At 38.8% G+C, this 72,089-nt stretch overlaps 2 protein-coding genes across 3 annotated transcripts; both read right to left on the bottom strand.

Annotated features, from left to right (window-relative positions):
• Nucleotides 1-42,406: 42,406 nt before the first annotated feature.
• LOC143559787 (epoxide hydrolase 2-like) lies at nt 42,407-59,431 on the bottom strand. The gene is made up of 3 exons (XM_077048253.1): nt 58,964-59,431; nt 43,730-43,974; nt 42,407-42,687 (listed from the first exon to the last, which is right to left on the bottom strand). The coding sequence occupies exons 1-3, from the start codon at nt 59,429-59,431 to the stop codon at nt 42,462-42,464; spliced, it is 939 nt and encodes a 312-aa protein (XP_076904368.1). The 3' UTR covers nt 42,407-42,461.
• A 4,982-nt stretch (nt 59,432-64,413) lies between these two features.
• On the bottom strand, nt 64,414-70,900 carry LOC143559789 (uncharacterized). 2 transcript variants are annotated; one of them, XM_077048254.1, is made up of 6 exons: nt 70,699-70,900; nt 69,406-69,475; nt 69,265-69,327; nt 69,002-69,043; nt 64,918-64,974; nt 64,414-64,817 (listed from the first exon to the last, which is right to left on the bottom strand). In XM_077048254.1, the coding sequence occupies exons 1-6, from the start codon at nt 70,875-70,877 to the stop codon at nt 64,725-64,727; spliced, it is 504 nt and encodes a 167-aa protein (XP_076904369.1). In that variant the 5' UTR covers nt 70,878-70,900; the 3' UTR covers nt 64,414-64,724. The 2 variants fall into 2 exon arrangements, with proteins under 2 accessions (XP_076904369.1, XP_076904370.1); XM_077048255.1 differs by having other exon boundaries at nt 69,265-69,324.
• Nucleotides 70,901-72,089: the final 1,189 nt, after the last annotated feature.

The following is a 72,089-nucleotide window of genomic DNA, read 5'->3' as shown; positions in this document are numbered from 1 at the left end:
GGGCCTCGGGTCCGTGGGCTTAGAGGGATATAAATATCCCATCCCAAACCCAATCTTTCATTTCCACCTTCTTTCTTCACACACTCAAAACACACACATTCTAACCGATCAAGATTCGAAGCCGAGACCCGAGATTTTGTTGATAGATCTGAGTTGGTAAGGTAAGAACATATCCACCAAAGCTAATATTACTGAAAATGGTTAGGATTGGATGGGTTAACCGGACCCGAAACCCAAACTGCCCAAATCGGACCCCTAAAACGTCGATTTTAGGCCGATTTGATTGTTGGGATTTGTAGGCGCCGATCATACGATTCCGTGGGTACCAAAATCGAGTTATTTGGCTAAGAAACGAAGGATTTATGGGCAAACAGATCTGCAGCGCGATAACTTCGCCTGCAAGATTAAGTTCGCCTGATGAACTTCGCCTTCAAGCGTAACTTCGCCTTCAAGCGTAAGTTCGCCTAAGGTTTAACTTCGCCTGAAGCCAAGTTCGCCTAAGGTTTAACTTCGCCTGAAGCCAAGTTCGCCTAAGGTTTAACTTCGCCTGAAGCCAAGTTCGCCCGAGGTTTAACTTCGCCTGAAGTGAAGTTCGTTTAGAAAATAAATTAAAAACCTAATGGAAAATGTGTTAAGGCAGTTATCGAAAATAAAATTTTTCCAAGCTGACCTGGCAGCTTAACCCCAGCCAGGGGCTCTGCCCCTTGGACCCCGCTAGGGGCTGCCGCCCCTAGAACCCCGCTGCCAGGGGCGCTGCCCCCGGACCCCCGTTCGTTGTGGGTCATATATAGATAGAAATACAAAACGAGTAGTAGTAGTTAATTGATATGTGTAAATATTATACAGTTAGCCGAGCCCAGTTAAAGAAAGGAATTACGATCAACGGCGAGCGTAACAGGATCCAGGTGAGTTTCTAGCCCCATTTCTTGTTATGTTTTCGGGGCTGTGTGCATACTTGATGTGTTGTTAATACATTTATCCTAAGTGATAATTGTATGCCATATGTGATATATGTGATATGTATGAATGATTGCTTGATGGTACGTGAATGATCTTCGGATATTGCACGTACTGTCAGGTTGTAACGTTATAAATATGGTAAGTATGTTTATGTGTATGAACGTAATAAAGTTAATAAAAGAAGGAAATGACGGTTGTATGGTTGTATGGTTACGAAAAGGGTACCGAGCCCTAATAATACTCGAGGTATGATGTATGGTTGTATGGTAACGAAGAGGGAATCGAACCTTACTAATATTCGAAAACAAGGGACCAGACCCTTATAATATCTGTGATGTTAGGGACCAGACCCTTATAATATCTGTGATGTTAGGGACCAGACCCTTACAATATCTGTGAGGATAGGGACCAGACCCTCATAATATCTGTGATGTTAGGGACCAGACCCTTATAATATCTGTGATGTTAGGGACCAGACCCTTATAATATCTGTGAGGTTATAGGGCGAAAGGCTCTTTAAAACGTATGATTATGAATGTAAAGAAAGTATGTAAGTAAGATTGAAGGTATGAGTACTTATGTGTGTATGAAAGAAAGTTATGAGGTTAAGTACGTATGTATGTAAGAAGGTATTGTATGGTATTGTATGATTAACTAGAACTCACTCAGCGTAGCTGACTTTTAGTATGCACGCAGGTGAGTAGGATGAGACAGCTGGCTTGAGTGGAGGACACATGGCAGAAGACTAAAGCCTGGCATCTGAAGATCTGATATGTTTTATAAGTTATGTTTTGATTTTGAAAGACAAGAGGAATGTTTTAAGACATGATTATGAATTGATATGTAATGTTTTATGAAAGTTTTATATTCCGCGTAAAGTTTTTAATTAACTCTGATATTTAGAACTGTGTTTATGAGTAAATCCAACACAAAAGTAGGGCTACCGGTAACGGGGCCTTACAGCCAACAAATTCAGTTAAGAAATCATAGCACCACCCTCACCATAACCTTTATACCTCAAATCTACCGTCGGGAAGACAAGTATTGCAAGTTCCATCTTGTTTTATTTTATTTATTATTATTATTTTCTTTTCTTTTGTGTACATATTTATATATGTTATTCTATTTGAATATAACATAAGCAATTTTACATATCAAATCCTTTCGAGGATTATATGAATTTATAACTGAGTTTGGCTATTTGTGATTGCCGAGCCATTTTCGTTGTCATTCATGGTTGCATTGCTGAACTTGTTTACTATTATCTCAATCTCGCGTTTTATGACCGATTTTCCATAAACCTAACCGTTTAGTAGAATTTGGGATTTCAAATATGTTTAGGTACATGTTGAATTTATATTACTTTTACATGAATTGTTTTGATTATTTCTTTAGTTATTTTTTCATCCAATGTTTCACCGAATTATTTTCTTAATGTCTCATCAATCTGAGACCAATGTTTTACTTTGATTTCGAAGTTTCAAGTCTATACTTGGTTAATCTTGCTGTTATTCAATAGTTAATGTTTTATGGGAAATTTTCATTCGTTAATCGAAGTTTCAAATTGATGTTTTACGTTGTTTGGCTCCAAGAACTAAAACTATTATGATATTTCGATATTAAAGTTTCATTTATCTATTTTATGCCAATGTGTATTCAATTTACGTGTTGATATTTTGTTAGTTCAAAGCTACATTTAATTGTCATACTATGCTCGACCCCATTATTTACAGTTAATTACTGTGATGGTCATGGCTTCGATGTTTTATTGATAACCTAAGTTTTCCTTATTTCCATATTATTTCAAGAATCAAAAGTTTTATTCATCGATTTCATTTTGAACCTCAATGTTTACATCAATAGCGGTATTACTAACTTCGAAAGTTTCATTTATTTATTTTTGTTATTTTGAACCACAATAGCTCATTTATCAAATATATGATTTTGAATTATAAAGTTTTTGTACATTAAGAGTCATCTTTTATTGATGTCTTGCCAAATCACACAATATGGCAAACCATGTGGACCATGCGACGAACTAAGTAATTATGGGTGCACGCGTAATTATCAAAGTCCTCGCATGGAAATCATAGTAATGACCGTTGTGTGCAATAACTCGAAACATGGAATGATTTTAGAAAAAACGGGACAAATGCAATATGATACGGGCATGGTGGATATGCCGCTGGTACATCCTATATATAAGTATCCATGTCATATTTCTCATTTGTCGCGTCTTTCGGTTCATTCAAAGATCGGCGTTATTTTTTTTATTTTTTTAAATATGTATATATAAAAATGTTTAAACTTTTAACAACTACATGTATTAGTTGTTTTCTTTAAAATTTGTTTTTATTTTAATTTCGGGACGAAATTTATACAAGTTGTGAATCATGTAACATTCTTTAATTTTCAAACCCGAAAACCCGACCTTATTTTAAATTTTCGGTTTTGTTCTATTTAAATTTATATATTTTTATAATATTAATAATTAATCTCAATTTTTGTTTTATGTATTTTATGTGATCATTTCTATGAAAATATATTTTTTACCACCCTTGTAGTATTGCATACTCATTTAAAATATTCATAATCAAGATAATTTATTAATGAACTTTTCCCATGCAAATCACTAGAATAAATCTTGGATTATTATTATTACCATCTTTTTCATATGTTGTTTTTTTAATTAACTAATAAAAATAAAGCAATGAATGTTTTAATTAATAAAATGTATTAAAAGAGTTAAACACTTTGAAAATCTTTTAAACCATTTTAATTTTTGTCTTTAACTATGTTAAACTGAGTAATTTTCATAAATTCCATAAGACATAACAACACTATATTTTCACTATAAAAGGAGGACAAATCCTCCATTATTTTCACACCTCAATCCATTATTTTTTTTAGATTGAAAGTACTAACAAGTAAGTTTTATGATTCCATGCATTTAATAGTTTTGTTTATAATTTAATGTTGAATGTTCATAATTTGTTCTACATGATCATGGTACTTTTATCATTAAAATCTTATATTTTGGTTTAAAGAATCATCATGGATATCCAAGATAAACACTTTTTTTTTCTAAATCTTGGATCAAAACTAGTTATTTTGCAAGAACAAGCATTAATATATATTTATCTAAATCTTATGATTTGTTGATCATCATAAACTTATATACTTTCTTTTAAATATGATGATTTATAAAAATTTGTTTTATTTAAAATATTTTACAATAGATATAACATACGTTATATCTTTAAATTAATAATTGAGTAAATTAATTATTGTTTATTTTATTTAAACATAAAATAATATTTATAATTTCTTTAAAAGAATTTCATGCAAAACATTTAAGTTAATTAATTAGTAAATTAATTAATTATGTTACTTAGAAAAAAATGTTTAATCATAAATTGTTATTAATATTGTTATTTAATCTTATATTAATAAGTTATAATTATTTATCTACAAGTCATTCTTCAACTAATAAAAGTAAAATGATTTATATAAACTTTATTCATTTTTGTTAAACTCATTAAAAATCCCCAAGTCCCCATTTGCCATAAGTTAATGATATAGATATTAAAATAATGCATAATTCCTAAAACTAATATTATTTAATTTTTTTAATCCCGATAGTTAGTCTTTAAATTTTTATTTCCTTTTTAATTATAGTTTGTGAGGTTCGATCGTTTCAATTTCCTTAAACGCGCTTTCGCTTATTATTTCAAGTTGTCTCCAATCTCAAATATGAGTTTCTCACACCCCCTTTTTATTCTTTTACTACTTTTGGGAGTAGCATATATATCTTATCCAAAGTATCCAAATTACAATTTCATTTATTCATTATTTACAAACTACAATTCGCTAAATGGACTTGTGTGTTTACTTGTTACTTGCTCAAAATTACTTGCACATGGATTACTTCAATATAGTATGATCATACCCCCCCCCCTTGCGCTCAAGACATTTGTTGTTATGAGTGGAAAATGACCTCATTATCCGAGTACGTTGGTGCACAATACAATCACAACTGGAAAGGACCTTACTTTCGCTTATCTGAGTACGCTGGTGCACAATTCCAGCTGGAAAGGACCTTACTTGCTCATTTACACGTGTTCATGGAATTGTATGATTTTTATGTACTTATATCAAAAACTTGTGTGAACTCACCAACTATTTATTTAGTTGACTTTATATATATATATATATATATATATATATATATATATATATATATATATATATATATATATATGCTACAAGTACCTTATGTAGAGGATGTTGCTGTGACGAATACATTAGTACTTAGAATATTCAACATAAATGGACAAATTGCCTAAATGTGTATTTCTTTATATTTCTTTTACTTCTAAACTTGTGTACTTGTTGTTTGAATCAATTAATGGTAATATTGTCACTTAATAGTGTCATATGTGTTTTGAGCTATCTGTACGTCACACTCGAGCGTATTTCGCTTTAGCCGGGGTGTTACAAACAACAACCCGAACACTCGTTAAAACCCGTTTTAGTATCTATATTATAAAGGGACTTGCATTCTTGTATTTTTACCCAACTTAATACTAAACATAGGTTGAGTAAATATTAAGGTTAGATACTTTAACCCGGTTTCGAGCAAACTTACATTTTTAAAGGGCTAGTATTATAATTTCGTAAATAGTTACATTTTAAACCTTAAACTTTAATTGTTTGCATTTCTTATCTTTTACTTTAAAGTTTTCCTAAAACAGCCTTTCTAATACAAGGCTTTCCTTTTATTTAGGCTTTGTTCGTTAAACTCCGTCCTTCGATTTCCCGTCTTTTACCGATCAAGTTTTATACTTGAATATGAGTACTTTCATACCTCGTTTTCCATCTTTCGTTTTGGGGGTGATATTGTATACTTATTTCAAACTAAATGCTTTATACTTGAATCTTAAACCACAAACTTTATTGTATACTTTACTTAAATAAATGCTCGATTTGGTGTTCTATGCTTACATGCTTACATGCTAATATGTTTACCGCTTTTGGAGGGTTGATTCATAAATCCTAAGCTATTTGGTATTCTCTTATAGCAAGGTGTCGTTAATGTATTCTTATTAACGATTTCATACAAAAATCCTAGACTATTTGGTCTGTTATAGCAAGGTGTCGCTAATGTATTCTTATTAGCGATTTCATTTATCCAAATTATTGCTATTATTTATTGTTTCGTATACAAGTTGTGGAATTTCTTATTATATACATATTGTTCAAAACTATGAAATTACTCACCAACCTTTGTGTTGATAAACTTTATTTTATGCAATATTACAGGTTTGCATTTTGGTTGACTCGAGATCTTGGAGAAAACGCAGAAAAGACCGTAAGATATTAGCAAAATGAACAATATTTTATTTGCTATATTTTGTTATGATTATCGTATGAATATTGTTATGTGACGTTATGATTTTGTGAAATTAAATGAGTTGTTAAATATTGTCACTTTAATAGTGTCATGCGTTCATGGGCAATCCGTTGCACCCCGGCATCTTCCGCCGCCTTTGGTCGGGGTGTGACAGTATGTTTGTTAATGTGTATGATAGGTGGTAATATGACTGAGGTGGAGTGTTATGAAACAACTCATTATTACCTCATCAAACCCCTAATCAATTTCTTTGACTATGCGTTAACTACCATTGATGATAAGATTTGATGTTTTTCATTCTTGTAACTATATTAGGTAAACAATATCATGAACCTTAGCTTCTCTCTACAATGTATTGTATCTAACACTTACATCCATATTATTGTTCTCAAACTTGGGTTTAATAATCCAGAATAAATGAGCAAATATAAACGAACATATATGAATGTAAGTGAACGAACACGAACATGTTCATATTCGTTCATTTAGTTAAATGAAAAAAAAAATTTTAAGTGTGTTTAACTACTAAATGAATGAACGTAAATGAACTTTTCATCAAATTACTCATGAATAATTCACCAAGTATAGTTCGTTTATATGCTTAGATTGGATCACATTTGCCTTCGTCCCAATAGTTTTAAAATTTAATCTACATGTTATTAGATTTGTAGGCTGTTATAATTTTCGTATATCATTTTAAAAACAATTATAGGTTTTCATGTGGTACACTACTAAACAAACGATGACGATTCCATAGAAAAATTATCAGTGAAATGGGCTTTTGACGAGAATCCGTAAGCAAGGTTTCTAATTTAGTCGTGGGTAATTGGACCCACATGAATAAACGCTCGTAAAGCATGGTGAGAACCCTATTAAAATTGACATATAAATAACATTACTTTTCATAAATTTAATACCACGCAGACAAACAACTAAAAAGCCTTAGTAGCAGGGGCGACCCATCTTAGTGGGATCGGGTCCCAGAAAACTAATCTTTTTTAAAACTGTAGTAGAGACGATATGTTAAATTTTTTGAAGGACCCCATAAAAATACTTAAGTGGAGCCTATTGTATCACAGCTCTCTGGTGTAGTGGCATATCCTTTCTCTTTCAACCCAAAGGTTACAAGTTCAAGCTTCATAGGTGGTTTCAAAATTTTTATTTTGTATGGTGGTTTCAACATCTTTATATTGTATTTCTAATTTTTAATTAAAACATAGTGTTTATAAGGCAGGTTTCAACATTTTTATATTGTTTTTCTAAATTTTAATTAAAACATAGTGTTTTATTTGGTTTAAAAGCAAAGCTTTTTTGCATTTTTCTACATTTTTATTGAGTATTTATAAATTCTAACTAAAACTTAGTGTTTTATTTGGTTTAAAAGCAATTCTTTTTTGTGATTTTTTTATTAAATTCTAATTTAAAGTCAGGGGCGGATCTATAACTTAAATGAGTGGTTCCTCGGAACCACCCGAGTTTCGAAATAATAGTGTATTTGTATATTGAAAATATTAGAGGAACCACCTTTTAAATTAGAAAGGAACCATCCTATAAACATTAGAAATGCTAGTCCAGCCGGTAAGGTGTTGGTTTTGTAACGTGAAGGTCACAAGTTCGATTCCGGATTTCCAAATAAATTTTTGAACTTTTTTTTAAGTAACTGCTGCACAGCCCATTTAGTAAAAACACACAGACACAACGGCGCCTGCTATCTCCGCTGACCCCTCGTCCCCGTCGGCCGTTCTCCGAAATCACCATCTGGTTATTAAAATAACCAGTGGACCGGTAAGGCGGCTGGTTCAATGATTATGTAAGCTTTGGTTATAATTTTTTGCCTTTCTTTGCCAGGAACTTTAAGTTAGTGATCTGCAAGAAAGTAGAAGCGATATCCCAACTTAATAATCTTAGAATAAAGTGGTATGGTCGAATAATGTTATTTCTTGCAAGCAAATAAAGCTAGATGATGGCAACAAATGCAGTAATTGGATTAAGGGCAGGTGAAAGACTATTAAAAGACTATTAACTTCATCCTAATGTCAATGAGAAGCTTCCAAACAGTTGTGAACTCGGGTTTGTATCTGTCCCAACTAAGAGCACGATCACTGCAAAAAAGTCAACCAACTACGGCCTTGATTTCAAACCCAAACAACATAATCAAGACATATGTTACATCAGAGCTGTAAAAGAATACGTTAACGTTGCTTCCGATTGGGTTCAAGGGTTTGAACATGCATTTAGTAAATGAAGATTCTGCTGAAGAGTTTTCAGTTGAAGCCTTGCTTTCATTATCCGAACCATCGAACCGACCCGAACCTCAAACGACCCGGAATTTTTTATACCCGACTCTATGAAATTGAATCATATAAAAGTTGTGCACCACCTGAAAAAAATTCCTGGATCCGCCACTGTTTAAAGTTAAGGTTTTATTTGGTTTAAAAACAATTCTTGAAAGATAATGTTATAGAAATCAACAAACAATTCAAGGAAAACTTAGATAAGTTAGTAAGAAAGTTTGGGTCTTTATATTCTTTAAGCAATACTCACCTCAACTGACCTCAAAAATTCTAACGTTGAGTAGTGAAAAATGTACACCGGAAAAAAAGGATTCCATTGGATGAAAATCCTGGATCTGCCCAGCGGCGACTTCTAAAAATGTCGCCGCTAATGCTCAATCCAATTGATTTCTTTTGTTATTAGATCAGAGCCGTTCTTTCATAAGCAATCCAATGGTTAGGGTTTCATCCTTCCAGAAAAATGAAAACAAAACTCAGCCTACTTTTCATCACAATCCATTCCCTACGACACCACGTCATCCACCACCACCGGCCTACACGTCGTCATCATCTATCGGAGCCAACCACCGCTGCACCTCCTTGCCGGAGGCATTTCTCGTCAGAGAACCACCACCGCTGCACCACTTTGGTGGGCGGATCGACTTCTGCTGCAAGAACCCCCAAAATTCAGGCACCGATACATAAAATTTTGGTTAATATGAATCGATTTGTATGTTTGTAGGTAAATATGTGCTGATTTGTTTGTGTGTAGGTAGAATTATGCTTAATATAAACTTATTTGTGTGTGTGTAGGTAGATTTGTCCTTAATATGAACATATTTGTAGGTGTGTAGGCAGATTCTGTTAAGTTATGCACTATTTTGGCTTAATATGAACTGATTTGCATGTTAGCTCGTTTAATAAAGTGATTTGCGTGTACAGGTGTTAGCTCGTTTTATAAACTGATTTGTATGTGCATAGGTAGATTTGTGGTTAATATGAACTATTTACTTTCGAACTAAAATATATACCGTAATCAAACTGATTTGTGGTCAATCTATACCGTGTTAGCTCGTTTAATATAGGTAGATTTGTGCTTAATATGATGTTTTGAAGAGTGGCACTATCTCTATGTTTAATAAACTGATTTGTTGTTGTGCTTAACCAAACATTATTTTCTTTATGTTTTGAAGAGTGCAACTTTCAGATGCATTAAGTAGGGCCTTTATTAAATCAGTGAGCATAAAAGAACCTGTTGTGCTTACCCTTTTGCCACTTTCAGATACATTAAGAAGGCCCTTTATTAAACTTTCAGATACATTATTTTCTCTATGTTTTAAGGCACGGGTTTTAGATTACTATTTTTAGCTTCATCAAAATTTACATTTAATTGAATGAAATAGTGTTAAATTTATATACGTACAAATTTAAATTTGTGTTTAGTTATTATCACTTATATGTGTTCTTTTCTTTTCTTTTTTTTTTTACTTTCATCCTTTTCCTTTTTTTAATTTACTTTATTAACTTCATAATTTAAGAACAAATGTAGCAAAGTTATAAACTTTAATAGATATTTCTCCTTTTATATTAATAATTAACACGTTATAAACTACATATCAAATTGTATAAACATCCAACATTGTAATTAAACAAGTTGGCTTGCGAGCCAACTTGGACTTGACTCGTTTATAAATTTGTTGAACCCCACGTTTTGTGATTGTGTGTAAATGAACTGTAGCTCACCTAAGTGCAAGCAAGAATTGAAATGAAAACCCTCATACTTTAAAACTTAGAATGAAAACCCTCATATGTGTAAACATGAATTGGACAAAGAAGATCAACTCATATTTGCCTCGCAAGCCAAACAAGTGTTCTACATTCGTGAACCTTCTCGAGGAAACCAAAACAATAACCATCGGCGAGTCGTCGATAATATTGATTATCGAAAAATTTGGGATATACAGTTTATTGATGGTTGCGCCGAGAATGTTCAAAGTGTTGATAATGACATAGCCGAAGATCTTGATGTCTTTCACAACAACTCTTCATCTAATACTGAACTTTTCATCGACTTCGGCCAATACTTTCAATACACGCTTGCTTGTTTTTAACTTACTATTTGTATACTTCATTGATATTGTAGGATCAAATCAAGCTAATGTTTCAAGACCCGGCCTGCATAAATTGTTTTGATGAGTTTATGAGTTTGAGAAAGTCATCACTCATCACGCTTGGCTGACGAAGATAGTAGTGACGATAGCGCTGGGATGATGATATAAACTAGGGGTTTTATGGTAAGACGTTAACTAGACAAGATATTTAGACGTGGATGATGACTAGCAGTTTTATGTTTTATGTTAACTAGAAAAGATAAACGTACTTATGGATTCTGGACATGTTATGTAGTTTTTTATGTATGTTTCAGACATATGGTGTGTTGTTATAAATTAGCGCTTTTGTATCAAAATCCAAAAAATATACAGGTCATTAAATAAAAAAGCTGGAAATTAGGGGAAAAAAAACAAAACCTGTTAGCGACGACAATGTCATCGCTAATAAGAAAACGGATTTGGCCAAAAGTGCCTTTTAGCGGCGACAACTGTCGCCACTAATACTAGGATGACATGGCGCGGGAGGTGATGTGTCACAACTATTAGCGACGACATCTATCCCACGTGGCACCTACTTTTTATTTTAGCGGCGACAAATACAACTTTTAGCGGCGATATGGAGGTATTAGCGACAGGGATTGCTGGCGATACAAATGTTGCCGCTAAAGTCATTTTTCTTGTACTTGTAGTGGCCACTGCTTAGTAGTAATCTTATCAGAAATTCTATCTTCAATTACCAACGGATATTCTTTTGGCAAATGAGTATTCAGCAAAACCACAAAATATAGGTTGTATAATATATATTTGAAATTTTTTGTAAAACTCTGCCAGGAAATAAAGACGGGTTATATCAGTGATTAATTCAATAGTGAGTTATTATACTTATGTTACCTTTAGAAAGGAAATTGAATTGAAGGTAGCGCCCAGTTACCCTAAAGTTTATTATTTAAACACTTTTCTCACGTGGAGTGTATTGCCTTTAATGGTGTAAAAATTAAATTGCATAGGTGGTGTATGTATGCACCCATAAGACTATGTGTACTGGAGGGGCTATAAAATGAGATGTTTTGTATCATGAGGCGCCCGGTCAGCCAATGATAGGTTTTGTTTTTGAGATATAATGGTGTATGGGCTACAAATAGTAATACTATATATCGGGGCCGGCCTAAGGGGGAGGAAGGGTGGTCGATGGCCACAGGCCCGACACCCCGTTAGGCCCGGATTTTAAAAAAAATTTTTTTATGTATTTTTATGAAAAACAAATACGTATAATCAATGTTTCAACACAATTACATATCCACTAGCTTGGTCTAGTGGCAAAGTAGTATGACATTTAACCAAGAGGTTGTGGGTTATAGTCTTATTTGAGACATTTTTAAGTTTATTTTTCTTATTTGATACATTTTTAAATTTATTTTTATACAAAATTTTTTAAACTACTCAAATTATAACCATGTAAGCTCATTTAAAATAAAATTGTTTAAACTCAACAAAATGTTCCTTTTACTTAAAGCCCAAAACATTTTTCGCCTTTAACCCAAAAAAAAATTCGCCTACTTGGAGCCGGGCCTGCTATATATATATATATATATATGTATATGCGTGTGTGTATATTTATAACACACACATACTAATATAATAATAATATTAATTGCTTCCTCCTCCGGCGACAAACCCTCCCGCCCAAGCCCCTTATCGCCCCAAAATCGCCCAGGGAGGCGGTGTTCCCCCCAAATTCGCCCCTAAATTCGCCCCATTACAAATGGTCTAAGTGACTATTTTAACACTTCTTGTTTGGTAATTGGTTAGATATCTATCTATAAACAACTGTTTTTAGTTGTAAAATTTTTTTTATGAGTTTTCAAATATATTTCAAATTCGATTTGAAGTACATAATGTCAATAGGATCAATTTTGGAAGAGATAGACTTGAAGTATTGATGACGGGGGTAGCCCAAAGTCTGGTAAAATGGCTTTCACATATTAACGTTAAAAATGTTAGATCGTTAAAAGGTTCCTTTTTCCCACCCAATTAAGGAAAACAAGTACATGAACAGTAAAAGCACGTAACAGTATCACGTCAAATCATTGTTCACATCATCTCTCAGCCGTAAAAGAGGGGATATGCTCAGAAAAGTATGTTATTATATATCACTAACCATAGGTCCATAACCTCCCGCGCATAAAAGGGTCAACCCTCTACCAAACTGGAGGTTCACTAGTTTACCCATCGGACAAAAGTCTTACATCCGTTTCTCTATAAAAGGATGTAACTCAGTCATAACAAGAACACACCAGATCTGGGAGTTAACATATACTCTATGATCTTCTCATCTTCCTAGAGAAGCTTGCACTTTGCATGCTTCTTTCTTACTCCAAAAACTACATAGCTTCACTAAGAACTCGCATCCAAAATCAGTTCCAAACATCTCGGTCTTGGATCCTTAGTGAACAATAACAAATACAACTAAACTAGTGAACCTCTCTCTACGTTTTGTAAATGTAGAGGGACACGACGAATTGCGTTAGGTTAACCGAAACCCTTGAAGCCTGTTAGCCTAACCAGTCCATTCACTATCATTGGTCTTATAATAGTTGTAGCAACAAGTTGGCGCCCACCGTGGGGCTACGCCGCTTACTTTATCTTAAAGACCAGTAGTGTAGCTCCATTTTCACTAAAATCATCATGTCAGAAGGTGAATCTCCCGATGAAGTCGACCAAGTGTCAAGAACACCGACGCCAAGTGCTAGCCAGCAAACTCCGGCTGCAACCACACCTTTTTCCACCCCGGGAGGTACTCCGACGGAACCTTTCTTTCTCGAATTATCACCTTTTCGAACTCCAAACCCCTTCACGATCCGGAGTTCCTTCTCCCTACGCAGGAGTCACAAACACCCCGGAGCGTGTTGACTTGACGCTGGAAGGAGTATCACGACATTTCTTACAACTAAGATCTCTTCTTAACCAACACGTGAGCCAAGAAAGAGAAAAATGGATAAGAATAAGGTTGGATTATGACGATCCGGAACCCTCACTGTCACTCGGACACCCACCTTCCCCTTTAACCAGCTCACGACCGGCTGCTTCTCAGTTGGAAGCTGGTCCAAGTGTAACCTGCCAACTTTTTAACCCAACTCCTTATGCCTACGGGAGGCCAAGCCCAATGGCCTTTGTAACGATTCCAACGAAACCAAGTATACCCTAGCCGGTAGACAATAGTTACGTTATATTTAATGTCGGGTACATGAATTACCATAGTAATTACGAGAATACAGGGTTCACTGTATTGATTGTACGTGAATATATAATTAATCGTATTGAATATGCGATTAATCGATCGATAGTTATTGAAACCCGAAAGAATCGAGGGTTCAATTATAGACGATATCTATAATATTTAGTGATTTTACGAAGTATTAAAGCTTCGGGATAAGTGAATTAAAGCACAGAAAAAGAATTTTCGATTTAATAGTACGTCGGTACATTAAACGAAACCTTCAATACCAAACCGAGCAAGAGACGATCAATCAAGCCGAAAAAGATGCGCAATTATTAATAATATGATGTTTTAAGTTAATAAATGTCATGGTTTAAGTTTTTAAAGTTTTTAAATCGGTTTTATATAAATTTCATTTTTAAGCCGAAAATGACCATTTTAGCCTCGTTTTAAGCCGAATTAAACATTTAACCGAAAAACGAACTGAACCAGATTATCCAAAACATTATTCGGATTTCTGAAATCTAAATATGTGGCTAAGAATGAAAAGGTGGGTCCCACCCCACCCCTCCATGAGACCGATCGGACATAAGGGGGAATTATACCCCATTGTCTCATTTTTTTTATACAACCATGGCATGATTCTTCAATTCTCTCCACAATTTCACTCAAAAACCCGAGTTTGTAGCAAGAAAAGTAAGGTAAAAATCGAGTGAGATTATTTGCAAGAAAATGAGGTTTCAAAGATGAAAACCGATTCTTGCATAATCAAGTGATGTATACGGGTTATACAAGGGATCTTGGTCCAAGAAAGGAGTTAAACGAACCAAAAACGAATTTTTACGGTTTAAACTTTAGTTTTGAAACAATAACCGAAACTATAGTGTAAGAGGCTTGATTGTGAGTGTAACTTGCTTGGTATTGTGGTATGTTGGTTGTAGGATCTGTGTTTAGTGGTAGATAAGGCGGAAAGACGAGTTTGTAGCTTGTAGTGGCGGAAAACGAAAGGTATATTCGGTTTATGTTCGGTTATGGATTTTTGGACAGATTGTGAACGGTTTCGAGTTAGGTCATGAAATTTTACAGAGGTGTTAAATACATGAAAATAAGAGTTCTGTGAATTTTTGGTAATTTTTGGACAAAGGATGAATATTTGTTGAATTTAATGCTCAGTTTTGGCTAAAAATGGTGAAAAATAGTTAAATATCATGAAAAATTCTGGAAAATTTCAGATAAGCTTTCTATATCATGTAAAAGTCACACACAAAATTTTAGGTCAGTTGGAGAAGTCTAAGTAGGCTTTTCGGTTAAACGAGTTCTAGGGTTTTCTAGCTCGGTTTTAGTGAAAATGGCATGTAGATAGAGATTTTGGTTCTGGAAAAATTACAGGGGACTATGTGGATGGCAGGGGACATTCAGGAAAAATTTGGGATTTTTCTAAGGTCGTTTGGTATTTACGACATATTTAGTGTTTAAATGGTGTTTAAAAATAGATAAATAAATTTTAAATATAAAAATTAATTCTGGAAATATTTTTATAAAATCCCCCACTGTCAAAAAATGATTTGTGCAAAATTTCAAGATCCGAGGCAAAACGGATAATTATTTGTGCAAAAGCAAACTTTTAAAGTTTAAAACGCGTAAACCGGTAAAGTTTGCCTAAACGAGCTGACCGGTGTATAAAAACCCTAAAAATGAACTATTTTCATATAACTGAGTTAAACAAGTAAAAATAAATCATCCGAAAATAATTCGGATGATTTGGGTAATTTTAAACGATTTAACAGTTTCCGGTGTACTAAAGACGGAAACGGGTCCCGCAGCCAATCGGGGCGTCTAAACCGAGCTCTAATTTCACAACTACAATTAAATTATCAGTCAACAACTATTTTCGGGTCGTGTGTGACCAAACTCATTTTTGAAACGTAAAAACGGATAACCGTGCTAGGCACGCAAAACGGGAATAATGACTAATAGTGATTTTGACTAGTGAACTCTAAACGATATCACAATCTGAGTCCGGAGAAGTGTTTCTGGGTTAACATTGCCCCCGGAACGGGTACAGTACTGGGTTAACAGTGTCCCCAGATGTACCGGTTAACACGGTTAAAGTTATATTAATAATGAGTGTATAGTAACGATCGTAGGGATCATATTATAGATTGGACGTGTTAACTGATAATGATTGTTGTTACCTGCTTGCATGTGCTAAGGTGAGTTTCACGAGCCCCTTTTTCTGAATTGTTTTTAAATATTTTCCCGGGGCGGAAGCATGTTACTACTGAAATGTTTAAGTACATACTGAACGCATGGATTTGCGTGTATTTATATATATTTTATTGTACGGGAATCGTACGGAAATGTACTAAGATGGTAATTGTCTGAGTTGCTAACATTCTAAGGCCCCGGAACACGAGTGATTAACTGAAAGTCGGTAGAGTGTGGATAGTACTATTGGTTTGACAAACCCAACTGGTCCGGCATGGATTTGCTGATGTTTCCGAGCCAGTTGCACATGTCTATTTTGTTGTTATATATATTTTGCTATGTAATGTTAGACATAGCGGTTTGGGGCAGGTTCGTGGGCGGAGTATGCCACGGGGTTGTGTGTGGATAGTCAGAGGTTTCACTTGTGGGCTCAGCATAATTACATCGATAATATTATATTTTGATATTGATTTATCATGGTTTACTCGAATTGTGAAACTCACAAACTATTCGTAGTTGACCCGTTTTCTCACATGCTTTTCAGGTACAATTAAGATGAAGTGATTGTTTATGTGCTAAGTGCTTGATGTGTGTAAGATTTGCGTGCGGGATGTTAGGATACATTATAATAAATAGAATTATGTATCGTATTGTATGATGTGTGTATCACCTAGACGGTAATGAAATACGAGATAATGTAATTTGAAGTATATTAATGTATTCAGTTTTCTTTATAAACAATGTGGTTGATATCAGAGGTGTCTGTTGCATCCCGTTTACGTTTCCGCTGCGGTTACGGGGTGTTACAGCCTTCCCCTTGTTCACTTCACAACCCCTTGGGCATGAAACCACTCTTGAACAAATATGGCAGTCACCAGCTTCAAGTGTTCCTCCACCTACAGCCACCACGTGTGAGCAGGCCATGACGGTCTTGCCCTTGGCTCGGAGTGCAGTAATGAGCACCCCCATGGGAACAAACCAAATAGCAGCAACTTCCGAAAGCCTTCAAGGCTTTAACCTCATACCTCAGATGATGGCTTAAATGATGGCACACTTCCCTTAGACCCAGCTCATCAACCAAGCGCTGAATACTCACCAAGGAGCAATGAGTCATAATCTCGCTACAAGGGTAGAAGAAGACCTTGCAAAGCCCTACAAGCCCGGTAACTTATCCTGTTTCTCTCAACAAATCGCCGATTATGACTCTCAAACGAAAATCAAGATGCCACCCCATATAAAAACATATGATGGGACAAAGGATCCCGAAGACCACCTCCAGGTCTTTACCGGTGCTGCCAGAATTGAAAAATGGTCCCACGCTGAATGTTGTTTAATGTTCATGCAAACACTTGTCGGATCAGCCAGGATATGGTTCAACGACCTTCCTGCCCAAAGCGTTCGAAGCTTTGATGAACTGAGCAAAGGATTCTTGGCCAACCTTTCACAACAAAGGAGGTACGTCAAGGATGCCACGGTAATTTATTAGATAAAACAAAAAGATGATGAAAACCTTTGAGAATTCATCGAAAGATATAAGAAGGAAGGGTTGACGTATGTGGGAGGGGGGCGACGAAAAAATGAGGGTAGCAGGCTTCATGAACGCCATCACCTCCAAATACATCACAAGGGACTTTAACAAGTTCCGGCCTAAAACCCTTGAAGAAGCTCTTGAACGAGCTAAGGCTCATATCCGAGGAGAAGAGGCCGTTGATTTCAAAGAACAAAGAAAAAGAGCTCCTAGTTGGCGAGGCAACAACCCCAACCGAAAGAGAGCGAACTTTAGTCCCTATGATAGACATCCAAGAAGCTCATATCAACAAGGCCCGAAGGTCGGAACCTTCCAAGTAGGGAAAAGACTGTGAACTTCACAGCTCTAACCAAAACCCCTCAGGAAATCCTTGCCACCGAAGAAGTGAAACACAGCTTTCGACCTCCTCGACCCTTTCCCAAAAGCAAGAAAAAAAGAAAGCTCCACCCAGTTATGTGATTTCCACGAAGAAAAAGGTCACTACACCAACGATTTCTTTCAACTCAAGAGAAGAATTGAGGACGCTGTTAATTCCAGAGAATTGGCCCATTTGGTAAAGGGGGTCAAGGACAAAATGGCCGAAAGAAAAAGCAAAGAAGTGAATATGGTGAATATAGACCAAGGTGTCCCCCACAAACGAAAACGCTTGGAGGCTTGGGAGCTTTAATGTGTCTGCTTCCCACCACTTCAAGGTAACTTACTCTCAAACCCTTTGATGGTAGAAGCGAACGTGAGAACACTCAAAACAAGCAAAGACTACATTGACACAGGGGCGGCCACAGAGATCATGTATGAAAGGTTCTTCAACCGACTAAGTAAGGAAGAACACTCAAGGCTTCAACCCTACGGTTCATTGATGCAGTGCGTGCGCGTGGTATAAAATATAAGGGGATGAGATGATTTGCTTTTGCACGAGATCGTGTTTTAAATTTATAAAAGTGATTTCTACAAAGACTAACCACACACAAAATAGGCAAGTGTACCTATCGTATATGTAGAATAGTATTGGTAAGAATCAAGTATCGATCCGTGGACACAAAGGTTTCTAATAATAAATCGTTGTTTTACTTTAATCGGAGGTTTTAATCATTTTGGGGTTAATTTTTGAACTTTTTATAAAATGTAAATACTTATATATAATATATAGGTGACAAAGATAAGAAATTCTAAACGAGTTATTCAATTATGCGAATGTTACCATCTAAGATCAAGAATCCACTCCATTTTAACATTGATAATTAATATTTGGACATGTGATAAACTTGCCATAGCAATATATGATAGATAGCTCCTTAAACCTTAAGTGAGCATCTTTGGCACTAAGGAGATAGCATGCGCATTTTAAAGTCCACTCTTTCCTAATGTCATACCATCTCAATGATGTCAATTTAAGTTGGCAAGTAGTTTCGTAAAGTAGAAAGATTAGGATTGACTTCGATTTCTCAAATACCAATTCTAACAGCTTCGGGTGGTTGTAGTTCATCACACAACCTCCCCTTGGTTGATTTATGTAGGTTATAATTACACATTCCGTTAACATATGGTTTCTTTAACTAATTTGATATCCTAAGCAAAGCCATTTTCGGATTACCAAGGTTTAGAAAAATATATCATAACTTATATCTCATCATTTCTAAGTACAATATAAGGATCCATGTTTTGATAATGTATCAAAGTATTTCTATCTTTTAAGAACATGAATCGATCATGAACGATTGCCAATGAAATTGACAACCACCAACTTTGAATTAGTGATTTAAGATGGTGAAACATTTCTCATCAAAAGATAATTTTAATATAACCATGTACTTTACTAGACTACATCACATGTCTTAATTAATTATAAAGTAAAACAAAGCTTCTTCATAGATTTTAGATGGTAAAAGGAGTTTAGCTCATAATGAGCATAATGATAAACATTAAGATGATTGATAATAACAAATACATGATTAAACTTGGAACAATCTAACCAAATGTAGATGAATCTTTCTTCTTAATGATGGTAATGATGGTTGATGATTATGATTGATGGTGATGACCTCCAAGCCTTCAAACTCTTCACTAGATCTTCAAAGTGAGTGTTAGTGTGTGTTTTTATAAGTGAAAACCGAAGAGAACTCTTTTCAAGGCACACCAAATGAGTGCAACATGATCCACTATTTATAGGCAATCTGGATAGTGAGGCACGGCCCGTGCTTGATGAGCACGCCCCCGTGCATTTTTATGACATGTGCCAGATTTGTTTTGTCTTTTCTGTGAAGTGGCAACGGCCCCGTGGTTGGTAGGCACGGCCCGGTGTTTTTTAGTGACATGTGCTCAATTCTTCTTTGTCTTTTCTGTATTCTCGTCCACGGCCCCGTGCATGATGAGCACGGACCCGTGCTTTTGCTTCCAGATTTTGTCTTTTCTTGTGTTAGAAGCATGGGGGCGTGTTTCTTTGTTTTCTTGTGTTTTCTTCTGTTTTTCTTCATCTTTTTTGCCTGTTTCTTCGTTTGGGGCTTGGTTTCACCTGAAATTATGTTTTATTATGATAAGTAGCCTTTTATGCTATGTTATTAGATAGAAATTGCAGTTTTTAGAGATTATTTGATGCCGAAAAGATGTATATTTCTATGTATATCAAACATCCACACACTTGAACATTGCTTGTCCTCAAGCAATCTTCTTATAAATACCCTCTAAAAACAGCAAATTTAGATTATAGCTATCCCTTAAGTTAGCTCCAAGAAGACGAAACAAAATAACCAATCTTTATGTTAGTGATAAATAAGAGGGAACTTTTGTTTTTATGAGATTTCGTTTATGCAAAACGTCACGTTCTCACAATGTTCACTCACACTCGGTTTTATATCTGATCATACCTGTGATGTATTTATGTGAACACTCTTAGCCAAAATGCAACCTGTGATAAATATGCTTGTAACAAGTTCAAATCTTCACCTTTTGAAGGGTTGCATAGAAAAGGGTTTTGGTTTAGTGTGAGTAGGAATTGGTACTTTGTGGTGTTTTTAAGGGTTAATGAGGATGGTAATTACAACTTCCACTAATCGTCGGGAGTCCTAAGATGTCTTCAATGGTTAGCTTTTTTTATTTTATTTTTATTTTTTATATACCTAATGACTCTTTTAAGGTCAGATCGTCAAGACCAGTTTTATCAAGGATGTGGATCAATTCTTCCTCAATCCTGTTCTGAATATAACTTCCAACTCTAATGGATCGTTCGGCTTTGAGCCTAATAGCCCCCACCCCCACTAGTTCGGTATATTCATGTTGAGACTGAGTTTGACTTTTTCTATACCTTTCTTCGTGGGACCAGTTTCCGCAACCTAAGCATCGTTCATATCTTTTTGCTCTTCTCTTCATTGCGTTTTTGGAAATTCCACAGAATGGTGGCCTTTGTTCGTATTGGCGTCACTTTTTTCTCACCTCATTTCTAAAGAAAAAGATTCTCTCCCTAAGTTCTGGAGGCAACCTAGGTTTTGTGAAGTGTATGCAGCAAAGGAAACTGAAATCGAAAGAATGCATTTCCAGTTTTTTAGGGTCTGCCGGTAAAAGACCAGTGTTGTATTTTACCGGTGAAAATGGTTAAAGTGATCGGGTTTTTGGGTTTTGTAATTTGGTAATGGGTTTGATGGAATTGTGTAAATATTACCTTCTTCCTTATACAACTCTTCGTGCGGTCTTGAAATAAATAATTGCGACAAGTTCTAAATCACACGAAACATATGACTCACTCAAAGCTTCCGAAAAAATATTTATGTGGCATGAGGTTTATCTCACAGTAACGGAGGAATTGGGTATTAGCGCCATATTTTGCATAAATTTATTCTCAATATTACAAAACTTCTTCTTACTTTTTCACTTTTATGTAATGATTGGTTATTTGCAAAAAATTGTGTTGGTTTTTCTCTTTAGCTTTTAGAGTAATCGTTGTTTGCTGCAAAAATATTTGTTGTATTAGAGAATTTTATAATTAATTGGACAATCAATTGGTCAAGTAATTCCCCTCCCCACACTTGAATCTCACATTGTCCTCAATGTGACAAGATTCATGAAAATATAAAAATTATAATTGAGTATTATGGGTAAAAGTGAGAGTTACTTCCCTATGGGTTAATCAAATTTCGACAGAGCGTCCCCTGTTTTTCGTCATTTTTCCTGTTTTTGTACCTGTATAATATAAAACTGCAAATATCCACAAATAACCAAGCATAAACTGCTGAAAATTGGGTATGAAATCATCTATCCCTTTACCCTATCGGGCTAAATTAGTACCTAGCATAATGTCTTTGGCACCCACGGCCATAAAAATATCCAAACCAAAATAAAAACAAACAAACAAGTACGACTGAAAGTAAATTGTTTAAACACACATAATAAGTTCATAAAATACTACCAACCCATGCCCGTGCCCGACCTACCAGTGCCGCCAGTCATCAGTTACCCGTGTATGGCTTACGAATCCTTGTTCGTGCGTACTCAGCTTCTATTCTGCTTTTCGTTCATCCTCCATCATCATTTCCAACTAGCTTTCCGGGTCCCAAATGTGGCCGCGGCTGTTGACGAACCTCCAAATTTCTGGCCTTGCATTAAACAGTTGTGCTATCTCCATTTTGTTGCAAAGATTGAGGTTAAGTGGTATGGGTTTCGAGCTTTCTGTTCCTTCCCTGTCTACATGATAAGCTTCATAAAGTTTATAAATCCATGCACCGCCGAAGATTGGGGTATTCGGGCTTTCAGCAGTTGCATTGGCTCTGAAAAGTTGACAGAAAAGATAAGTAATATTGCAAGCAGTCCTATTTCTTATGCAGTAAAGTGCCCACAAATCCCGTAAATTCACCACTCCTTTATTTTTGGTACGTGCTGTTACTGTTTGGCTTAGCAGTCGGAGAATATATCACATGAGTGGATCTCTTAAGGCGACACTTCTTGAACTGTTTGCGTGGTTCGTTTCATCCCCGAACCCTAGCAGTTCCCATGCTTTTTCCTGCGTGTTCCCAACCTCTGTATTGTTGCTGCTGTCTTTATTTGCAAACGCTATCTCTGCTTTGGTCCATATCTCCTGGTGAGTTTCCTCCTCCGTGTAGATTCCTAAATCAATTCCTAGTTGGGTGATAGAAGTTTTACGCCACATACCTCCACATCGGAACTCGATTGCCTCTTCATCCCCCATATCAAACTTTTTCTTTTTCATAGTGAACGAGGCCAGGAATTCCTTTGTAAGTTTCGTCACTGATTCCCCTGTTTGACTAAAAACCCGTCTCCAAGGTCCCTTCACAATGTTCTCATAACGATTCCATTGGTTGACGTGTCTTAAAGTGTCTTCACAGGCATAGAAGTTGGATTCTGGATACCTATTGTTGAGATAAGTTAATCTTGTATTTGCTTGTCGGTCCTTTGTCTTGCGGTTTCCGAAGACTAGGCATGCATGAACTTCTTCTCCATACTCGGCCATATGCAATTTACACCCAATTCAGTCAAAATTCGTGAAAAATTTTCAATTTGCTGAAACAGAGAACAAATCACGGCGGCGTGCTTTCAGAAGCACGGCCCCGTGCTGGTGCCTCTGGTTCAGTTTCCTTTGATATTTGACTTTTGGTTGACCACGACTCGTGTTGTTTTAGGCACGGCTCGTGTTTTTAATATTGACCTCTAATTTACTTAGATTTGAACCCTCGTTTCCAACCGGGTATATCAATTAGGTTTAATGGTGTGTCGGGTATTTATGCTAATACCCAAAACCCGAAGTGTTCCTTTAAATTAAACCCTAACCATCAAACATTCAACAATCTATTCATCATATGCAAGCAAAATAACCCATACCCTCTTCGGGTTTTGACCCGATTTGGTCGATTTGAGCGATTTTAGGGTTAATCTAAACCTAAAATGATGAACTTGAACAATGCAATTGTTAAATTAACATACCTTATGTTTTGAATTGAAGTTTGATGAAGAAATTAGTGAAATGTTGGATAGTCGGCGGTTTTCCGGTTCAGAAGGCAGTGAATATTAGGATTGGCGGTTGGAGAAAGTTATTTTATTAAGTTAAAACTCGTAACTGCCCTGTGACCAAAAACACGGCCCCGTGCTTTTAGAAGCACGGTACCGTGCTGCTTAGTGCAGACAGTATTGTTTTAAATTTTGTTTATTCGTCGAACTGGTTAGCTGTTTTTTTTTCTGGTTACTTCAACATGGTAATTAAAATCCTAGATTTCATTATAACATAAAACTAAAGACATAACTAAAGATAGATGAAATGAAAACTACAACAACAACTCTCGGATCCTAACACATAGTACTGGCGGGAACAACTTCAACACGAAACAAAGTCAGAACTTCAACGGCCACCATTTCCGAACAAGTCCTGGATGTGTGGTGGTGCTCGTTTGGCTTCCAAAAGCTCGTCAAGCTTTTTTTTAAGCATAACGATTTCTCGGTTGAGAAAGTTAAGTTTGGAAGTCACATCTTTGTGGTGGCCATCCACAACAAGGAAGTTCTCGAACCTAAGCAGGTCGACTTTGTTAATTAACTCGATTACTCGTGCCTCGGTTTGCATGTTGCTCTCAACTTGATCTCTTACGATGCATTGGACTCTCATGACTTCCTCGTCAAGGTAGGAGGATTCATGTTGTTTCCCCTTTTTCACTGGCCTCTATTCAACCCGTTTTCCTTCCATTTAGGTAGTTTGTGTTTGGTGTGAATGGAATAGTGAATTTATGCATACATTATATAGAGACTGGAAAGTTGAACACGGCCCCGTACTATTAAAAGCACGGCCCCGTGCTGCTAGAGGAATAAATGTTTCTGAGTCAGAGAATTGTACGGAGTCAGCGCGTATCATGCTGAAGATTCTGGGGTGACCACGGCCTCGTGCTTTGGAAAGCACGGCCCGTGCTTTTTGTCACAGTGAATTTCCTTTTAATTTTTAACATGATTCAAGATCCGGAATTTTTAGAATGACGTTTATTGTGATAATTTCGAAGTTTGGTCATCTAAAAATTACTTTTCATTAAAATAAAGGTCCTAGAACAATTATGGGATAAGCCCGGGTTTCCTAAGAAAAGAAAATATTCGGGTTAAGCCCGTAGTCCTAACACATTATGCTTAATGCACTTGTTTACACATGAAAACAGAAAGTTAAGTTTCCTAGAGTTCCCCGAAAGGCTCTCCTCCGAATGGTCCTGGTGGTGGAAAATACGTGAAACCGAGAACTTGAAACTGGAGTTGTTCGTTGATATCTCGTAGTTCCATTTTCATGTTTTCCACTGATTTGGTAAGTTGCACGAGACGCATCTCAGCAAGGAGATTCATTTCAGTGAGTTCTTTCACGAGTTCTTGGAGTTTCAAGAGAAACTTGGTTTTAGAAACATGGCGGGCATCGTTTCTCGGATGTCGGGAAACGGGGATTGCTTCACTCATCTCAGCTGGCATGCTGAATTTTCAGAGGTTTTTGGTTTTGGTTTTGGTTTGTGCAAAGAATGTAATGACACAAGGTGCCTTTTATAGCCATCCAGGAAAGCGTGCACGGTACCGTGCTTTTTGGAAGCACGCCCCCGTGTTTTTGCTCTAACAATTCTGTTACAAGCCAGTCTGACTGAGATTTTTGCAGCGAAGATGCCGGCCCGTATTTTTAGGCACGGGAACGTGCTTTTGAAAGCACGCCCCCGTGGTTTTCAATATATATATATATATTTTTTACAAGGCCTAGTTTTGTGAAGGTCTTGGCCAGACCTTGTTTCCTTAATTTCTTATTTAAAAAGTTTGGAGGGTCAATACCTCCAAAACTTCTTTAAGTGGACCGTCGATGTATGGTTTTAATCGATGTCCATTTACTTTGAACTTCTGACCGTTTGAATTTTAAATTTCGATTGTTCCATAGTCAAAAACTGATTCAACTACGTATGGACCTGTCCACCAGGATTTCAGTTTTCCTTGTAAAAGACGTAAACGAGCGTTGTATAACAGTACACGACCGCCAGTTTGAAATTTTTCGTTTCCTTTTAAATGAGCGTCGTGTATGCGTTTAGTATTTTCCTTGTAGGACCAGGAATTTTCGTAGGCCAGTTTTCTCAGTTCCTCGAGCTCACGAATTTGATCTTCCCGGTTTACTCCGGTGGACGTTAGATCAAAATTCACTGCTCTGAGGACCCAGTAGGCTTTGTGTTTTAACTCTACTGGTAGATGACATGCCTTCCCGTAAACGAGCTTGAAGGGTGTCGTTCCTATGGGAGTTTTGTAGGCCGTCCTGAGGGCCCATAATGTGTTATCTAACTTTTCTGCCCAATTTTTGCGATTCATCCCCACACTTCTTTCCAAAATTCTCTTAATTCCTCGATTCGAGACTTCTACCTGCCCACTGGTCTGAGGGTGATATGGTGTTGCCAGTCGGTGATGGACCCCATACCGTGCTAAAACCTTGTCCATCAGGGTGTTACAGAAGTGGGTACCTCTGTCGCTGATTAGGGCTTTCGGAGTACCGAATCTTGAAAATAACTTTTTCAGAAATCGTATAACTACTCGAGCATCGTTAGTGGGAAGAGCTTGTGCTTCTACCCATTTAGACACGTAGTCGACTGCTACAAGGATGTATTTATTTCCGAATGAGTTAGAAAACGGGCCCATGTAATCTATTGCCCCCATACATCAAAGATTTCACAAATTTGAATGCCCTTTTGAGCCATCTCATTTTTTTATGAGATGTTCCTGGCTCTTTGACACGCATCACATGCTTGGATCAAAGTATGTGTATCTTTGTATATAGTGGGCCAGAAAAATCCTGCATCAAACACTTTCCTGACCGTGGTGGCGGTACCATGGTGTCCACCTGTTGGTCCTTCATGGCAGTGTTTGAGAATGTCTAAGGCTTCCTTGCCTGCTAAGCACCTACGAATGACTTGATCCTCACCTATTCTAAATATGTATGGATCTTCCCAGAAGTAAAACTTAAGATCGGAGAAGAATTTCTTCCGCTGTTGGTGGGTAAGTCCTTTTCTAAGGATCCTACAAGCTAAGTAATTTGCGAAGTCCGCATACCAAGGACATTCGTCTTTTCCTTCTATGACTCCTTGAATGCGCATGAGGATTTCATGTGGGAAATTATCATTGATAATTTCTTCGTGAAGTTCTTCAGGAGTTGGACATTCTAAACGTGAAAGATGGTCTGCGGTTACATTTTCTGCTCCCTTTTTGTCCTTAACCTCGATGTCAAATTCTTGGAGTAGTAGGATCCATCGGATGAGTCTGGGTTTGGCATCTTGTTTGTTGAATAGGTAACGTATTGCAGCATGATCGGTGTAAACTATGGTCTTGGAAAGAACTAGGTATGATCTAAATTTTTCAAAGGCAAATACTACTACTAGTAACTCTTTTTCTGTTGTGGTGTAATTTTCTTGTGCATCGTTAAGAGTTTTACTGGCGTAGTAAATTGGGTGAAAGTGCCTTTATTTGCGTTGTCCGAGTACGGCTCCAACTGCAAAGTCACTTGCATCGCACATGATTTCGAATGGAAGGGTCCAATCGGGTGTGGTCATGATTGGTGCGTTGACAAGTTTGTCTTTTAGTGTATTGAATGACTCAACACACTCCACAGAGAAGACGAACGGTGCGTCTTTTTACAGAAGTTTGGTCATAGGTCTTGAGATTTTTGAGAAGTCTTTTATGAAGCGGCGGTAGAAACCTGCGTGACCTAGAAAACTTCTAATGGCTTTGACTGAAGTTGGCGGCGGAAGTTTGGATATGGTTTCTATTTTGGCCCTATCAACTTCTAGCCCGTTTTGAGAAATCCTGTGACCTAGAACAATGCCTTCTTTTACCATAAAGTGACATTTTTCTCAGTTGAGCACTAGATTTACTTCTTCACACCTAGCTAACATTTTGTCTAGGTTTTTTAGACAATGATCGAAGGAGTCTCCAAAGACTGAGAAGTCGTCCATGAAAACTTCCATAGAGTTTTCGTTCATTTCATGAAAGATGGCCACTATGCAACGCTGGAAGGTGGCTGGAGCATTACATAATCCAAATGGCATTCTTCTGTAGGCAAAGGTTCCGTATGGACATGTAAAAGTAGTTTTTTCCTGATCCTCGGGAGCAATGGGAATCTGAAAGTATCCGGAAAATCCGTCAAGAAAACAGTAGAACATTTTTTCAGATAATCGTTCGAGCATTTGGTCGATAAAAGGGAGTGGAAAATGATCTTTTCTTGTGGCGTCATTAAGCTTCCGGTAATCAATGCAAACTCGCCAGCCTGTGATGGTTCTCATTGGTATTAGTTCGTCCTTCTCGTTCATTACGACCGTCATTCCTCCCTTCTTGGGTACTACTTGAACGGAACTAACCCAAGGTGAATCCGAGATCGGGTAGATTAAACCGGCATCAAGCAGTTTGATAACTTCCTTTTTCACCACATCTTGCATGTTGGGATTGAGACGTTTTTGATTTTGGACCACGGGTTTGTATTCCTCCTCCATGAGGATTTTGTGAGTACAGAAAGAAGGACTGATGCCCTTGATATCCATGATCTTCCATGCGATAGCCTTCTTATGGTTTTTAAGAACCTTAAGAAGTTCGTCTTTCTCTTCTTTAGAAATGTGAGATGAAATAATTACTGGGAGTTAAGAATCTTTTTCTAGAAAGGCGTATTCGAGATGTTTTGGTAGTTCTTTTAATTCTAAGGCTGGTGGTTCTTCGATTGATGGTTTTGATTTTTCATTGTTTTCAATGATTTCGTATATCATTTCTGACCCTTCGTGGTAGTTATTGTTGAGATTTTCGTTTTCCAAAATGGGTTTTTTGAGTGTTTTATCTAAGACTTGTGTTTCTAAGGGAGTATTGGTGGAGGAATCTCGCATATAGCAACTTACGATGGAGTCTATGATGTCAACACAATATAAGGTGTCATCGTGCTATTGCGGATATTGCATAGATTTTCCTATGTTAAAAGTGATTGCCTCTTCATTGACCCTGAGAGTGAGTTTGCCTGTGCAAACATCAATGATAGCCTTTGCGGTGGCTAAAAAGGGTCTTCCTAAAATTAGAGGTACACTTTTTTCTTCCTCCATGTCTAGAATCACAAAATCTACTAGGAAAACAAACTTGTCAATTTTAACAAGCATGTTTTCAACAATGCCCCGAGGATAATTAACGGATCGGTCAGCTAACTGAATGCTCATGCGGGTGGGCTTTGGTTCTCCTATCCCTAGTTTTGCAAAAACCGCATAAGGCATTAAATTAATACTAGCTCCTAGGTCAGCTAGGGCATTGCTAACAGATAAATTTCCTATAAGACAAGGGATAGTAAAACTCCCTGGATCAGTCATCTTTGTCGGTAGCTTGCTTTGGAGGACAGCTGAACATTCTTCACTTAGGGTGACATGCGAGAGCTCCTCCAGCTTCCTTTTGTTAGTCAGCACTTCTTTGAGAAACTTGGCATATTTTGGCATCTGGGCAATAGCCTCGACAAAAGGGATGTTGATATGGAGTTGCTTAAAGAGTTCTAGAAATTTCCTATACTGGGCTTCCAATCGCTCCTGCTTCGGTCTTCCAGGGTATGGAATAGGCGGAACATAGGTTCGGACTGGCTCCTTAGGCTGTACTGTGATTGTTGGGGTCAGCCTTTCCTGCGTTTCATCAGGAGACTTTTTCTCCATAACTGGTTCTGAAGTTGGTGAGACAACAGTGGTTGTACCGCTCCTGAGTGTAACAGCGTTAGCTGTTGCATTCGGGTTGGTGATTGTGTTGCTTGGAAGAGTGCCAGGTGGTTTTTCGGATAGTTGTCGGGCAATTTGTCCGATTTGGGTTTCTAGGTTCTGAAGTGATGCTTGTTAACTTTTGAGATCGGCTTCATGTTTTAATAATACTCCGCTGATATCAACAGCTCTTGAGTCGGCCTTCTTCTCTGCTTCATTTGTTTTGGTCATCAGTTGGATTAGCATTTCTTCGATCTTAGAGTAGCTTGGGTTTTGATGGCTACTAGAACTTTGATCTTGAAATTGAGGTTTAGGCTGGAAGGGTTGATTCATTGGTCTTTTTTCGAATCCGGATAAAGGTTGAGTGTTACCTCCGTCTTTCCAGCTGAAATTCGGGTGGTTTCTCCATCCTGGATTGTAGTTATTGCTGAAAGCGTTGTTCTGTCGGGCGATGAAATCGACTTCTTCCATGGCCATGATGACTTGTTTACAGTCACTCGTCTTATGATTTCCTCCACAAGTGTCACAGGTGAGTCTGGTTTTTGATAGTTCGGCTTGAAGTTGTTCGCATTTTTTTGGAAAGAGCTTCAAGCTGTGCTGTGACAACAGTGTTGGAATCAACGTGGTGCATTCCTTTTTGGGTAGGTGTAGATCTTGGTGGGTTGTAAGCAAAACTCTTCTTTGCGGCCTTCTCCAGGACTTCAAATGCTTCGTTAGGTGATTTGGATCCCAGGTCTCCACCAGCGATCTGGTCGATGGCCTGTTTGTTTTGACTGGATTGTGCGTCAAAGAAAGTTTGTACTTGTAACCAAACGCTCAGTCCATGATGTGGGCATCTTCTTAGAAGACTTTTGTAACTTTCCCATTTTGCGTGTAACGACTCATCTTCATCGGTCCGGAATCCGGTAATGCTGGCTCGGTATTTGGCAGTTTTATCCGGCGGAAAATATTTGAGGAGAAACTGTTCAACCGTCTAGTCCCAAGTGGTGATGGAACCAGAAGAAAGAGATTCTATCCATTCTAGGGCTTGGCCCCTCAAAGAGAAAGGAAAGAGCTTGAGTTTGATTTGATCTTCTGAACAGTTTTGGATTTTAAAGGTTCCGCAGATTCGTAGAAATCGAGATATGTGAGAAAGAGGGTCTTCGTCGAGGAGACCATGAAATTGAACTGAATTTTACACCATATGAATGGTGCTAGATTTGATTTCCAAATTTTCGGTGATTTCGGGTGGAGCCACTCCATTATCGTAGCCTTCGAGAGATGGCTTGGCATACTGGCTCATGTTCGGCTCATTGTCCTGGGCCGCCATCATTTCTTCGGTTTGATTTTCTCCTGATGTGGTGGCGTCTACTGATTCGTCTTTGATTGCTTCGGCGGTTTCTGTAGTCCGTTTACGAGTTCGTCGACGAAAGAGTCGTTCTGGTTCAGAAATTGGAGAAACAAGCTCGGGCTCAAAAGTAGAGGACATACATGGGACTAAATCAAAATAAAACACTAAGGTAAAAGTTAGCTAAAGTTAAATTATAGGTTAGTCTAAGTTAAACTATATGTTAGGCTAAGCTATTTTAAACTAACTATGTTCTAAATTAATTAAGCTAAAGTAAAGTAAGGTAAGTAAAGGTAAAAAGTAGGCTAGCCGTAAAATTGTGTATTTTAGTATCTAGTAAAAAAAATAAAGATAAAATAAAATAGAAGTTAAAAATTTGTACAATTATAGACAATGGTTAAATTAAAACTTGGATCGTTCTTAGAAACGTACCGTGTCCCCGGCAACGGCGCCAAAAACTTGATGCGGTGCGTGCGTGTGGTATAAAATATAAAGGGATGGGATGATTTGCTTTTGCACGAGATCGTGTTTTAAATTTTTAAAAGTGATTTCTACAAAGACTAAACACACACAAAATAGGCAAGTGTACCTATCGTATATGTAGAATAGTATTGGTAAGAATCAAGTATCGATCCGTGGACACAAAGGTTTCTAATAATAAATTGTTGTTTTACTTTAATCGGAGGTTTTAATCATTTTGAGGTTAATTTTTGAACTTTTTATAAAATGTAAATACTTATATATAATATATAGGTGACCAAGATAAGAAATTCTAAACGAGTTATTCAATTATGCGAAGGTTACCATCTAAGATCAAGAATCCACTCCATTTTAACATTGATAATTAATATTTGGACATGTGATAAACTTGCCATAGCAATATATGGTAGATAGCTCCTTAAACCTTAAGTGAGCATCTTTGGCACTAGGGAGATAGCATGCGCATTTTAAAGTCCACCCTTTCCTAATGTCATACCATCTCAATGATGTCAATTTAAGTTGGCAAGTAGTTTCGTAAAGTAGAAAGATTAGGATTGACTTCGATTTCTCAAATACCAATTCTAACAACTTCGGGTGGTTGTAGTTCATCACACAACCTCCCCTTGGTTGATTTATGTAGGTTATAATTACACATTCCATTAACATATGGTTTCTTTAACTAATTTGATATCCTAAGCAAAGCCATTTTCGGATTACCAAGGTTTAGAAAAATACATCATAACTTATATCTCATCATTTCTAAGTACAATATAAGGATCCATGTCTCGATAATGTATCAAAGTATTTCTATCTTTCAAGAACATGAATCGATCATGAACGATTGCTAGTGATTTAAGATGGTGAAACATTTCTCATAAAAAGATAATTGTAATATAACCATGTACTTTACTAGACTACATCACATGTCTTAATTAATTATAAAGTAAAACAAAGCTTCTTCATAGATTTTAGATGGTAAAAGGAGTTTAGCTCATAATGAGCATGATGATAAACATTAAGATGATTGATAATAACAAATACATGATTAAACTTGGAACAATCTAACCAAATGTAGATGAATCTTTCTTCTTAATGATGGTAATGATGGTTGATGATGATGATTGATGGTGATGACCTCCAAGCCTTCAAACTCTTCACTAGATCTTCAAAGTGAGTGTTAGTGTGTGTTTTTATAAGTGAAAACCGGAGAGAACTCTTTTCAAGGCACACCAAATGAGTGCAACATGAGCCACTATTTATAGGCAATCTGGATAGTGAGGCACGGCCCCGTGCTTGATGAGCACGCCCCCGTGCATTTTTATGACATGTGCCAGATTTGTTTTGTCTTTTCTGTGAGGTGGCAACGGCCCCGTGGTTGGTAGGCACGGCCCCGTGTTTTTTAGTGACATGTGCTCAATTCTTCTTTGTCAATTCTGTATTCTCGTCCACGGCCCCGTGCATGATGAGCACGTCCCCGTGCTTTTGCTTCCAGATTTTGTCTTTTCTTGTGTTAGAAGCATGGGGGCGTGTTTCTTGAGGCATGGGGGCGTGTTTCTTTGTTTTCTTGTGTTTTCTTTTGTTTTTCTTCGTCTTCTTTGCTTGTTTCTTCGTTTGGGGCTTGGTTTCACCTGAAATTATGTTTTATTATGATAAGTAGCCTTTTATGCTATGTTATTAGATAGAAATTGCAGTTTTTAGAGATTATTTGATGCCGAAAAGATGTATATCTCCATGTACATCAGTCATCTATAAAAGGTATCGCCGATATACCCTTGAAGCCTTTGGGCCAACTAACCCTTGATGTCTGTTTTAGTGAAGGCAAGATGAAGAACACTAAACCACTCACTTTCGTGGTTATCAACATACCTTCCAACTATGATGTAATCATAGGAAGGCCAGGACAATGTGCGTTCAACATGGCTGTCTCGGTTGGTCAAGGTGCTGTAAAGTTTTCCACCGACAGGGGAATTGCAACCCTTCAACCTACCCAAGAGGTTTACACGGTTGAAGGGGAAAGTTCAAAAAACGAAGACGAGGAACAAGGCTTGATCATAAACCCCAAGTATCCTGAACAAAAGGTATGGGTAAACACAAGCCTTTCCAAAGAAACTCTCTCACACCTTGAAAAGCTATTGATACACTATAGTGATGTCTTTGCTTGGTTCCCGGAAGATATGACGGGCATCCCTCGAAGCATTGTAGAGCATGAGCTAAAAATACCCCCCGATGTCAAGCCTGTTGTCTAAAAGAAACGGAGCCTAGATCCTAAACGAAGCTTGGCAGCTTGCCAAGAGGTCGAAAAGCTTGTCCTAGCTGGGATCCTACGTGAGGTCAAATATCAATCTTGGGTGGCTAATCCAGTCATGATTCGAAAGCCTGACAAGTCTTGGAGGATGTGCATCGACTTCAAAGACTTGAACAAAGCATGCCTGAAAGATTGTTACCCGTTACCCGAGATGGACCTCAAGGTTGACTCTTTAACCGGCCATCCCTTTAAGTGTTTTCTCGACGCTTACAAGGGTTATCATCAAATTCTCATGAAAGTGGAAGATGAAGAGAAAATTGTATTCCACATGGACAATGGTATTTTTTATTATCAAAAGATGTATTTGGCCAACGAAATGCCGGAGCAACCTATCAACGTTTGATCGATAAAGCATTTGCCAGCCAAATTAGCAAAAACCTGGAAGCTTATGTCGATGATCTGGTAATCAAAAGCAAGACCAAGCATCAAATGCTCGATGACATACAAGAAACCTTCCAAAACCTGAAGAAGATCAACATGAAACTCAATCCCGGAAAATGTTCATTCGGGTTCGAAGAAGGCAAGTTTTTGGGACACATCGTGGGAAAGAAAAGCATAAAAGCCAACTCCTACAAAGTCAGGGTTGTTCTTGAAACTAAATCACTACAAAGCAAAAAAGAAGTGGAAAGTCTGAATGGAAGGCTTGCAGCCTTGAAACGTTTTACCTCCAAGCTCGCTGAGAAATCCCTCCCCTTTTTCAAAACACTAAAGGGTTGCACCAATAAAAAAGATTTCAGATGGACGGAAGAAGCGGAAGAAGCCTTCAATCAAATGAAGCAACACTTAGCTTCACTTCCAGCTATTGCTGCCCCTGAAATGGGAGAACTGATCTTTGTCTATCTCTCAGTAGCTGAAGAAGCATTAAGCGCGGTCTTAACCATCGAATGAAACAAAGTTCAGGTACCCGTTTACTTCTTTAGTAAAACGTTAAAACTGGCAGAGGTCAAATATCCTCCTTTGAAAAAACATGCTCTGGCTTTAATTCAAACTGCCAGAAGGCTTCAAAGGTACTTTCAAGCATACCCTATACAAGTGGTCACTGACCAACCCATCGAGAGTGGGCTTGAAAAACCAGAAAATTCAGGCCGATTGGCCAAATGGGCTGTGCAGCTGGGTGAAAATAACATCACCTATGTCCCAAAAAAGCTGTCAAAGCCCAAGTCTTGGCGGATTTCATTGTAGAAATCCCAAAGCAAGTCATTCCTGAAATACATACAACTGCCACTGAAGCTTCTGACCCTGAAGCCTGGAAGCTTTTTACTGACGGAGCTTCTAGCATTAAAGGGTCAGGAGCTGGGCTCATTTTAATCAACCCCGAAGGGTTAAAATTTACGTATGCTCTCCGACTTGAATTTCAGACCACCAACAATGAAGCTGAATATGAAGCATTAATCGTTGGTCTGAAAATTGCCAAATAAATGAAGATCTAAAAGCTACAAGTCTTCACAGACTCGTTGCTTGTTTCAAGTCAATGATAGCTATGTAGCAAAAGAGCCCAACATGAAGAAATATCGTGATAAGGCAAAGGAATTGATGAACACGTTTCAAGAATGCACCATCAAACAAGTCCCGAGATCACAAAACAAAAGAGCCGATTCCCTGAGCAAACTGGCATCCCTCACATTTGCACACCTCACCAAGAAAGTATTGGTAGAAGTATTGAAAACTCTTTCAATTCAAGAATTGAAGGTTCAAGATGTAATCACGGAAGAAGATCCCAATTGGATGACTCCCATAGAAAAGTTCCTCAAAAATGGTGAGTTACCTCTGGACCAGACAGAGGCTGAAAGGGTTCGAATCAAGTCCCGACAGTATATGTTGCAAGGAGAAACCCTTTATAAAAAAGCTTACCTTGCACCATTACTAAGATGTGTGGGCACTGAACAAAGTCAATATCTGATCAAAGAGGTTCACGAGGGGATATGTGGAGCTCATTTTGGGCCAAGAATGATGGTTGCAAAATTGATGAACCTCGGATACTTCTGGACCACGATGCACAAAGATGCAACGGAACAACTCAAGAAATGTGAAGCTTGCCAAATTCATGCACCTGTTCCCAAAAGCCCAAAACACGATCTAGTCCCCATCTCCTCGGCTTGGCCATTCCACAAGTGGGGAATAGATATCGTTGGTCCACTCCCACCAGCCAAAGGTGGGGTAAAATTTATGTTAGTAGCTGTCGACTACTTCACCAAGTGGCCCGAAGTAAAACCACTTGCAAAAATAACGGGCAAACAAATCATCGACTTTGTATGGGAAAACATCATTTGTCTCTATGGGCTACCAGAAGTGTTGGTCACAGATAATGGGAAACAATTTGCTGAGAAGCCTTTTAGAACATGGTTCAAAGAATTCAGAATCACTCAAGTGTTCAGCTTAGTTGCATACCCACAATCCAATGGCCAAGTTGAAAGAACAAACAGAACCATTCTGGAAGGAATCAAAGCAAGGCTGGGAAGACATAACAACAATTGGCTTGAAGAACTCCCAAATGTTCCTTGGGCAATAAGAACAACCGAAAAAACAAGTCACAAACGAACACCTTACAGCATAGTGTTCGGATTGGAAGCCGTAATCCCAGCAGAAGTTGGAGTTATGACTCAAAGAACACTCAACATGGATCTCGAATCAAACAACAATGAGACCATGTTGAATTTGCAACTCCTTGAAGAAATTTAAGACCAAGCCACAATACAAGAAGCTAAGTACAAGCAAAAAATGAAAGCTTATTACAATGCAAGAGTGAAACATGAACGTTTCAGGCCAGGAGATCTTGTACTCCGAAACAACGAGGCCAGCAAGAATGAAAACCAAGGAAAACTCGGCCCAAAGTGGGAAGGACCATATACAATCCTTGAAGCTCACAAGGGTGGATCCTACAAACTGGCCAACGCAGAAGGCAAAAAGCTTCCAAGACACTGAAATGGAAAAACCCTTAAAATGTTTCATGCCTAGTCAAGAACTTAAAATGTATTTCAAGAGATGTATAACTCTCCTTTTTGTAAACAACAACCTCTTGAATGAATGATGAAGTCTTTATCATAACTTGTCTTTACTATCCTATAATTAGGTTTAGAACCTAGCAAGAAACTCCATGGCAAGGGCCATGTAAGGGGATGAGCTCTCAGGCCACATTGCTCAATAGGTTCAAGGGTTAAATGAACCTATATAAGGGGTGAGTTCCTATATCAATCCAACTCCATGAGACTTAGAAAATTTTTCAAACAAAACTTGTCTCATAGACAGGTCTGAACAGCCTACATCAATTCGTTCCTTAAGCTTTGAAAAAAGTTTACGAAACAAATATACATTAAGTAATGATAAAAAGGATAGTTAACATGTGATTTTTACCTAATGAAGCCTTGAAGCTAAAGTGACTGCAACACTAAAACTTCTTAAGGAAAGTTAGCTAAAAAACACATCAAACAAACAAGACAAACAACAAAAATACAAAACATCGAATATTACGATTCATAAAAGGGCCTTTAAAAAGGCCATAACTAGCATCATCCATAATAGCCGATCAGGCTAAACAAGGAAATCACAAAGATTCCCATAAAAGTGTTCAAACGGCCAAAAAGGCCAACCACAACCATGAAGCAGAAACCTTAGGGATTCCATGCTAAACCTAAATTGTTTAAAGTACATAACATTGTTCAAAGTGCTAATATAGCTACGAATCAATTGTTCAAACATCATAAACAGCCTTTGAAGTACTAGCCTCACCACTCTTACCTTTCTTAAACTTCTTCACTTTTGGGTCGCCACCAGCAACAGTTGAACCTTCAAGACTGGCCACATGAGACCCGCCACTATCTCCGGACAAAGTTTCTTCACTATCACCAGAGCGGGAACGCTTCTTGGATAAAGACTCAAGCACTTCAAAGCAAACCTTCTCATCAAGCCCAGCTGGTTTTAGACCCTGCAAAACGGAAAGGAGTTTACCGAAACAAGATGAAACTTCACCCACGTAGGGGTAAGTAAGCCTTTCCATTGCTTGAACGGAATGCGAAAAATGCTTGGAAGCTTCACGGTTGAACATAGGCGATTGCTCCAAGGTTTGACCAGACTCATGAAGCTTGAAACCAACAACCAAACCCAAATGCTTTCCATAGCTTAGCAACTTTGTGTAAACACCACCCAAAACTGAGTTAAATTCGGTTGAGTGAAGAAGGTAAGTCACAACTTGATGAAACCCATGCTCGATCAGCCATCGGTTTTCATTAGTAGCTTGGGTGACTAAATCCTTCAAGCCTTCCTTCTCCATAGCAAAGGCTTTCTTTTGAACCTCTAAGGTTCCCCTATCAGCTTCCAGCTTAACTTTATCAGCTTCCATCTTCTTCTTCAACCCTACAATCTCAACCTCATGATTACGGGAAAGCTCATCAATCTTCTTCACCTAATCCTCCTCCTTCTTTAAAAAACCATCAACATCCTTCTTCATCGCTTCCATGGAAGCCTTCATCCTCTCATTCTTCTTGGAGAATTCTTCATACTCTTGCATCCTTTTCCGAAAACGAGTAACACCCTCAGCTAAAAGGGCAGAAAGGTTGCAAGAGCTAAGAATCAACCTTGAAAGCATGGCATCACCTTCCATCTCAGATATGGTATTACGAACCCCAGGGGAGAGAAAAGTTAGCAAAACCTCAGCACAAACCTCCAAAGCTATCACCAACTTTAACATTCCAATCAGGAACATAAACCTCATTTCCATCCAACCCTTGAACAATAGGTGCCGCAACCTTTTTACCAACTGATTTTTTCTTCTTAGAAACAACAAAACCTTGCTCCTTCTCCGCCTCTACACTCGGACCCTGATCCTCAGCAACCTGAACATCATCGCTAACGTCCACAGGATCATGTGAAGATGATGGACCAGAAGACTTCAACAAACGCCGATTGGAACGACGTGTAGAAACCTTAGGAGCAGTGGACTTAGTGAAACCTTTAACGTTCGGAACACCCACATAACCAGAGCCTTCAAACCTATGCTCTGTTCCTCGAACGACAGCTCTTTCACCAACAGTAGCCGCAACATCCCCAAATCCGACATCGGAGGTGTCATCACTCTTCACAAAATCCAAAGCCGACATAACTACAAAAACAAAGGAAATTTGTTAATAAACATATCATGGAGACAAAACAAATGCAAGATAAGCAAGTGCATACCCTTATCATTTCTTATAAGCACGGGATCACGTTTAGGATTATCCCACAACTTGCTAATTCCTAACAAAACGAGAAGATGTTCGGGAAAAGGACGAAGACGTGATGGACACTTCCAAATAGATTTCAAAAACACATCGTTCAACTCCAAATCAGATGGCTCCGGATCATTGAAAACGGCCTCGGGTTGTCTCCAAACAGGTTTAAAAGGAACAATGGAATCGAAAACGAAGAAAAAACGATCATTTCATGAACCGAGGGTCGTAACCATCGAAGAGATTAGACAAGTATCAACCTGAGTATGCTCAAATGTATACCAATCGCCGTTCTTCGCTAGACGGAAGAAACGGCGAAAACACAACAGTGACGGATCAAACCCTAAAGCCCTTAAAACCCTAGCAAGCCCCAATGGGTGAATCTGACCAAAATACACACCATAATACTCTAACACATCCAAAACAAAGATCGAAAAAGGATGGCGGAGGTTAGAAAACTCGAAGTGGCGACAATAAAGAGCAATCGACCCGGCCGGACAACGATCGATCGAAGCATCGGCCGGCGGAGCCACTGGTTTAAACTCTAAACCTATACCTCAATCGAGGCAAAATGATTTGACTTCCTCTTGGATTAATCGGGAATAAATCACCGATAAATCTTAACGAGCACCCATAATTTCGAAAGAAAAGGGGAAGATCGGAACTAACCTGTTGAAGGATCGAAGGGAACTTGATAAATGTGTTTAGAGAATAATGAGGAAGTATAAAAGAAAAACTAGAAGAAATGGGCAGTTGATAATATTAATAAGAAGTTATTGGGAACAGTTATTTGTAGAAACCACCCAATCAATCACATCAACTGTCTTGTCAGAAATTCAAAAATAAGCAAAACCGTTCAAAGCCTCGAAGCCTTTAAGAAATAACAAAATGTGTGCAAAAGTCAGACGCCTTTGAGCCTACTTCCCAAAAACCTCTGAATTGGAGGGCTGATGACGGGGATAGCCCAAAGTATGGTAAAATGGCTTTTACACATTAACGCTAAAAAGGTTAGAAGGTTAAAAAGTTCGTTTTCTCGCCCAATTAAGGAAAACAAGTACATGAATAGTAAAAGCACGTAACAGTAACACGTCAAATCACTGTTCACATCATCCCTCAGCCGTAAAAGAGGGGATATGCTCAGAAAAGTATATTATTATATATCATTAACCATAGGTCCATAACCTCCCGTGCATAAAAGGGTCAACCCTCTACCAAACTGGAGGTTCACTAGTTTACCCATCGGACAAAAGGCTTACATCTCTTTCTCTATAAAAGGATGTAACTCAGTCATAACAAGAACACACAAGATCTGGGAGTTAACATATATTCTCTGATCTTCTCTTCTTCCTGGAGAAGCTTGCACTTTGCATGCTTCTTTCTTACTCCAAAAACTACATAGCTTCACTAAGAACTCGCATCCAAAACCAGTTCCAAACATCTCGGTCTTGGATCTTTAGTGAACAATAACAAATACAATTAAACTAGTGAACCTCTCTCTACGTTTTGTAAACGTAGAGGGACACGACGACCTGCATTAGGTTAACCGGAACCCTTGAAGCCTGTTAGCCTAACCAGTTCATTCACTATCATTGGTCTTATAATTGTTGTAGCAACAAGTATAGTTATAAAACAACTTATTTGATGTGTTTTCTTGCAACATAATAAATACATCATTACATTGCTACGGAGCTACTTGTTTTCATTTAAGCTCATGTGCTTGTTTTTTCAAGTGTTAACAAACTACGGAGCTACTTGTTTTCATTTAGATGCAAGTTGCTTAATGCATATCAAGAATGTTTATTTAGTATGATGTGAAAGTGAACTTTTAGTTATTGCCTACTTGTATATCACATTGATATAAATATATAAATTAAATAAATTCTTGAAGTAAACAATGCTGAACGTGTTTTTGTAGGACATTCTAAGGGAGGAGATCACATACGACTAAACTTTTGACATTACTTCTTTGGTATCACCACTACAACAAATTGACCATTTGTGATGGCTGGAACCTTCCCAATTCCTTCACGAACACATAGTTTGAGATTGTTTTGATCAAGACAAAAATCCCTCGTTGCAAATAGCAGTGCAAGAGTTGTAATGGAGAAAATGACATTGATTATGAAAGACGGTTTCTAGGTCGACGTGTATTGTGATGGTTTTGGTGACACGACGTAATTCTACGAAGAGAAAACAATAGAGTTGAATGAATAATCATCGATGAAGTTATTGACAATCTTGCAATGGAAATCCATCATTATTCTCTCAATTAAGGGATGTTTGGGATTCCTTATTTTAACTCCTTATAGCTTACTTATGGGTTATAAGTTATAAGGTGTTTGGAAAAATTAGGTTTTATGAGTGTATAAGGTATAAGTTATAATTTTTTAACTTATAACTTATGCCATTAATAAGTTATAAGGAGGTATAATATGGAATCCCGAACACCTCCTTAATAATACTTTAAAACAAAAGTGAACCATTTTCTTGTGTAGAGTTCCGGTTTTCTTATCAACAGTGTATTCAAAATCTCCCTTATAACAAACCAATCAAAACTTTTATATAAATGCACATAACTATACAAGTTCATAAAATTGTAAAATCATCTAATATCGAAAGGGGCGCCCCCCCCCCCCCCCCCAAGTGGTGAGCTAGCTCAACCCAAGTGAGCGGCCGGGGAGGCGAGTTCGATAGCCCTAATACAATTATCTATAATATATATAAACGAAAACATAAAAATTTTATTCTACGTGTCGCGATGTGGTCGCTCCCCCCTTTTTGAAGTCACCAGATTTGCTTGATTTTTAAATTGAGGATTCTCATGCATTTGACCTGAATTCACGGGTATGGGTCTCATCAAACCCAGATATTTCTTAATTAAACGGGTTATAACATCTAATAAAATTAAAAACTAATCTCACCAAATATTTGATATAAAAATCCTATAAAGTAGGGAAATATTAAAAATTAATATATGATTTATTTAAAAAAAATTATATTCATAATTAAAAAACCAATTTTATAATAAAAAATAAGCGGGTCTTGGGTCTTCAAACCCATATAGCTTTTAAACCGGGTTATAAAATCTCATTTATTTGTGAAATAATTTATCATCAAACCATAAGTATATTATTAACTTTCATACAATAAAAAATTTCAAAATTTAAAAAATAAATAAATATTAAAAATAAATAATATAAAACAACCCCGTAATACGGGAGATAAAAAGTAGTTTAAATATAAAGACAATACATATCTAAACTGTACGTGTACAAAACAAAACCATTTTTAACCATATGGAAAGTTTTATGAGATATCTCTTAACTGTTGTTGGGCCTCATTTGATTCATGTATAGACAAAACCTCAATAATGAATAGGATTTTTTATATAATTTAATCATTATATTCTGATAGAGTAGAGTATTATTTTCGTCTATTAGGTTTAGTTATTTACATAACTTTAGTAAAAAAACCTTTATAACATATTAGAACTAAATAATACTTCATATACCTTATAAATATGTTTAGTTTATACTCGTTACAACACATTAAAACCTAATACTATCCATTTGAACCCTTCATTACATATTTCAAGCAAATATAAGTAATTTCATCCAAAAGTACCCATTTGAGACCTTAATAAAACATTATAAACTTATTGTTAAGAAAACCATCAACTTCATTCGCATCCATTACATGTACGTAAAGTAGTAGCGGTAATTTGGTTGCCAATAATTAATACTTTTTGATGAAATCATGAATGATAGCGGCATTCTTGAGGTTTTTCCTGATTTAGAAAGTGACCAACACCTTCCATAACCACAACTTGTTGAAGTAATGGTACGTCTTTCTTGAATCCACCATCATGCACATACTCTTTAAACCCTGGTGTTGTATACACCATGTCCTCATCTCCTACAACATATAGCACATGTACTTTTATTTGCGCTTCGGCCCATGCAGCTGTAAGCTCCCAGTTCCTGAGTCCAAAGACAGAAAAACAGTTAACACAATCAATGTATAAGTGAACATCAATTGACACAAAAGATTTGAATTTAAGACATAAATAGTTAATTAGATAAAGATTTAGCTTATATCTCAGGGAGTTTTAAATTGCATCAAAAGTGTTTCTTTTGATACTATGATTAAGGGTGTTCAAGAAATCCGAAATCCGAAAAAACCGAAACTGAAATTAACCGATCTGAATTCTTATTCGGATTCGGATATGGAATTTTAAAATATTCAGATTATTCGGATATCTGTTTAATCCGAATAAAAAAAAACATGTTTTTAATGGTATTTTTCAGTTTGGTATATTTATTAGACTATTACTTGAAGTTTGAACTTTAAATTTGTGTTCAAGAGCAATTCGTATTTTCCGATTTGTATGTTTATTGTGATTCTAAACCATTAAATGTTAGAAACAAAAAATTAGGAACTTTTTTAGGTTTATTTCAGATAATTCCGATTATTCGGATATTATCCGAATCCGATCCGAATTGAATTCGGATAGATTCGGATCGGATAGGAATATTTCTAATTCGGATCGGATTTTGGATAAGGTCCTAAAATTTTTAAATCTGAATAACCCAAACCGAATAAACAGAATAATCCGTTATTCGATCCAATAAACACTCCAAACTATGATTCCTACATCATCTATATGTGTATATAGACATAAATTAAATTTTACCTACGTATAATTTTTCATTTTTTGTTTCTGAATTTGGTGGAGTTGGAAACTGGGGACCCCAAAGTCGTAACTTTATTTAACTTTGAGCTACTATTGGCGAATAGGTCAAAAACAACCATAAAGTTATGGCCAATAAGTATAGAACAACCACATGCATTTATCACAGGTCAGAGCTAATGTGATGTGACTAACCCTATGTCACATTCAAGATCTACTCAACCCGATCATATAACCTTAACCTATACTTTATTCAATTATGACAACGATCACCAAGTTAACCATTTGACAAAATGATATATAGGACCGGCTAGTTGGTTGAGAAAACTTACAAATCCAGAGCTCGATAATAGTTTAGGCCTCCGGTGAAGCCCGTTCGGTCGAACTTGTCAACATTATACTTGATATCATCTTCCGAAAGCCAAGGGGGCAATGGAAGCGGCCCATTCGAAGCCTTTAACCCGAAGGGATCCGATTTAGGCAAACAGGCTGGTCCTGGTGTCCTATCTGTTAGAATTTTCTTTATCACTTGTGATGTTTCATAGCTTTTTAACTCATCTTCCATCACTCCAGGTTCCTGAAAATTGTATTTTAAAAATAATATAATAAACATGTTAAAAGATTAATGGAATAGTCAATGTATGCCGGTGGTGGCTACCATAAGTCACTCTCATGAGATATGTGGTGTCTATGGTTCTTTTCTTTAATGTTTTCACACCAGTAGCACAGTCTGGTTGGCCTTTAATTTTTATGGCATAAAATCAGTTTCATTTAGTTTCACACAACAATAAATATGTCACGGGTGTTATAAATAACTAAACGGCTTAATGTGGTTTCATTAAACTTAATTCTTAAACTCACACCAATGTACACTCGTTAAGTCGTTTCATTACTTGAAAGAGACATTGTTTTAACACCTTCATACCATTTACTAACAATAGTTATATAAGGGTTGTGACCAAGAGTGTAACTTCTCTACAACCGGACTACTATAAATAACTAAACAAAGTTTTCTTTAACTCTAAAGTTACTTTCATTAACTTATCAGGTGTTTCAATGTTACCAAGTCTTTTAATAATCTCAAGAATTTTAAATTAGATATGATTAATAAAACATACATTGAAGAAACGTGGATCGACTCACTGGTAGACAATCTACTTTCCTCGGGTGTGATTATGCTATTTCACCGATGGTTCTCTGGGATCTGGGTTCTTCTACCTACAAAATGAACAGCACCGTAAACTTACCCCTCAGAAAGGGACAGAGGGGTCCTCTTTGGGGTAACCCTCCGGTGTGAGAATAAGAGTTTGTAGGAGAAGATAATAATATGAGAGTAAAGGAATTAGAGTGTATTGCTTAATATAGCTGAATACTGTGTAATTGGATGTCCTTCCTTGTAGAGTTGATGTGGTATTTATAGTGCTAGGGTTTCCAATGATTGGGCTCAGACCCAATTAGGGCCTTGTTGGCTTCCTCCAATTGCTTTGCGCCACGTGTCCTTGGGACACCTGGTGCTTTTTCATTGGTTATAATCACGTGGTAGCACATGGGTTTTGCTGAGTTGTCCACCTTTCATTGGCAGCTGTCAACATCAGCATATTCTTATTCCTTAAAAAGATACCTTCTGGAAGGTTGTCTGACGTGCACAATCAAGGTTGCCCTAATCCTGATTTGGATAAGGACGAGGTTGATTATGTGCATGTGTGATATGCGCTTATCCTGAGGATGCGCGAGGTCTTCTCTTTATTCTCACGCGCAGATGTTTCATGCGCAGATGTGATATGCACAAGCATGTGATATGCGCCATGCGCGGATGTGCCACGCGCAGATGTGATATGCGTGAGCATGTGATATGCGTGAGCATATGTGATGCGTGAGCATATGTGATGCATGAGCATATGTGTTGCCTGAGCATGTGATGCATGAGCATATGTGATATGCGTGAGCATATGTGATATGCGTGAGCATATGTGATATGCGCCATGCGCATATGTTTTGGCTTTGTGCCTTCATAATATCTTGATTTCAAGCCTCTTGTCTATATTTTGTGGGTTGACCCGCCTCGCTCGGTGTTGAGGCGGGTACATACCTCTTCAAGCCCCCCAGTCTAATGTGTGTCTTGTCTCGCGCGAGCGAGGTAAGATAGATATTAGACTTAATATGTTGCTCTTTTAATAGGGTTTGTCTTTTCTTCTTATTACTCATCGGTGCGCGAAATTCTATCCTTTTGGTTGAAAACGAATCGTCCTTGTACGTGGTTGGTTGTTGCTGACATGCGTCAGTGATGGAGACGTGTCAGACCTTTCGTGTGCTCGAGGTGCTACAGTTGCCTTTCATGTCCCCTCACCTAGTGTCAGGAACACGTGTCGCGCTCGCGTTGGTCCGTACCTGCGAGTGGTGGCGTGTGAACTCTGGCAGCACCTATATCGTTTCTTTTCGTGTCCCCTCACACAGTGTCAGGGACACGTGTCGCGCTCGCGTTGGCTTACACCTGCGAGTGGGGGCGCGTGAAGTTCGATTAGTACCAAATTTTCTCTCTCCTGGGCCTATAAAAGCAAGCCCTTAGAGTTTTTATTCTTCATCTTCCTTGTTGTTTATTCAAAGCTTTCCTTTCTTTCATTCTATTCCGATTACTTGTCTTCTGCTTCCAGATCTCTGTTCTTCAGAAGCATCCTTTGTCCGTTTTTACAGTTGTATGTCTGATAGCTCAGACAACACAATCTCCCCTATCCATCGCCGTGTGAATTCGTTAGTAATGTCTACATTGAAGAAGACCGGCAAGGGGAAGAGGGCTGCTGAGGCCTCATCGGAGGAGGTAGGGAGGACCAAGGCAGTGAAGAAGTGGGATGAGATCCCCTGCAAACTGAGGCAGGCCGATTTTGACAGCCTTATCGCCTCTCAGGGTTTTCTCCCTGAGTATGGCTGCATGCTGCCGGCGGCCGGGCAAACGGTGGCGGACCCGCCCACCGGCTATATATCCCTTTATTGCCATTTTTTCACCCACTGCAACCTTCGTCTCCCGATGACAAGGTTTGTGGGTGCGCTGCTTAAGTTTTATGGGATTCATATATCCCAAGTCCATCCGTTTGGACTCGTGCGCATGACTCACTTTGAGTTTATGTGCAAATCTCAGCGCGAGGAGCCCACCCCTCGTCGCTTTCAGTTTTTTTATAAGCCCAAGATCCAAGATTCTTGGTTCTCATTTATTCCTCGCAGTCAGAAGGTCAAGTGCTGCACTGTTTCATTCAAGAGCCTTCATGACTGGTCTGAGAGATTTTTCTATATCAGGGCTGGTGTGATCCCCATCCGCATGACCATGCGCGCGATCTCTTCTGCGCCTGCGGATGTGGGTGTCTTCAAGAACCCAACTGGCGCCTGGGTTAAAAAATTGACTGCCGAACCATCCCCCGCCAAGAACATTTGCGAGGAGGCGCTGGTGGGGGTTGGTATGAGCAGGAGGTGGGCCGACAGCGCGACTGAGCCCGTGATCCAAGTTGACGGCTTGTGTAAGTTAACTCATTGCATTACTTCTGCGCGAATATAATTCGTTTTTCTGATATCATTTGTCTTGTTTTATGCAGTCAGCAAGGAGTATGTCCACGCCGCCTATGATGAGCATATGGAGGGTGGCTCCATCGCGCTGGGCGCTGGGGAGGTTGGCTTCCCCGATCGCTTCGATGACATGTTCATCCCTGTTGATCTGGGATTTCTCTTTGACAGCGATGCGCCTGGTAAGCCTTTGTACTTATGCATTTGCCTTTATAATACCAAATTTGGCTAACACTTCTGTTGCACGTATTGTAGACGCGCTTGAGAACTACGAGCTGGAGCTCGCGGAAGAGGAGGAGGAGGAGGCTGAGTTGCCCCAACTAAAGCGTAAAGCTAAGGGGAAAACTGGCGCAGGGGCCAGTAAGAAACAGAAGAAAGATGTTGCCCCTGTTGCTCAGGATCCTCCTACTCAGGCGAGGGGATTTGAGAAAACCATGGAGTTTACCTCCACGTTTTCCTTGTCTTCCCTGCCTCAAAAAGTGGGCAGACCTCCTGTCCACACGAGGTATGGTTCCGCTACCTCCTCCGTTGGCGCGGCGGAAAAGGGAAGCGGCGTTGCGCCTGCCGTTTCCTCTTCAACAGGTATACTTTGTTGTTTATGGTTTTTTGTGCGTGATTCTGATAGAATTACTAATGAATCTTTGCTCACTCAAATGTTTGTAGAGCCGGCGACGTTGGTGGATCAACCTCAGGCGCAACAAGGTGCCGAGGCCGCGCCGGAGGTCGCTTCGAAGTCCCCTGTTTTACCCTCAAAAAAGGGTAGAATGGACTTCATGGCGATGTTTGACTCGCGAACGGCGTTGCGCCAAGGTATGTATTGCGCTTTTATTTTCTGACTTTTTTCTTTTAGATCAAGTCATGAACCATTTGTTTTTGTTGATTTTTCATAGGAGTCATAGCTGGCGTTCAAGCTGCTGGCGGCACTGCTGTCGCCGGTGCCAGCGCCGTTGGTTCTGCTCCTGCTCCTGCAAGCGCTGAATCTCCCCTCATCGGGATTACTAAGGAGCAGGAGGCCGTTTTACGCGCCGATCTGGCGGCGTCGAGACCTCCCTCACCTCCTCCTGCGCGCAGCCCTCCTCGCGAGACTGATTTTGGTTCTTCCAGGTCGCAGGAGAAAAGGCCTGTTTCAGAGGATGAGGAGGTTCAAGTTGAAGGCTCTGACACCGGCCGCGCCAGCCCTGCAGCGCCACGAGATTTCGCGGCGCAGTCTTCTCGTGGGGCTGGCGCTGACTTTTCTGCTTCATCCCCGCAGGTATAGGTTCTTTTTTTTTTCTCCGCAGCGCGGACTTCCATATTAGTGTTTTGATGACTTAGATAATTACTTTGTGTTTGCAGGAAGCCGATCACATTTACCGCCCGAGATGGAATATTACTGAAGACAGCTCATTTCAGTCCATGGGTGTGTGTGAGGACTTCTGGGCTCATTCTGTGCCTCCAGCTGAAAGGAGGTTTCAGGAGGGCCGCGCTCGCGATGACTTGCTCAACGATCATCTGTTTGCTGGGTCGGCTTTCTTTGCTGCTTCCCAAGAGCTTCGCTATGATTACGTAAAGGTACGTGATGCTCTTGCGGAAGCAAAGCAAGAGGCTAAAGTGTCTGCTTGGCATCTTTCTGATGCTCGAGAGAGAGCTGAGAAGCTCCAAGCAGAGCTCAGTGAGAACAGAGCAAGTGCCAACACCGCTTTCGTGAAGCGCGGGCATGAGCTACAGGCTGCGCAAGAGAAGCTACAGGCGGCCGAGGCGGACTCAGCCAAGTACGCGCGTAGAGTGCGCGACTTGGAGCTGGAGGCGGAGGCGCGTGACCAAGCTCTTGTCCAGTCTATAACTGACAAATCATCATTGGAGAGTGAGGTTGCGCGCCTGAAGAAGGAGCTGGCGGCCGCGCGGGCCGAGAAAGATGAAGCCTTGGCGACGGCAGCGTCTAGCCAGGAAGCCCTCGATGTTGCGCGAGCGGAAAAGGAAGAAGCCTTGGCGGCAGCAGCGTCTGACAAAGAAGAGCTGAAACAGACTAAGGAAACTGTTGAGTTGTTAAACTCTCAAATTCCTGCTCTTGAGACGTCTGTTTCTTCCCTCGCGCAGGATCGCCAATGGCTAATCTCACAGTGTATGACTCGTTGCGCTTACGCGATGAAATACTCCGACGAGTTTCAGGCCCTCGTGATGGATTGCAACGCTGCCGCGCGATTGGTGGGACGAGCTGAAGGGTTTAAGGATGGCTGTGAATATAGCATGCTGAAGAAGAGCCCATCCGATTACCCTTATCAGCTCGACGTTGTCTGCGCGGACATGGCCGAGATGGGGGAGAACTATTTGAATACTCCCATTCCCATCCTTGCGCAGGTATTTTAACCTTAATGAGATTACCTTGACTTATTTTCCAAGTCTTTTTGTACTCATATTTTTCCTTATGATTTGCAGATATCCGCGCTTGCTGACCAGCCCAATCTCGGCGCGCTAAAGAAATTACTTGACGAGTGCGAAGGGGCTGGTGGCGGCGATGATGGCGCGGGGAATGCTGCCCCTGCTAGCAGCTCTGGCGTGGCCAAAGGACCCGCTCCTGACACTATTGTGATAGAAGACTCCATTCAGGATGAACAACTTGACTATGGTCAGTTTGGAGATGACGAGGAGCGGGCTGCGCCAGATGCTGAGGGCGGTGATGAGGACGATGAAGAGGCTGACGTCGACGTGGAGACTTGAGAAGCCCTTCATGTTTTTTTTTTTTTTTTTTTATTTGTAGTTTGTATCTCATCTTGTAAACTTGTAAATTTCAATGCTTTGGAATGAAATTTTGTTTTTCCCTTATTCGCATCTTGCACATTCCCGAATCATCTCTTTATATTGCATGTTTACTTGTTGAATATCAGATATGCTTGCACGTTGAAATAAGAACAAGGTTGTAAGGAAATTATTTTACTTAATCCTTGTCATATTGTAAGTGATTTTGCAATATCCTGACTATGTTGACACGTGCTTTGGCGTTTCATTATTCCTCTTTTGCGCGACGTTATCGCGCATTTATTCTAGGGAATTATGAGTTTTTTAGCCTTTACGTGTCAGTATGTGTTACTCGGATATCCATTACAATTTCATGCGCGACCTCGACCTGAGACCTTAACAACTATGTTTTGGCATTTTCTTTGCCTTAGTTGTGCTTAGGTATTTTTATGGTCAGGCTGCGCAGCATGTAGGATGGATGTTGTGAGTGATTTGAGCTAAGGCTCACATTATTGGGCTAAGGCCCTGAGCTAAGGCTCATATTATTGGGCTAAGGCCCTGACGTTTTAGAGTTAAGACTCATTAACGCGTTTGAGCTTGAAGCTCGCGCATGTATGTTTTACTTCGTTTTATTTTGTTTTGATGTCAATACAATGTTGTCATATTGCTCAAAATTAATAAAGGGAAGTGTGAAACATGTATGCAAAAGGTAATAGAATCCACATTAAGAGAAGATAGCGCGTATCATTATTCATAATGGCTTAAAAAGCCTTGATTACAAACTTGACATTTTTTACATGAAACATTTTCTAAGCTGTGCCGCGTTCCATGCGCGCGGGATCTTCTTTCCATTCAAATCTTTTAAAGCGTATGCGCCTTTTCCTAATTCTTCTGAGACTTGATAAGGTCCCTCCCAATTGGGGGACATTTATCCCGGGGGTATCACGCGGCTAGCTTCATTGTTTCGAAGGACAAAATCATTTCTCTTGAAGTGGCATTCTTTCACGCGCTGATTATAATATTTTTCCAGTTTTTTCTTGTATTTGGCTTCACTGATGATAGCCGCTTCTCTGCGCCCTTCAAGTAAGTTGAGATCCAACCTCCTTTCGCGCTCGTTATCAATCTTGCTCATCATGAGCACTCTATGGGATGGGCATCCAATTTCTGCTGGAATCATAGCCTCCGTTCCATAGGTTAGGCTGAACGGGGATTCGCCATTGCTGGTTTTACTTAATGTCCTGTGTGCCCACAGGACATTAGGTAGCTCTTCGACCCAAGAATGGGATTCTCCCTCCAACCTTTTCTTCAGCCCATTTAGCAAGCTTTGGTTCGCGCGCTCCACTTGGCCATTCCTCTGAGGGTGGTATACTGAAGTGAAGATTTGGTTGATGCGCAATTCCTTGAGCCAGCTGGATATCTTTTTGTCAGTGAATTGTTTGCCATTATCGCTCACAATTTCCATGGGCAAGCCAAAACGGCATATGATGTGGCTCCAGATAAATTGCTTCATCGCCTCGGCTGTAATTTTTGCTAGTGGCTTGGCTTCAACCCATTTTGTGAAATAGTCTACTGCCACTACTAAAAATTTTACTCTTCCTTGCACCTGCGGTAAGGGACCCACAATATCGATTGCCCATTTGTGGAAAGGCCATGCGGAGGTCACCGGAATCAAGTTGTTCTTTGGCCGCATTGTGTTTGGCGCATAGCTCTGACACGCTTTGCATTTTTGGATTTCTTTTAAAGCGTCCAAGTACATGCCTGGCCAATAGTAACCTGCGCTCATTGCCTTGGCAACCACCATGCGCGGGCCAGCATGTATTCCACAGATTCCTTCATGTATCTCTCTGATCACATAGCTTGCTTCCTCAGCATCTAGGCATTTCATGAGTGGTCCAAGATAAGAGCGTCGATATAATGTACCATCAAGCAGTTCATAATTCTGCGACTTGTGTCTTATCTTCCTCGCCTGTGCGCGATCGTCTGGTACCTTTCCCTCCATCAAGAATTCCATTATTGGAGTTATCCATGATGAAGGGGTTGTATGAGTTACAAGGACAGACTTCGCTCCCACCGACGGGTTGCTCATTACTTCTACTCTGACATCTTTGCCAAAGTGATCGAAGCTGGTTGATGCCATCTTGCTCAGCGCGTCGGCAGATTTGTTTTCACTGCGCGGAATATGAATGATTCTGAAGCAGTCAAATTGCTCGATGAGCTTTTTCGCCTGCTCTAGATACAGAGGCATGGTGTTCTCCTTGGCATCATAAAGGCCATTGACCTGTGCTGCTACCAAGTATGAATCAACATGGGCCTCTAGCTTTTTAACTCCGAATTTGTGCGCGATGCGCAGGCCAGCCAGCAGGGCTTCATACTCAGCTTCATAGTTGGTGCTCTTGAAGTCCAACCTGATGGCGTAAGTATATTCCTGATTCTCTGGATCCACCAGCTTGAGGCCTGCGCCGGATCCTTCGTTGTTTGAAGCTCCGTCAGTGAATAATCTCCAAACATTTTCTTCATCATTGCTGGAATGAAATCAGCCAAGACTTGTCCCTTTATTGCTGGACGGGGCTTATAGGCGATCGTGTGTTCTCCTAATTCCAGCGCCCATTTTGTCAGCCTTCCTGAGAGCGCGGGACGCCGCAAGACTTGCTGGATGTTGTAACCAGTCAGAACTTCAATGGGATGACCATTGAAATATCTATGAAGCTTGCGCGACGCGTGTGTTAGTGACAAAACTAACTTTTCCATGATGGAGTAGCGCGTCTCAGGATCTGTCAGCACCCGACTCACATAGTATATTGGCGTTTGGATTCCCTTGCGATCCACCAACAATACTGCGCCGATGGCGCGCTCTCCTGCTGATAGGTACAATGTCAAAGTTTCACCAGGAAGTGGAGCTGTGAGAGTGGGCAGATTTATCAAACATTCTTTTATCTCACTGAAAGCTTGCTCGGCCTCAGGAATCCATTTGAATTGGCTTTTCTTTAAGCAATTTCTCAATGTGTTGACGAATGGGGTAGATTTGCTTGCATGGTTCGCTAGGAACCTGTTGATTGAAACCAATCTACCATTCAGCTTCTGGACTTCTTTCATGGTGGATGGCGAGGGCATGTCAAGGATGGCCTCCACCTTTTCTGGGTTCACCTTGAAACCATCCTTGGTGACCATTACACCTAGAAATTTTCCCTCTTGTACGCTGAAAGTGCATTTGCTCGGATTGAGCTTCATGTTAACTTCCTTTAGGCGCGCAAGGGTTTCTTCGATGTCTTTGAGCATTTGTTTTTCCTCCCTGCTTTTGATCACCAAATCATCCACGTAGACTTCTAGGTTTCTTCCAATTTGCTCGCTGAAAACGGCATCCATAAGTCTTTGGTAGGTGGCTCCCGCATTTTTCAAACCAAAGGGCATTTTTGTGTAACAAAAAACACCCTTGTCGGTTCTGAAGGCGGTCTTGTCCTCGTCTTGTGGTGCCATTTGAATCTGGTGATAGCCCTTGTAGGCATCCAGGAAACATTTGAGCTTGAATGGCGCCACGGAGTCCACCTTTGCATCGATGTTTGGGAGGGGGTAACAATCTTTTGGGCATGCTTTGTTGAGGTCTTTGAAGTCAATGCACATCCTCCACGACCCGTTACTTTTCTTTACCATCACAGGATTGGCTACCCATGTCTGGTATCGTATCGGGCGGATGATGTTTGCGCGCAATAGATCCTCAACTTGCTCATTCATGGCCCTCGCCTTCTCATCCCCCACGACTCTCTTCTTTTGAGCAATTGGCTCTACTGACTTGAACGTGTTGAGAGAATGTTGCGCCAGGTCTCGCGGAACCCCAGTCATATCAGAGTGTTGCCACGCGAAGACCGACATATATGCTGTGAGCAATCTTTTCATTCTCAACCTCGTGTCGTCTGATATCGTAGCGCCAATTGTGATTGTCTGCTCCGGGAATTTTGGGTTGAGAATCCATTCCTCTGGCGCGTTGTCTGCCATTGGAAGTTTCATTCTCCCTTCCCGCGGAGTACTTGCCACTGCACACAAATGATCTCGGTATACAAAAGTTACACCTGTTGGTGTTGGGAACCCCAACGCGCCGTGCGCTGGCGACGGTATGGCGTTGAATTGGGCAATCGTTCCTCTACCCAAGATCATATTGTGGCATGAAGTGGTGGGCAAGACCAAGAAGTTGACAACTTCGGCTCGCTTGTGTTTCTCATCCCCCATAGTTAGCTCAAATTGTATTTGACCTAGGGGATGAATGATTTCATTTGAAACACCAGAGATTGGTGCATTCACAAGCTCAAGCCTTGCTTGGTCTGCCGGATCCAGTTTCCTGAAACAATTTGAGAGATTGGTGCATTTGAAACACCAGAGATTGGTGCATCCACCAGCTTGAGGCCTGCGCCGGATCCTTCGTTGTTTGAAGCTCCGTCAGTGAATAATCTCCAAACATTTTCTTCATCATTGCTGGAATGAAATCAGCCAAGACTTGTCCCTTTATTGCTGGACGGGGCTTATAGGCGATCGTGTGTTCTCCTAATTCCAGCGCCCATTTTGTCAGCCTTCCTGAGAGCGCGGGACGCCGCAAGACTTGCTGGATGTTGTAACCAGTCAGAACTTCAATGGGATGACCATTGAAATATCTATGAAGCTTGCGCGACGCGTGTGTTAGTGACAAAACTAACTTTTCCATGATGGAGTAGCGCGTCTCAGGATCTGTCAGCACCCGACTCACATAGTATATTGGCGTTTGGATTCCCTTGCGATCCACCAACAATACTGCGCCGATGGCGCGCTCTCCTGCTGATAGGTACAATGTCAAAGTTTCACCAGGAAGTGGAGCTGTGAGAGTGGGCAGATTTATCAAACATTCTTTTATCTCACTGAAAGCTTGCTCGGCCTCAGGAATCCATTTGAATTGGCTTTTCTTTAAGCAATTTCTCAATGTGTTGACGAATGGGGTAGATTTGCTTGCATGGTTCGCTAGGAACCTGTTGATTGAAACCAATCTACCATTCAGCTTCTGGACTTCTTTCATGGTGGATGGCGAGGGCATGTCAAGGATGGCCTCCACCTTTTCTGGGTTCACCTTGAAACCATCCTTGGTGACCATTACACCTAGAAATTTTCCCTCTTGTACGCTGAAAGTGCATTTGCTCGGATTGAGCTTCATGTTAACTTCCTTTAGGCGCGCAAGGGTTTCTTCGATGTCTTTGAGCATTTGTTTTTCCTCCCTGCTTTTGATCACCAAATCATCCACGTAGACTTCTAGGTTTCTTCCAATTTGCTCGCTGAAAACGGCATCCATAAGTCTTTGGTAGGTGGCTCCCGCATTTTTCAAACCAAAGGGCATTTTTGTGTAACAAAAAACACCCTTGTCGGTTCTGAAGGCGGTCTTGTCCTCGTCTTGTGGTGCCATTTGAATCTGGTGATAGCCCTTGTAGGCATCCAGGAAACATTTGAGCTTGAATGGCGCCACGGAGTCCACCTTTGCATCGATGTTTGGGAGGGGGTAACAATCTTTTGGGCATGCTTTGTTGAGGTCTTTGAAGTCAATGCACATCCTCCACGACCCGTTACTTTTCTTTACCATCACAGGATTGGCTACCCATGTCTGGTATCGTATCGGGCGGATGATGTTTGCGCGCAATAGATCCTCAACTTGCTCATTCATGGCCCTCGCCTTCTCATCCCCCACGACTCTCTTCTTTTGAGCAATTGGCTCTACTGACTTGAACGTGTTGAGAGAATGTTGCGCCAGGTCTCGCGGAACCCCAGTCATATCAGAGTGTTGCCACGCGAAGACCGACATATATGCTGTGAGCAATCTTTTCATTCTCAACCTCGTGTCGTCTGATATCGTAGCGCCAATTGTGATTGTCTGCTCCGGGAATTTTGGGTTGAGAATCCATTCCTCTGGCGCGTTGTCTGCCATTGGAAGTTTCATTCTCCCTTCCCGCGGAGTACTTGCCACTGCACACAAATGATCTCGGTATACAAAAGTTACACCTGTTGGTGTTGGGAACCCCAACGCGCCGTGCGCTGGCGACGGTATGGCGTTGAATTGGGCAATCGTTCCTCTACCCAAGATCATATTGTGGCATGAAGTGGTGGGCAAGACCAAGAAGTTGACAACTTCGGCTCGCTTGTGTTTCTCATCCCCCATAGTTAGCTCAAATTGTATTTGACCTAGGGGATGAATGATTTCATTTGAAACACCAGAGATTGGTGCATTCACAAGCTCAAGCCTTGCTTGGTCTGCCGGATCCAGTTTCCTGAAACATTGCTCATACATGATGTCTGATTCGCTGCCAGTGTCCACCAGGACTTTTGACACTTCATAATGAGCAATGTGTGTAGTGATGACAAGAGGACTGCTGATAGAAGGGCCTCCCCTGATTCTTGGGAAGATTACTTGTTGCTCGCGCCAATCTCCTTGGACCTGCGCGCTTCTCTTTCTTGAATTTTGCCCTTGCCTTCCTCCCTCGGCTACACAGATTCTTTTGAACCTTTTTCTGGCAGAGGCTCCTTCTGGTTGTTCATCTTCTGGTCTTGCGTTTTTCACCAGGTGAGCCAGCTTGCCTGATTTCACATCTTTTTCAATTGCATCCTTCAAGTGGTGGCATGCATCAGTGTTGTGTCCTGTGGATTTGTGAAACTCATAGTACTTGCCACTGTTTGATGGTCCCTTGTAGTGTAGTGGCTTGGGGCTTTTGAACTGGACATTCTCAGTGCTTAACACTTGTGAAGGTGTTTTAGTGAGGGGAGTCCATATTCTTGGCAGAGGTCTGTTAGGATCTCTGCCGCCTTCCTTCTTGTCACCCTCCCCGCGATTACGAACGTCTTTTTGGGGCTGGGGTGAGCTTGGTTGCGCCTGCTTTTCTGCGGAAGAAAAACTGGTTGGTTGCAACCTGGACCATACAGAGTTCTGTTTGCCCCTTCTTTCGTTGCTGCGCGGTGTCTCAGCCTGATGCCCTCTTTCTCTTGCCCTATCTTGGGCAATTTGTTTTTCATTTCTCGCGAAGACTCGCGATGCTTCCATTAGCTTGGCCCAAGTGGTTGGCATGCCATCTCTGCTTATGAGAGCTCGGCGGAGTTGATCACTGCGCGCGCCTTGCATAAAGGCCACGCGCAAGAGTTGCTCAGTGATACCTCCGATTGCCAGAGACTCCTGATTGAAACGAGTTATGTATTCTTCAATCGTTTCATCATTCCTGCGCACGCAGTGCATGATGTCATCAGGGTCGCGCGTGTGTCTGCGCTGCTGTACGAAGTGGGCTTGGAACTTTTCCAATAGTTCCTCGAACCCATCGATTTGCCCAGTCGGCAAGCTCTCGAACCAGACACGCGCCGCGCCCGTGAGGCAGCGAGCAAACATGTGACACCATGTTGGCATCGTCCAGCTTTCTAGGTTTCCAGTGTTGTAAAAACCTTGTAAGAAATCGTCTGGATCTGTTGTGCCGTCATATTTGCCCAAACCACTTGGCATCTTGGTTTTGTGCTGAATAGGAGCCTTCGCGATGCGCTCAGTGAATTTAGAATGTTTCACCAAGATGGCCGGCCTGTACGGTGTGGTTACGTCCACTTGCCCTCTCACTGGTGGGCTGTACGGTGTGTGCAGATCCATGTCGGCTTTGGCTCCAGGCGTCACGTTCATGTGCGCGCGGAGCTGTGAGCCTCCCGCATGAGTATCTCGTGTCTTCCTTATGCTGTGCACTTCTTCATCACTAAACTCAGCATGTTCAGTGTGAACAGAGTGACCTTCTTCCGGCGCGCGCGCTCTTCTTGTTCCATGAACGGTTTGCTTGTCAAACGCTAGCCTTTGTGTTAAATCGGCTGACTTTTTGTGTTGTACCATTTCATTGTACTTGTCCATTAGACGTCGTTGCTCGTTTATGAGCCATTCCTTAGGGTCATTGGTTTCATCTTCTGGACCCATTGGTCCTTTTTGTTTCGCGCCGGCAAGATTTTGGAACGTGAGATCGTCTGGAGGAGTTTCAGTCTGGCTATGAGGAGTTGTGATGAAGGGACGGTTACTGGTGGTGCGCGTAGAATCACGCGGCACCCTCAGAAACTGCTGTCCCCCATTAACATCCTCACGCTCAATATCCTCCAGAACTTGATCGACGTTACGAACACCAGAAACCATGGTGAGAATTTTTTTTTTAGAGAACTGGAGATTTTGTTGCCGTTGTAACAGTGGATAGCGCCAATGAAGAGACGTGGATCGACTCACTGGTAGACGATCTACTTTCCTCGGGTGTGATTATGCTATTTCACCGATGGTTCTCTGGGATCTGGGTTCTTCCACCTACAAAATGAACAGCACCGTAAACTTACCCCTCAGAAAGGGACAGAGGGGTCCTCTTTGGGGTAACCCTTCGGTGTGAGAATAAGAGTTTGTAGGAGAAGATAATAATATGAGAGTAAATGAATTAGAGTGTATTGCTTAATATAGCTGAATACTGTGTAATTGGATGTCCTTCCTTGTAGAGTTGATGTGGTATTTATAGTGCTAGGGTTTACAATGATTGGGCTCAGACCCAATTAGGGCCTTGTTGGCTTCCTCCAATTGCTTTGCGCCACGTGTCCTTGGGACACCTGGTGCTTTTTCATTGGTTATAATCACGTGGTAGCACATGGGTTTTGCTGAGTTGTCCACCTTTCATTGGCAGCTGTCAATATCAGCATATTCTTATTCCTTAAAAAGATACCTTCTGGAAGGTTGTCTGACGTGCACAATCAAGGTTGCCCTAATCCTGATTTGGATAAGGACGAGGTTGATTATGTGCATGTGTGATATGCGCTTATCCTGAGAATGCGCGAGGTCTTCTCTTTATTCTCACGCGCAGATGTTTCATGCGCAGATGTGATATGCACAAGCATGTGATATGCGCCACGCGGATGCGCCACGCGCAGATGTGATATGCGTGAGCATGTGATATGCGTGAGCATATGTGATGCGTGAGCATATGTGATGCATGAGCATATGTGATGCCTGAGCATGTGATGCATGAGCATATGTGATATGCGTGAGCATATGTGATATGCGCCATGCGCATATGTTTTGGCTTTGTGCCTTCATAATATCTTGATTTCAAGCCTCTTGTCTATATTTTGTGGGTTGACCCGCCTCGCTCGGTGTTGAGGCGGGTACATACCTCTTCATACATGAATCTTAATTACTATTGTTAGTAAACAAGGTAGTGGTGCAGTTGTTGTCTGTTAGTCTTCTGTTTCGATGTAATCATTACTTTCGAAATAAAAATTCACATAAAACTCACATTTAATAATAGTAATACTACCTGAAACCTGCAAATGTAGTAATCATCACCAAAAACCATTTTCAAGGTTTCAACGGGCTTCATCTTCGGATGCCTTGGCCGGTACGGAACCGACATGCACGCATACGCCTTCACTTTTTCAGGCCTAAACATGCACAAGTACCATCCTATAATGGCGCCCATGTCATGTGCAACCAGGTACACTGGCTCGCCGCCCATCGAGTCCATGAGCGCCACCAGGTCCCCCACGACATGGAGACACGTGTAGCTTGTTGCAGACGGTGGAGCGTCCGTGTCTCCATAGCCGCGGAGGTCTGGGGCGACACAGTGGTACCCCAGGGCCGCGAAGACGTGGAACTGATGGCGCCATGCGTACCAGAGCTCGGGAAAGCCGTGGAGGAAGAGGATGATTGGACCGTCACCCTTTTCGGTGACATGCATGTTGATTCCGTTAACTCTAACGGTCCTGTGCTCGATGGTTTCTTCCATGGCTGAAGATGGCACAAGTAAGAACAGGAGGTTGTAATAATGGAGACTAGTGTGGGGTGAATTAAGTTTGCCTTCTTTATATAAAGGCAGAAGTTATTAAGTTATTTATGTCACTTCTTTTTTCATTTAAGAAATTCGAATATGTATAAATATCACTTATTAAGTTATTTATATCACTTCCGAAAATTACATATAAAAATATGTACGTGTCTATATTAAAATAAAAATTATACAAAGAAATTCTAATCTGATTAATCCCGATTAATCGTTAGTCCTCATCCCATCGTGTGACTAACTATTTTTACAACACTGGTTGTAGAAATCGCTAGACGCTAGTCGAGCGGTGTAGTAGGAACTAGTGATTAAACGTGATTAATATGGATTAGTCGAGATTAATCGGATTCGAATTTATATTTTCAAATATACATATGCTATTGATTTTGTGTCTAATTTGTACGTTCTTAACTTGTGGGTGTGATCTGTGTGTGTATTTTTATTTATTTATTAATTATTATTACATATTTAGATTGGGTGTTCTATTGTTTGTGTTTGTGTGATTAGTTGCAAATTGCAATCATAGAGCGTAGGATCCATGACTATTATTTGAGACCATGTCTTGAAATGAGGGGTGTAGGTAAGGGTAAAGATAGGGAGCATATATCACATTTGGCTTCTTGGAATGTTGGAATACTAAATAGTAAGTTGCTAGAATTGGTAGATGTGCTTAAAAGACGAAAGTTCCAGATAGCATGCATTCAGGAGACTAAGTGGAAAGGGCATAGATGGACTGAGTGTAATGGGTATAAATTGTGGTACTCGGGGTCTGATGGAGCTAGAAATGGAGTGGGGTTTCTAGTGGCTAAGAAACTGCACACTAGTGTGATGGAGGTGATCAAACATAATGACAGAATTAGGGTGTTGAGATTAGTACTAGGAGAGGAAGTAGTGCCAGTAGTTTGCGCCTATGCGCCTCATGCAGGCTTAGGGGATGAAGAAAAGAGAGATTTTTAGGATTTCCTAGACGCAATGGCAGGGGCTATACCTAGGGGTTAGATGATTTGTATATGAGGTGATTTTAATGGACATATTGGCAAGGTTAATGATGGTTTTCAAGTCGTACATGGGGGTTTTGGTTTTGGTGATAGGAATGAGACCGGCACAGATCTTCTAGAGTTTTCGGTGGCCCACAACCTAGGTATTATAAATTCATACTTTAAGAAAACAGAATCTCATATGATCACTTTTAGCAGTGGCAGACGCAACACACAAATTGAGTACTTTTTGATGAGGCAAGGAGACCGATGTTGGTGGAAGAACTGCAAAGTCATACATGGGGTGACGGTTGTGGCTTAATATCGACTGCTGGAGGCACATATAGGCATCAGAAATAATCTGACTGTTCAAGAGAGGAAATGTACACCTAGAATTCGATGGGGAAATTTGAAGGACGATAATCTTCCACTGGTTAAGGATAAACTCATGTTGCAGGCATTGACTCGACTAAATGGGGACTCAACTCAGATATAGGAAGTTATGGTGACAAAGTTCATTCAAGTAGCAAAGAAGACTCTCGGGGTTACAACAGGAAAGGCAGGTGGGCATAAGGAGTCTTGGTGGTGGAATGAGGTCGTACAAGACAAGATAAGGGACAAACAATGAAGTTTTACGAAGCTTATGAGGTGCACGAATGAGGAGGAGCGAGTGGAATTGAGGGAGACTTACAAAACGGCCAAGAGAGAGGCGAAGAAGGCAGTGTCAGAAGCAAAGAACACGGCCTATAAACGGATGTACGAGCGTTTAGAAACAAAATTGGGGGAACATGTTATGTTTAAGATTGCCAAAGCCAGGTAGCCTAGAAGGCAAGATCCAGGGCCTCTGAAGTTTATAAAGGATACAGATGGGCATGTAGTGGTTAAGGAGCACGACATCAAGCTAAGATGGCAAGCCTATTTCCAAAACCTTTTTAACAATGTGAGAACTTACCAAGAAGAATATGACAACACAACCTTTCATCGACAACAACCGAATAATTGCTACTGCCGACGGATCAAACGGGAAGAGGTGCAGACTGCACTTAGGAGGATGGGATGGGCTAAGGCGGTTGGCCCAGAAAATATACCCATCGAGGTGTGGAAGTGTTTGGGAGAAGAAGGAGTCATGTGGTTAACTACTTTGTTCAATATTATCCTCAAATCTGGTAAGATGCCAGACCAGTAGAGGAGCATCGTCGTAGTCCCTATCTATAAGAACAAAGGAGACGCCCAATGTGGTGGTAACTACCGAGGAATCAAACGACTAAGGCATACTATGAAGCTATGGGAAATAGTGATTGAAGTTAGACTTAGACGGGAAACTTAGGTTACGGTGAACCAATTTGACATCATGCCGAGGTGTTCCACCACTAAGGCAATACACATTATAAGAAGATTGATGGAAAAGTATAGGAAGAAGAAGTGCGACCTTCATATGGTGTTTATTGACCTAGAAAATGTGTACGGAAATGTGCCACGCCAAGTGCTTTGGGAGTGCCTGGAGGGTAGAGGGGTCCAGAGGAAATGTATAGAGATAATTATGGATATGTATACCAGGAGGGCTACAAGTGTCCATGCACCCATAGGGTATATTGATTTCTTCCCCATGGAGGTAGGCCTCCACCATGGGTCAGCATTGAGTATGTTTCTTTTTGCAGTAGTCTTGGACGAGTTGTCAAATTTGATTCAGGAGACACTCCCGTGGTGCATGATGTTCGCAGACGATATTGTGTTAGTTGCTGAGAGAAAACAAGATCTAAACATGAGGCTAGAGGAATGGCGAACAACCTTAGAGACAAAAGGTTTAAAGATTAGTCACTCTAAGACGGAGTACCTCCACTGTGATTTTGGTGGGGTAAATGACAATGAGGACGCCCAGATCACCATTGAAGGGCAAGTGGTTCCGCAGGTAACGAAGCTCAAGTATCTAGGATCATTTGTTTAGAGCGATGAGGAATTAGACAGTTATGTGGCCCATCGAGTTCAGGTAGGATGGTGTAGGTGGAGAGCAGCTACATGTATATTGTGCGATAAGGGATTCCCAACTAAACTAAAAGGAAAATTTTATAGGGTCACAGTTAGATCTGCAATGTTATATGGAACATATTGTTGGGCCATCAAGAAGGCACAAGTGAGGAAGATAGAGGTAGCAGAGATAAGAATGCTACGCTGGATGTGTGGGCACACAATGTTAGACCGAATAAGAAACAGTGTGTTTTGTGAGAGATTTGGGATAGCTAACATATCCAAAAAGATAAGAGAGTGGAGATTGAGATTGTTTGGACATGTGAAGAGAAGGCATATGACGAATCCTGTTAGATCCGTAGAAAACATTACTATAGATGTGAGAAGGGGTAGAGGCCGACCTAAATTGACTTGGGATGAGAGGATTAGATATGATTTGCTAGACCTAAACCTCTATGAGGACATGGTTAAGGATATAAATTCTTCCAGGCGTAGAATCATAGTTAAAGATTTTTTTGGGAGAAATAAATACATTAGGGGCTTCTCTTTACCTTAGTTTTGGTCACACACCATTATGTTATTTTCTCTTCATATATTATGTATTTTTATCTATTTATGTATTAGTATTATTATTTTTACTACTTGTTATTATTAATTATATTACTGTTGAACTACTTTGATTTCCTCTTATATTACCTCATATATATGTTTTTTAGAGCTGAGGTCTCTCTGGAAGCCACATATTCATCCCATTGGATAGAGGTACGGTGTGCCTACATCCCACCCTCCCCAGACCTTCCTTATAGCTTTGCTATTTGTGGGAATTCCACTGGGTATGATTGATATATATCTATATTCCAAATTTTATGTATAAATTTTTTAATTTTGACCGATTTTGGACAAATGGGGATTAATTGGCAACAAGTCGACATGATAGCGACTAGCGATTATTTGGGGATTAGTCGACACCTGGTCAAGATTTTTACAATACCGTGTATAGTATTTTTTTTCTTCACCTTGAAAGTTTAAATTCTTTACATAAAACTCAAAACGATTACAATAAAGTAGAAGGTAAACTGGCAACAGGCTGCATCACAACTCCTTTTTAAATAGCAAAGTCGTACTACTAAAAACAAAGCTTTGGGACTTGGGAGCCGATCAAAAAAGTATCATGCACGACCCGCTGAACCCTACTTAGAAAATTCATAACTTCCGGGCCAAGGAATCAAATGTACCAAAAGCCAAGGGAAGAAACACATGTTAATTCTCTAAACAAGAAGTTTTCTCAGGTTTAGCAACTTTGTCTGATTCGGAAAACGATTCCGTTTGAGAATTTAGACTTTAGACTACTTTTTTTAACACGAAATCCGTAACGTTATATTTGAAGGTTTAAGAAAATGATGGCTTAATAAAGAGACGGGTTCCAATCGATTAAGAAAAGAAAAGTAAAAATTATTAATACTTGGAAGAAAATGAAACTCGCTAAGGTTCAAGAGAAGAATAATCACTTAATTAGACGTGGTACTAACAGAAAAACAAGTTGTGCAGATCAATAAAGCCTAAAGAAAGAAAATGAAAAAAAAAAAGTGAAATACGGTGATAGAAACCCTGTTAAGCACAAAGAACAAACTAAAATAGTAACAATGAGATTGTAAGTAGATTTGATAAATATTATGCAGGGGATACCACTTGGTTTTGTCACTTGTTAACTAATTCTTCTTCACCATCATCATCGTATTTAGTATAATCCTACTAATAACAAAGTTACAGTAGGGTCTGAGGAGGGTAATATGTTAACTAATTAATTTGTCTAAATCAAAATCAAGGGTCAAGTTTTCAGCAGTCTGATTCATAATCAAACGTAACTTAAAATGAAATCATGCTTAGCCTCCTATTCAAATTGACATTCCAGAGCCAGCTTTTGAATTTAAAACCAAATTTTTTGATACAAGAAATTCAATACGAGAAAAACTTTTGGTACTTTCGGGTTTTGATTTTGCATGCACAAAATAACGAGCAAATGAAAAACATCAAAACTTTTCAAACAAACAACAGAAAAGATATCTGAACCAGATTCAGGTTCAATCTTGGTGTTCCAAACTCAGTTTACAAGTAAATAACCACCAAAATCCTACTCAAGAAACATCAACAATCCTATGGAAATTTAAAATCTTCAAAACAACCAATGATAATCATACAGTTTCACCGACCCGACTAGGAACCAACCACAATGCATGCCAAACGGGTGGTCAAAATCTTTCATTCATACAGGTAGTCAAGATTGATTCACAACAAAATCAATCATAGCTAGCATTTAAAAACTTTAACAGCTGGTTGCGGTTATTTTCTGCCTTCTTATCCTCCTTTGTCTTATCAACTTTTAATAAAATCTACCAATTAAAACACAAATAGAAAAAAGTAATGTGAAGCACTCATTTCAAATTCAAATTTTAATAGCCCGGAACTTTATGATGGACAAACAAAACTCACCTTTTTACCAGATACTACACTGCGCTGGACGCCATCGTCTTTGTCACGACCCAGAAACTGTAAAAAGTGACTGATTCTGTTGAATAACAGCAGAACGTGCATGTTTTGTGTATTCATTTCTTTAGTCAAAATGGCTTCACATTAATGACCATGGGCCAAGTTGGGTCCATATTTTTTTGCACTCTACTTTGAAAGTTGTACTTGCCAATTTATTACATGTGAACAAAAATTATTGTCTAGAGGTTAGCAGTAGCAAGTCCTAATCATTTACCTATTTAGCTGATAAATTAAATGTGTACTAAAAACTAGTGTCTAGTGGTTGCAAGTCTTAATCATTTACCTACAAAATGGATTGACTGGGTTATTTTTAAAAAGCATATGCTTAATTAGCATCGTAATTTTAGACACTTTTTATATGATCAACGTATCATGTCTTTGTTCAAGAATTTGAATATGGTTGTAATAGATTCAAACATCATGCTATTGTGGTCATATGATTACCAAGGAGCTGGCAATCTTTGTTACATGGCACACTAATGGCTTTTGTTGTAGATATGGCCAAAAAAAAAAAAAAACTTAACAGTTAACTTAATCTGAGAAAATGTAAAAAGAGGTTATCTTATTAGTCTTTAAATAACACTTTTACTTTTTAACAAACAAAAAAAATTTAATACTTTTGAAATATTTATATACATTAAACAACTCTTTACATCAATTAAATAAATTATAACTAGTAAAACTCCCCCACGCATTGCGGTAAGAATCCGATTGGTATTGGTTCAGCTCATTATGATATGCCAAAAGGATGTTAACACATGTTTTACAATCAACGTAAAAGCATGACAAACATGTTTGGTAACGGTTCCGATAATATTGATGCTGGTGCCGATTTTGTCCTGATAAAAGAATAGGCTAACACTATATGTATATATATATAGGTAGTAGATTAGCAGAACCCTACTTATGAGAAGAAATGGTCATTACCTCATTACTGAATAACATTAAAGTTGTGGGCTAAATAATCACTTCAATAGAACCCTAATTTTATTCAAAAAATCTCGCTCACTTTTAGTTTATTATTAAAAAATAAATAACAACACTGCATCAATAAATATTTACCTAAAATGTACTCAAATAATATTAATCACATTATAGATATCTTGCATTAGCAAGAAATATTGATAATCAATTTGATCAAGAAATATTGATCATCAATTTGATTTATGAACTTTTTAAACTTGTATTTAACCTTTAAATATCAAGTTCATAAATTTCTTACGTTCGTTTATACCGTTCATCTATGCCCGTGCTCGCTCATTTACATATTGTATATTGAATTAATCATGATTTTTTAAAAACAAAAACTAAAACAAATTACTTTTATTTTATGTAATTAGTCTAAAAACATATAGAAAACCATTTGGTGTTTCAATAAAGTAAAATAAGACAAAAACACACTTTCGACAAATATGGTCAATTTCATGGCTAAGAAAAAATCATGTGCCTCCCCGAATACCCGATAACATTGACCCATTTACCCGATATAACTTTCTATATATATTTATATATAGTATAAATATATTCTGTTTATTCTTTATATATTAAATCAATTATTCTATAATAACTATATGAAATTCGAATGACAGAACATCTCTTACTCAGTTACTCTATATATCATTTAAATAATAAATCAAATTTCTATAACACTATGCTATAGTCTGATAGTGTGACTTTTCATTTCCTACTTAACGAATACTAATCTAATTCTAACTACAAACCCCGACCACACTCATCCTTGATTATACCCTTGACCCAGTGGAATGATACGTTGAAAATTTTAGATTTAGTTAAGATATGATGTTAAGTGATAGAAACTTGATGGGTTTTAAGCTGGGTATACCACTATACCCGACGAGTATTTTGTCAAAAACCCGATAGGGAACCCAAAACCCGATGGGTAATTACCCGATTAAAACCGACGAGTTTGGGACGGGTTTTAATACGGGTATGGGTTTGGGAACACCTAAACCCGTCCCAAACCTGACCCATTGCCATCCCTAACCCTGTCGCTGTATGCCCGAATTTAATTAACAGAAAACAAGAGAAAGAAAACTAAAAGGAGAAAACAAAAGTGAGTTGAATGTAAAAATTTCATTTAATACCGTGTTCCCGAGTTCGAAGAAAATGGAAACAAAAGTAAAGATTTTAAATTTTAAAAATCATTTCCTTCCAAATCTATCCAATTTAGAAAGATTTGGAATTAAGGAAATAAACATAATTTTCCTTTCATTTCCCTCGACTTCCTTCACTAAAAAAATGCAAAACACTATTTTTCCTAACATCCTCCCAAATCATTTCTTTTCCCTCATTAAATGAGACTCAAAACATAGCATGTATATATATGCACGCGCGCACACACAAACTGTAACCAAAAACTGACACTTGGCGCAATGGTTAACTGCAAAAACCCAACCACAGTCCACACAATCAGGGATCGATCCTCCCCGTAATTAGTTTTCATTTTAAACCTTTTCTTTTCCCTTCTAATATTCTTCAAGAAAACAATATAGCTTAACGAAGTTCTATGAATAATATATCATTTTCTTACTAATTATTTATCTTTAAAAATCATTTAATTGTGTAATTGATAAATTTTACAAACAAACTCAGTTCTTTCCTTTACGCAGTTAAGTAATAACTTCTCAAACACCTTACTATTTATATACTCACGTACTTTAATAACGAGAAATCAGGGGTTTGACCGATATCTTTTAAGCATGTTAGGGTCTCATCTTTGTGTTACATGGGGAACCTTTTTGGTTGTTAACATAATACTTCCGTAAACACGCTTTATATTTTGTCATCGCAACGAGAAAATTCCTAGTTAATATGCACTTAAAACATATATGGTAAATAAATATAACTAGGAATCCCTCGATGATGCAACAAATATACATTTAACAACTAATACACCTAAACATATATTTTACATTAACATGAACATGGAATCCGTCTGGCAATGCAACAACAATCATGTATATTAGTATATTATTACAAAGTATAAAGGTTATTAGAAAAAGTATTACGTTTAAGTTGTATTCGAACGTTCATATATATGATTCAGTTGTTCTTAATTCAAATTAAGAAACCTAGTAAAAATCAAATTTAACTCGAGATTTAAAAAACTAAGATTTAAGTTTAGAAAAAACTATATCAAAAGATTCAAACTTATAAAAAAACAAAACAAAATTAAACTCAAAATCAGAACTAAAAGAAACTCGATCTTTAACATGTATCTAACAAGTAAAAAGTTTAAGAAACAAACTTAAATGACTAACTCTTGAATCAGAACTCCAAAACCACATCCAAAAATAAATTAAACCCTTGAAAAACACGACTAAAACAAAAACAAAACTCCAAAATTCAACTCAAAACACAACACCAGAAATGGAAAAAAAAGATTTTGGGTCCAAGTATTCATGGCATGGCGCGGAAGAGAGTTAGTGATAACTGATAACAGAGTTGTAGCAAAAAAGTGAGTGCAGAAGAGGTGTGTATGTGCGTTTATTTGTTTAATGTTTGTGTTTTTATTTGTTAATAATAATATCAATAAGCTAAAGGGTAAAAAATAAACATGTATAATATACTTCCCATATAACCGATGTTTCGCGCATCCATTACCATAAGTATCATTATAGCACATTAATTGAAACTTTAATAACTATATGTAAAAAGTTAGTCCACTAACCATAGATGAACAAAAACAAAAGCAAGTTGCTATTCTATATCAATTTCCCTATTTCAAAACTTGACAAAAAAATACAGTTTGCCAGAAGTCAGCCCAAAATGTATCAAGACTTCTTACAATTTGCTAATACTAGAGAAATAACATAAATTATTTTTTAATATCGTAGTTTTATACTCGTTTAGAAACTTAACTACCTCTAAATTTCTTTAAAAGAAAAGAGCTAGAAGTTATTGGTGGGTCAACCCAACTAACCTAAACAGTTTTAACCCATAGTTCCAATTTACCCCGTTGATGGTAAGATAACTCGAAAAATGAAATCGAAGTTAGATAACTTGCCTTAGAGAGTTGAACAGGACTGCTACCGCCATCCTTCTGGTTCTATTAAAGCTCCCATTGCCAGAACCAAACCCGAGCCACAACAACATCCAGACATTCATTCATCATGTCACAGACCCCAGCTCCATTTCGAAGAGACAATTCATGAAAAAGGCAAAAAGTATTATAAGCACCTTATATATATCCAACAGACAACTACCATATTCATATCTCAAATCTAGTTATATTAAACAAAGAAATGAAACACTGAAACAATGACCTACCTCCTTTACTCTACGCTTATCGTGTTTTCTTTGTTTAGCCTTCCCCTTGTCTTTATCCCTCTGCTAAAACAAAAAACAAAGACATTAAACAATATGACACAATAGTTGATCATAAACATGAGAAGATATGCAATAATTGACCTTTTTGTGTCGGTGTTCGCGTTTATGCTTCTTTGAGCGGTTGCTTGATCTATCTTCACTATCAGATGAACTGTAACACGCGAATTCAACATACTCAAAACAAATTTTATGCCACAATTACTAATATAGCCTAGCCTATGCATAACATAAAAAAAACTTTAAAAACAATGTTCTAAACGCTAAAATAGTGAGACAAATGCAGAAAAAATTAAACTTAAATGCATAACACAGTTTCTTACATCACATAAGCATAGAAAACCCTAGGTTATGCAGTTAATGCGGAAAAATATCAGATATCGGTCAAAGACCTCGATATCTGAGATATGCGTTATCGCGGTGGAATATTGGTAATTTAATATCATGTAAAGTTTATACATATATATAGCAAGCTAACATTAACAATTCAGTATACTCTCCTACCATTAACAAATTAACCTTTTGCAACTTGCAAAACACTAACAACTGTAGCAAGTAGAAACTGATTATCAAGACTTAAAACACTAACAACTGTAGCAAGTAGAAACTGATTATTAAGACTTAAAACACTAACATTAAACACTAAAAATTTACAATTAAGATTTAAAAAACTGATATCGGGAAAATCATTGATATATCGGTCATTGAATATTGCTGATGTTATCGGTACCGGTATTCTGCTAGAGGTTCGATAATCACAGTAGCACATGCACCAACACTGACTGCATAGCATAACTATTAATATGGCTTAATCATAACATAAAAAAATAAAACCTTTGAAAACGATGTTTTAAACCCTAAATTAGTGAGACAAATTGCAGGACAGAGTAACTTAAATGAACAAGACAGGTATTTAAAACAAATAAGCATAGAATCCCCTAGGTCTAACTGCAGGCATCAATATACTAACAAATTCAAATAACTACGAAGGCTAACAATATGATAAAAACCTAATTTGCAGGTCCAGGTCCATGGCAGAATAAGAATACGTATGAAATTCTGTAATAATAAGAGTAAAATCAAGGTGAAATAAACCTAAATTAGTTTGTTTAACGATGGAATGAGCAATGAATGTTTAGACCCTACCTAAAATGAACCTAAATGAGTTTAGTTAAATGCATAATAATACAGTTATTCATAAGAAATAAGCCCTAGGTCTCAATGGAAAGCAATTACAACGAACAGCAGCATCACAATAATATTAACCTAGGTCTAGATCCATGGCAGAATATAAATACGTATGAAGCTATCTAAAGCATTCTGTCTTCCTATTAATAATAATAACTATTATGGTAAAATTAGGTCATTAAACGATACCTGTAGCCATCGGATGAAGGAGTACGCCTACGACGTCGTTTGGTATGCGAACGGCTTTTCTTGGAGACCTTAAGAGAGTCCTTTTTGTGCTCATCTTTACGGCGGCGTGATCGACGGTCACGATCGGAGGAGGATGTGGATGAGGATGAAGAGGAGGAGGAGGAGGTGGAGCCGCCCATGGATGAAGAAGAGAATGCGTTGAAAAGTAGGGATACTTTTTTTTTATAACAAATAAAAGTTTTAGTGAGCATGTTTGTGTGTCTTTATAAAAAGTCATTTTCAAAAGTTATCATTTGAGACTTTTAGATTATTGTGTTTTAATCTTTTTAAAATGCTAAAATAAAAGAATTTTTTATGATTATCAAACACCATTTAACTTATTGGATTTTTGAAAAAGCCAATAAGATGTTTTCAAACTCAATCTCAAACATGCTCTAAGAAGCTTACTCAGACACCCCGAAGATTGGAATCTGAAAAAGAACCCTGAGGAGAAAAGCAGGAACTAGCTCGGTACCATTTTTTACAATTTACTTAATTTAATGTTCGATAAATATTATACTATATATTAAAGGAAAACTTATAGCTATAGTAAAAGCTTAGCTTTTACCATTTAAGTCCTTTAACTTTTAAATTATTTTCATATTAGCCCCTTAAAAGTTCTAAACTATTAAAAATAAATCCTAAACATTTAATTTTGCTAAACTTAGTTTACTTTGCACTTATGCCCCCTAAAGTATTCACGGTTTTAATAAGTTACTGATCTTTTTTAATGACCACCTTACAAAGTTTTTTTGATCTTGTAGTATGTCGTTATGAAATGTTTATTTAATCTATGTCGCGTCGTTAAATGAATGTATATTCGCAATAGAGTATATAAGTTTCGATGAGAACGAAATTATATTCGCAATTGAATATATATATATATAGTGAGGTTAAAATAAGAAGTGAAGTGTGTCTAAGAAGTGTAAAAGTAATCTGGTGCGTTAGACATGTTGATCTTACGGTGGATATGAAAAATGTGTTTATTGTGCGGTGTGTTTTACTGTGTGTTTTACTAGATCTAATGGGGAGCACACACTTCCTACACTTCTTAGAAAAATCTACTTCTTATTATAACTTTAATGAGCCGAACCGATAACAATAAAGTTTTTTTTTTGTATTTAGCTCAACTGTTCTTTGTTTATCGAAGTGATAGTCGTTATGATATGTTTGTATATCTGCATTTAAAAACGTGAGTCCGTTACTGAGTTCCTCGCGCAACGCGCAAACGGAACAAACTAGTTGGTATTAATTACCGATCTCAAGTTTCCCAACCGGCAACTTAATAGCTTGACTCAACCTTATAACTTTAACTCAATCTTATTTGACCCAAGTTTGATTCAAAATATATG

This window comes from Bidens hawaiensis, unplaced genomic scaffold, assembly GCF_021521415.1.
Source record: "Bidens hawaiensis isolate Kalapana, Puna unplaced genomic scaffold, B.hawaiensis_p1.1 tig00020038_1, whole genome shotgun sequence".
NCBI classification, from domain to species: domain Eukaryota; kingdom Viridiplantae; phylum Streptophyta; class Magnoliopsida; order Asterales; family Asteraceae; genus Bidens; species Bidens hawaiensis.
The sequence above is the reverse complement of the archived record's forward strand: the minus strand, read 5'-3'. Positions and strand labels throughout refer to the sequence as shown.

Bases quoted from the DNA above. Each gene is read 5' to 3' on its own strand.
- LOC143559787 (XM_077048253.1), bottom strand. From the start codon at position 59,431: ATGGAAGAAACCATCGAGCACAGGACCGTTAGAGTTAACGGAATCAAC. The intron at 43,975-58,963 runs GTAGTATTACTA...TACAATTTTCAG, and splicing joins ACTACATTTGCAGGTTTCAG to GAACCTGGAGTGATGGAAGA. The intron at 42,688-43,729 runs GTAAGTTTTCTC...CTTTGGACTCAG, and splicing joins TATTATCGAGCTCTGGATTT to GAACTGGGAGCTTACAGCTG.
- LOC143559789 (XM_077048254.1), bottom strand. From the start codon at position 70,877: ATGGGCGGCTCCACCTCCTCCTCCTCCTCTTCATCCTCATCCACATCC. The intron at 69,328-69,405 runs GTCAATTATTGC...TTTTTGTTTTAG, and splicing joins GCGAACACCGACACAAAAAG to CAGAGGGATAAAGACAAGGG. The intron at 64,975-69,001 runs GCAAGTTATCTA...CACTTTTTACAG, and splicing joins GTCCTGTTCAACTCTCTAAG to TTTCTGGGTCGTGACAAAGA.